The sequence below is a fragment of the Lycium barbarum genome, chromosome 11 (assembly GCF_019175385.1).
Source record: "Lycium barbarum isolate Lr01 chromosome 11, ASM1917538v2, whole genome shotgun sequence".
In the NCBI taxonomy this organism is placed as follows: domain Eukaryota; kingdom Viridiplantae; phylum Streptophyta; class Magnoliopsida; order Solanales; family Solanaceae; genus Lycium; species Lycium barbarum.
In genome coordinates this window covers 101981796-102053884 of record NC_083347.1, presented here as the reverse complement: position 1 = coordinate 102053884, position 72089 = coordinate 101981796, and the positions used below count along the sequence as shown (strand labels likewise).

Here is a 72089-nt window from a genome sequence, read left to right as displayed (position 1 = left end):
AAAATGTCCTTTGAATTTTGTGACTTTATAAACTTGTCATATCGGATGTTTGAATTATCAACTTATTACTAAATATAAAAAGAGGCACTCTGTTTCGGACAGACCAAAAAAAAAAGTAACATTTAAATTGGGACGGAAGAAGTAGTAAGAAAATGATACAGGTTTAGAGCGAAGTATACCAATTTCAAAAAGTTAGAAAAAGCAAGACACATGTGAAAGTACTCCCTATATTTATTTTACTTTTCTTTTTAGTCCAATTAAAAAAAAAAATCTCTTTCCTTTTCTGGAACCTTTTTTTAATTTCAACTTCTCGTATGGCATGTTTAAGACCACAAATTAAATGACATTTTGATACATTCAATATATTTTTAGTTTAAGACCACAAGATTCAAAAATCTTCTTTACTTTCTTAAATTCAGTGTCAAGTTAAAACTAGACAAAAATATTGAATCAGAAGGAATAAGTAAAATGCCCGCATGCCGACCTGTACACCATCATTATGAAAAAAAAAAAAAAACATACAGAACCATCCTGATACAGTTCTTGCACAACATAAACAAAAGATCAAATACACAATATAAAGTAGGTTGCCAAATATTATAAGAATTACTTATAACTTCCAAAAAAGATAACATGGATTTAAAGGAGCTTTAGAAGGTCAACATAACCATCAATACAAGGGATACAAGCTTTTTGTGCTACATCCATGAAGCCTTTACTCCATTAAAATTCTGGATCACAAAACGATACGTAAGAAACAACAGCAACATACCCAGTGTATTCTCACAAGTGGGGTCTGGGAAAGGTAGGGTGTACCAGACCTTACCGCTACCTTGTGCAGATAGAGAGGTTGTTTTCGAAAGACCCTCGACTCAAGTAACGCAACAAAACGACATGTAAGAAAGGTATTATTATATCAATTTTTCCGATAGATGGTGGAAATTTAGGTGCAGAAGCATGTTCTCCAAAATTTGCAGACTCACTCACACTAAGGGCTCCACTTTATGTATTTTTTCAGCAGAGCATGCTCTACCTACTTTGTGAAACTTCACACTTCAAAATCAAAGATGGCACCTTTCACGATGATAGACCTTATATATCAAAGATGTTACACGTAAAAGAAACTTACTTTTCCGAAAGCTTCATTGTAGGATAAAGCTCGCGTAATATTTTTTTTTAACTCAGAGTAGTGTGCAACTGACTCAGCCATTAAATATCTACCCTTAGCTGAAGGGTTTTCAAATGCTAGAATATGCGCGAGGGCAACACCTTTCACATTAACCCATCCAAAAGTACCATTTGGGTATGTTTAATTTCAGCACCTGCGGTAAAGTTAAATGTAACTTTATCGTGAATTTCAACACGTTGCAGTAACATGAACAGGACGTTAAATAAACCTATTTAACAAAACTATCAAGGTACTTATGACTTATCAAAATCAAAAATAAAAACCAACTAGATAGGAAACAAGGAAGAAGTACGATGGCAAAAAGGAAGGCAAACTAGTTACTCCTCGCAAATCCATATATATATATATATATATATATATATATATATATATATATGGATGCATTTTCTACATGGGACTTCTAACAGTATCATTTTATAAACCCTTTTCACTCAAATTCATTTTATATTTTAACATTTGAAGCAATTTCCCAATCATATTAACTTTTTAACTATCATTTTGGGAGTTACATCCACTTTGTATATTCCGTATGGAAAATACAGGACGGAAAAAATGCCTCTTTTACTTGAAGAGGTTGAAAATAGTAGATCAAATGATAAAAAATTTAGAAGACCACACAAGGCATTGGATGTTGGTGAAGATGAAGTCCCAGTGACTGGTGCTCAACAAAAAAATTGCACAATTTAACAATATAACCAGACGCAACAGGAAGGAGATAAAGGACTCAACCCTTATTCCCATTCACTCTTTGTTCTTATTGTTGAGCTTCTATCTGTCGTGTTAGATGACCTCCACAATAAGAGAATGTAGACTGATTTTCATATGGATAAGCATGGATCCCAAGTCAACCACTTGACTTTTGTGGATGATATAATTATACTTGCTAGTGGAACAGAAGACAAAAGATAATTAAAGTTTTGCCTTATTTAGACCATCTCCAACTAAACACCATTTCTTACCCCAAATGCTATTTTGGTGTAATATTTGATATTTTGGTGCTACAACCCAATACCATTTTGGTGTGTGAATAGTGTTACACCATAACTACACATCAATATTTTATTATTATTTTTTATTATATAACACTTTAATTTAACGTATTATAAATTTAAATTTTTTCATTTAGGTCCCTAATATACCTAATGATTTTTTATGTAATATCTTTATAATATTAATTTTACATCTTAATTTTGGAGTATAATTTTTATAAATTAATTTTTGTATATATTATTTTAAATTGTAGGTTAATTTTATTATAAGTTATAATTATATAATGTAAGTTAATTTTATTATAATTTATAATTATATAATGTAAGTTAATTTTATTATAATTTATAATTATATAATGTAAGTTAATTTTATTATAAGTTATAATTATATAAAAAAAAATATAACCATCACAAAAATGAAAATTACAAATATATAATATAATATGTTGTTAATAAATAACATAATGTTTAATAACATAATAATTTAGAATTGAAAATACATTAAAATTATAACACAATGTTCAATAACATCTATAACACAATGTTCAATAGATTAAAATTGAAAATACATTGGGCATGTTACACCCCGCACTTTAAGAGCATGAGCATGACATATACATCACCGTAACAACGAAGTATCGGAGATGTCCCATGATGTTTTGGGAAGATACAAGCCATGGGAAGTATGTAACAACGAAATAAAAAGACGAATTACGATCTCGTAAGTCGTAATCGGGAAAGAGTATTTTGAAACACGAGAACATGGCCGTTATTAGTATAATAAGTGATAAATATCATGTATGGAGAGTTTCGCAATATTTTGAGATCGAGCAAATTGAAGAAAATAAGTTCGACGAAAATTTGAGAAATGCTGGAAGGATTTTTAGTCAACTTTGGAGGGGTATATCTCCATGTGTATTTGGAGTTTTAAGGTGTTTTAAAATCCTAAAATGAAGTTCGTCGAGTCTAGATTATACTGCAACAAACCTCTTGTTGATAGGACATCGGAGTAGAGAATTATAGACGTTACAAACTGAACTGTCGCGCAGAAACAGGACGCTACAGTACTGCTACAGTACTGCAGCTACAGTACCGACCCAACTTATTATAAAAGGGGTCAAAACCCCATTTTTCATCATCCAAAATGTTCTGGAAATTCCAGAAAATTCAGCCAAATAAAGGGCTCTTAAATCTCACATAAAAGTGAGAATTTTGGGCAAATTTCAAAGTCTTGGAGTACCAATCGAAGTCCGGGCAACGCATAGTCATGAATATAATTTCATTTTGGAGTTGGAGGAGCATGGGAACAAGTAAATGTTGAAGATTTTGCTACTTTCATAAAAATAAGGTATGAATCTTCAAATCTCTCTCTTTATCAAGTTTGATTAAGGAATAATTGCAAGAATAGAGTTGTAGGTTGGTGTTTTGATGTTGTTGAATTATGGATTGAGGTTTGAAGAAAATTTTGGATAAAATATGTATATAATCATCTTGTAGGATGTTGAGGATGTTGTTATTGATGTGTTAGTATTAATTTCAATTTCCTTACGAAAGTAAAGGTTATTAAATAATCGTATCACAAGTGGGTTGGTTGAGAAATTTGGAAAATAGCGTGTGGGTTGTTTTATGGCATATGTTGGTGTTGGAAATGATATTACGACTATTGGTATTGTTGTTGATGTTGTTGGTTATTGAATTGGAATTTCGGGCGAGGCATATAAACAGGGGAAATGCTGCCCGAATTTCGACAGAATCTTAAAAGGATTTTAATTAAAGTTTCGAGTCGAGCGTATGATGATGATTCTAATGATATTATGAATGGTTATATATGTAGATTACGAGGTTACGAATAATTCTTAAGAGAGGTGCAAGACGGGAAGTAAGTTAGAAGTCGAGAACTATCTTCCAGGTATGTTAAGGCTCGTCCCTTTCTTTCAAGGCATGATTTCTATGATTATAATTCCATAAATATTTTCATAGTATCCCAATTTCCAAAATCTAGATGTTCATGATTCCGTGGCATAACCCTGTTCCTAATGGTTCACGAATATTTTCCAAAATGTTCGTATTTCCTAGAACCCGATGTTTATGATTCCATAAGCTCTTATGACAACAACGAGGGATATGTTTTACAATGCCAACGATGATGTTGAAATTGAGAATATTATTATGATGACTATGATGAGAATGAATCCATGCTTAAAGGTTCTAAGTTTATGATTCCAACGACGATATAAAAATGTTGAGTTATTTACTGATTTCTCAATTCATTCATGGAGGATGACTAATTTCTTTTAAGATCCCAAAATTACATGACTTGATGCCTTATGAGATTTACGATCCTATTCTATGTTTTCTCTTAATTCTATTTTTCATTGATAGTCTCACCTTAAAATATTTGTTCCTCCAAGGTGAGACAAAGCGACGATGATTATTCCATAATACAATCGGAGGCTACCGACCTTACGTCACTCCGATATAGTTGTGGCTTTTGATTGGACTCTTATGCATGCTTTATATATATATGTATGTATTTTCTCATAGCGCCGCGCTATAGTCGGCCGGGCAGACACGTAGATGTGCACACCACTGCAGTGGGCATGTTATGATATTGCCCCGGACGCGGGAGGCCTGGACGCAGGCTAATGATGATAACACCGAGCCTTAATGGCCGGGCATGTTACTATGTATATGTATTGAAATGTTTTTTTTAAAGGCTAAGCATGCATGACATCCGCCCAACGAGGCATCCAGATGTACAGGTTATCTCTCTTATTCCTTGTTATTTTTCATATCTATATTATGTTGTTACTCATGCCTTACATACTCAGTACATTATTCGTACTGACGCCCCTTCTTGTGGGCGCTGCGTTTCATGCCGCGCAGGTGCATACAGATGAGTAGAAGACATTGCTAGAAGATGTTCCAGCGGGATTGGCAAGCTCCATTTCTTTCCGGAGTGTTGCCGAGTCAGAGTATCCATGTCATGGTATGATGATTTATGTTAGAGACTTTGCAGACAGAGTCACGTATTTAGCCTGCCAGCCTTGTATGCAGCTATATAAGCCGATGTATTCATTATGCATCACTTTACGGATTTATATGATTACAAATTTTATTGATTCGAGAAAGATAAAAAGATTGTTTTTGTTAAGATCTTTCCCTATGCATTTCAGTTCATAACTTAAGGATTATGAGTACAATGAGATCCAGCGGGTTCGCTCGGCTCTAAGTAAGGGTCGGGTGCCCGTCACGCCCTATCGGGATTGGGGTGTGACAAGTTGGTATCAGAGCGAGGTTCGTCCTAGGGGTTGTCTGCAAAGTCGTGTCCAGTAGAATCTTGTTTATGGGTGTGAAGCGCGCCACACTTATAAACAAGAGGCTGCAGGGCATTTAGGAACTATTGACCTTTCTTTCTTATCTTAGATCGTGCCAAAGAGCTAAATCATAGTAAAGACATCCCGGATTCTAACCAAATGCCTTGATCATGGATAAGCGGTTGATTATGCCGCTATGAGAGAATTGCTTCGAATTGAAGTTGTTCATTTGAAAGGTATGTCTCCTGTTTTATTAATACGGATAGAGGTTGATGTAAGAACTTGAGCAAAATGTTATGGGTATTTGTGATTGTTCTGTGGGGTATCGAATGTGTTTTTCTGGGCTGTGTGCAGGAATGAGGTAGTAAGAATTATAGGGGAAACTCTGCCAAAATTTTTGCAAATTGAATTGTTTGCATGCCAATAGAGAAAGAGTAAAATGAAAGTGTGGTCATTAGTCGTTCATTGAAGGAACAATTATAGGACTTAGAATGGCTAGTGAGTGGTAACAAAGAGATATTGATAGGGGAAGAAAGTTAACGAGTACGGGAAAGTTCCATTCAGCAGTATATATAAATATGTACGAGATTAAGATGGGTTTGTACTCCTTGTGGAATGATCTACAAAACTTCTAAGTAGATATTGTTAAGTGGCAAGCAGGAAAGGAGCCCCTTTAAGAGCAATGGAAATCTAGGAGGACTTTCAAGATGAAAATACGAGAAATAAACATACAAACGAGCAAGCTATGCTATCGCAAAGGGGAATAAGAAATGAACGAAGAAAGAAAGAAAAGGACGTCTAAGAGTGCTTATAAGTTGATTAAAATGTGATGAAAGTATGATTAACGATATATTCCTCGATACATAACAGCTTGGGTGAAGGACAAACTTGATTGCAAGGTATGTAAGGTGTTCGTTTTTTCCCCTCCCCCTTCTTTGACGTAAACCCGGCTAGAACATGAACATGAGCGTTCCATAACCAATCCAGTCCATTCCCATGCCTTATATTTCGAATCTTAATGCCTTGTCGTTTGATCGATTCTTGAGATATTACTTTACTCACCATCGATTATTCCTTTGGATTCGATACGAGTTCCATAAGAAATTCAGAGGTTATGATCTTGTGTTACTCGAAAGGCCAAGAATCGGATCCATAATTTCTCATTCAAAATCAGCCTCAGAACATCGCTGTGGAAGAAAACAGAGTTCTGTGCAGAAAGCTTCAGGGAATTGCGCTTTCCGTCCGCATCGCGGAAGGAAAACGGAAGCCTTCAGAACTTTCCGCTTTTCGTCCGCATCGCGGAAGAAAAGCGGAACTCTGCACAGAAGGAAGTTGCGCTTTCCGTCCGCATCGCGGAAGGAAAGCGGAAGCTCCCAGAAAGTTGTGCTTTTCTTCCGCATCGCGGAAGAAAAGCGGAACCCTGCACAGTTAATTTTTTCGGCTAGAACAATAATGGTATGTACGTATGAATGAACGTAATGCGCTATTCTACGGCATAAAGGAAGGAAGTAGTTTGAATTGTGTCCAAAATATGTGGACATTTGACTTGATACAAGAATTCAATTAGCAAAAAAAAAAAAAAAAAGTCAAATCGTGCGATGATGGTAACCTTGGCATTATATGAACTAGAGGGGTTGAAGGGTCACTGGACTCGGCCAATTGACTACCAAAGACGGTCAATACTCAAATGTTACTGGTAAATGAGAACATTCTTAGACGAATTAGAATATTCCCGAGTACAGATGAAGAAATGTACTGGCCTGAAGGAATCGAAATTCGAGACGAACTAATAAAACAAGGATGCACTAAAGAAAAGTGGCAATGGACTAAATGCAAGTATATTATGAGATATACGGGGTAAAGGAGGCATGACAAGATAATGAAGGTTTAACAAATCGAAAGAAATAAGTTTTGTCAATGCAATACGTGGTGTCCCGGGCTATAATTCGAATCGCTCATACCAGAGAAATATTTTGTTACAAGTAAATATGCAGTGGATGTACCCCAAAAAGTTAATGGAGGAAATGAGAAGGCCTACAAGTGACCAAGGATAAGTATCAAGGACAGACGCGATTACTAAAGAAAAATCGCAGCGTTGGAAAAGATGAGAGTTCTAAAAGAGAAATACTTATAAGAACCTCAATGATCGTCAAAGGAAGGAAAAATAATATTCTTATGGATAGCACGACAGCAGTTTATCTGAGGTTTGAAAATATCTCCTGCGCCGTGAAATCGCAAGTCACCGTTATATTAAATCGCGAGAGTATATGCCATAGGACCATATAAATAATCGCCCTGATAAAATGGCTGGTAAAATGGTGTGGAGACGATAATAAACATTTGAAGAGTAATGGAATCTAGTTAAGTCTCGATTAATCGCTGGTATAGGAGAGCCAAGGTCTTAAAGAGTGAAGCATACTCGTATTGAAAGGAAGTTATGATTAAGTAAGATTTTATTTCAGTCTCCGGCTTATGAGTTATTTTGTAATAATGTTAAGCTTAGAGGAGATGAAATTGGAGGAAAGATTCAAACAAGGATTTGAAAATATTTTGAATAGTGGATTAGTATGTTACAGCATAATCTTGTGATAGGGGATAACAACGATGAAAAGAAAATATTAAATACAAGTGTATAAGGAATAGTGTTGAGGATTGTTATATGGGTCAAATGGAGTCCCATTTGAATATAGATTTCTTGGCTATGTATTTTGACGCATTGGATGAGTAATCTGAGGTAAAATAACTAATGAGAATAATAAAGCGTTGACAAGAAATGCTATTGCAAGCCATCTGGGTGCTACCATAGGTGGAACTATGATGACAAGCAAGGAATTAAGCAGCTCGACTAAGGAATTAAAAGGGAGGTGAGATGATACGCATGTAACATCGATTAATACCAAGAGTTTAATCGGAAGTAGCACTAGGAGAAGCAAGCAAGGAAAAGTGCCGTAGCTAAATAAGGAAGTCGTCCACTAGTAGAGAAATAGAGAACTGCAAAACAGGATGGACTAAGTCAACGGAAGGTGAAGTCATGGAAGTGAATGAAGATAAGATCGCAGGAAAAGGGTTCAAAGATATCAATAAAGGAAATGGACATTTAAGGAATTAAGAGATCCTCTTGATAGGTAAATCGAAATGACAGATAATTGCGTCAAACTATGGGAAAGACTTATTAAATGAGAGTCAGGCAAAGGTTAAAAGTAGAGGGAGAAACCCACAGGAAACGATCAAAGGATATTGCGTTTGATTAGATCAATCGGGTGACAATGATACCTCGTGGAACAAGCAACATGATGGCTCTTATTGGAAAAGGAGCAAATGAAGGTTACAGACAAAAGAAAGAATGAAAAGATCCGAATTCGCTACATGACTAGGAATCTTGGTTATTGTTCGACGAACTTCTGAATTCACCCCTAATTTATTAGCCGAATTAAGGGTCAGAAACTTTAAGAGTAAATTGAAGGAAATGAACCATGAAAAGAAAAGGTTTGAGATGTTTTCAATATAAGCACAAGAATTGTCGTTAGATAGCCAAGGGCCAGAAGTCCAATTGACGAAAAGAGAAATTAAGCGAGACATTTCGGTGTTAAACCAGTTGAAAGATGAAGTACCGCGAAGATTAATTCAACTGCTATAGAAAGTAAAAGGGGGCTAAATGTGATCAGCTTTGAGGTTATTTTTTTAAGGAAGTAAGAATAATAATAAGTCAACTCCAAGAAGATAAAGGCGTGGGATATCTGTGGAACCTAAGAAAAATACGGAGGATTGAAGAGAACAAGAAGTTCTAAATAAAAAGAAAGATGGCACCAAAAATTTGATAAAAGTATGTGGCAAGCATGGCATGAAAGGGCATACAAGAATGTAAACAACGAAGGCTGAAGAGATAATGAAAACGAAAAAAAGCATGGAGAATTAGTGGACAGACAAGTAATAAGAAAAAGGGATGACCTTGGGTACAGGCGTAAATTTTGGCCACAAGAAAAGAAGAATGGATAGCATAGTTTGGATAAGTTCAGTTTTAACGAGCATGTAAGACTGCAAGTAAGTAAAGTAATAACAGACAAATACGGGTAAAAACATTGACATCTATTTCGGAACGAACTATACCTCAACATTCGAGGACGAATGTTTTTAAAGGGGGGGGGGAGGATGTTACACCCCGCACTTTAAGAGCATGAGCATGACATGTACATCACCGTAACAACGAAGTATCGAAGATGTCCCATGATGTTTTGGGAAGATACAAGCTATGGGAAGTATGTAACAACGAAATAAAAAGACGAATTACGATCTCGTAAGTCGTAATCGGGAAAGAGTATTTTGAAACACGAGAACATGGACGTTATTAGTATAATAAGTGATAAATATCATGTATGGAGAGTTTCGGAATATTTTGAGATCCAGCAAATTGAAGAAAATAAGTTCAACGAAAATTTGAGAAATGCTGGAAGGATTTTTAGTCAACTTTGGAGGGGTATATCTCCATGTGTATTTGGAGTTTTAAGGTGTTTTAAAATCCTAAAATGAAGTTCGTCGAGTCTAGATTATACTGCAACAAACCTCTTGTTGATAGGACATCGGAGTAGAGAATTATAGACGTTACAAACTGAACTGTCGCGCAGAAACAGGACGCTACAGTACTGCTACAGTACTGCAGCTACAGTACCGACCCAACTTATTATAAAAGGGGTCAAAACCCCATTTTTCATCATCCAAAATGTTCTGGAAATTCCAGAAAATTCAGCCAAATAAAGGGCTCTTAAATCTCACATAAAAGTGAGAATTTTGGGCAAATTTCAAAGTCTTGGAGTACCAATCGAAGTCCGGGCAACGCATAGTCATGAATATAATTTCATTTTGGAGTTGGAGGAGCATGGGAACAAGTAAATGTTGAAGATTTTGCTACTTTCATAAAAATAAGGTATGAATCTTCAAATCTCTCTCTTTATCAAGTTTGATTAAGGAATAATTGCAAGAATAGAGTTGTAGGTTGGTGTTTTGATGTTATTGAATTATGGATTGAGGTTTGAAGAAAATTTTGGATAAAGTATGTATATAATCATCTTGTAGGATGTTGAGGATGTTGTTATTGATGTGTTAGTATTAATTTCAATTTCCTTACGAAAGTAAAGGTTATTAAATAATCATATCACAAGTGGGTTGGTTGAGAAATTTGAAAAATAGCGTGTGGGTTGTTTTATGGCATATGTTGGTGTTGGAAATGATATTACGACTATTGGTATTGTTGTTGATGTTGTTGGTTATTGAATTGGAATTTCGGGCGAGGCATATAAACAGGGGAAATGCTGCCCGAATTTCGACAGAACCTTAAAAGGATTTTAATTAAAGTTTCGAGTCGAGCGTATGATGATGATTCTAATGATATTATGAATGGTTATATATGTAGATTACGAGGTTACGAATAATTCTTAAGAGAGGTGCAAGACGGGAAGTAAGTTAGAAGTCGAGAATTATCTTCCAGGTATGTTAAGGCTCGTCCCTTTCTTTCAAGGCATGATTTCTATGATTATAATTCCATAAATATTTTCATAGTATCCCAATTTCCAAAATCTAGATGTTCATGATTCTGTGGCATAACCCTGTTCCTAATGGTTCACGAATATTTTCCAAAATGTTCGTATTTCCTAGAACCCGATGTTTATGATTCCGTAAGCTCTTATGACAACAACGAGGGATATGTTTTACAATGCCAACGATGATGTTGAAATTGAGAATATTATTATGATGAGAATGAATCCATCCTTAAAGGTTCTAAGTTTATGATTCCAACGACGATATAAAAATGTTGAGTTATTTACTGATTTCTCAATTCATTCATGGAGGATGACTAATTTCTTTTAAGATCCCAAAAATACATGACTTGATGCCTTATGAGATTTACGATCCTATTCTATGTTTTCTCTTAATTCTATTTTTCATTGATAGTCTCACCTTAAAATATTTGTTCCTCCAAGGTGAGACAAAGCGACGATGATTATTCCATAATACAATCGGAGGCTACCGACCTTACGTCACTCCGATATAGTTGTGGCTTTTGATTGGACTCTTATGCATGCTTTATATATATATGTATGTATTTTCTCACAGCGCCGCGCTATAGTCGGCCGGGCAGGCACGTAGATGTGCACACCACTGCAGTGGGCATGTTATGATATTGCCCCGGACGCGGGAGGCCTGGACGCAGGCTAATGATGATAACACCGAGCCTTAATGGCCGGGCATGTTACTATGTATATGTATTGAAATGTTTTTTTTAAAGGCTAAGCATGCATGACATCCGCCCAACGAGGCATCCAGATGTACAGGTTATCTCTCTTATTCCTTGTTATTTTTCATATCTATATTATGTTGTTACTCATGCCTTACATACTCAGTACATTATTCGTACTGACGCCCCTTCTTGTGGGCGCTGCGTTTCATGCCGCGCAGGTGCATACAGATGAGTAGAAGACATTGCTAGAAGATGTTCCAGCGGGATTGGCGAGCTCCATTTCTTTCCGGAGTGTTGCCGAGTCAGAGTATCCATGTCATGGTATGATGATTTATGTTAGAGACTTTGCAGACAGAGTCACGTATTTATCCTGCCAGCCTTGTATGCGGCTATATAAGCCGATGTATTCATTATGCATCACTTTACGGATTTATATGATTACAAATTTTATTGATTCGAGAAAGATAAAAAGATTGTTTTTGTTAAGAGCTTTCCCTATGCATTTCAGTTCATAACTTAAGGATTATGAGTACAATGAGATCCAGCGGTTCGCTCGGCTCTAAGTAAGGGTCGGGTGCCCGTCACGCCCTATCGGGATTGGGGTGTGACAGGGCATCCCGGTGCACTAAGCTCCCGCTATGCTCGGGGTCCGAGGAAGGTAAGACTGCGTACAATAGACCCTTGTGGTCCGGCCCTTCCCCGGACCCCGCGCATAGCGGGAGCTTAGTGCACCGAGCTTAACATAATAATTTGCTTACAATTTATATTATTTAAAAAATTATGGTATAAAATAATTTTATATTAAATGGTTATATAATAAAGGAATATGAATTATATGGGATGAATATGTCGTAAAAAAAATGATTTGTTTATGAAATAAAAAAATAAAATTTAAATAAAAGAAAATAATATAATATAGAAGAGAGAGAAGAATATAAAAGGGATTTTCTTTTTTGGTGTAAAAAATAGTGTAATGGGTTGGAGTTAATATTCACCATTTTGATGTTTACACCATTTTGGTGTGAAAAATAGTGTAATGGGTTGGAGATGCCCTTAGCACTTGGAGCTTCTTTGAATGCTATAACCAGAACAACAAACATCGCAGGGATGCAAGTACAAAGACTTTCCTATTTGTTAGGATTGGAAAAGTCTTCTATTCATAACCGGAACAGAATTACAATAGGAGGAGCAACTCTCACACTCAACTATTACAAAAAAACCAATCCTAAACTTAATACATATATCTCACTCAAGTGTTTTCCTTACTTTTTTTCTCTCTTGCTCTTGGTGATGCTACAAATGATAGAAGGCCTCCCTATTTATAGGGATGAAATGAACTTATTTATGTCATTTGTGACTCAAGCAAACACTTGACAATTTGCCAAATACAAGGAAGATGTTTTCTTCCTTAAAACAAGGAATATGTTTTCTTCCTCAAAACAAGGGAAATGTTTTCTTCCTTGTTTTCTTCCTTAAAATGTAGGAGATGTTTCCTTCCTCAAATTATGGGATGGACCCAACAAATCTCCCCCTCCAGTCCCATACACCTGAAGGAGGGTACACTGGCTTTTAGTTTGAGTGTATGTCGACAAGTTCTTTGCACAATTCGAACTTGTCTCTCGGTACCACCTTGGTCAGCATGTCTGCAAGATTGTCGTTTGTGTTAATCTTGGAGAGCTTCAGTTCATGTTGCTCGACTGCTTCTCTGAGCCAGTGATATCGAACGTCAATATGTTTTGTGCGTGAGTGGTACCTCGAGTTTTTTCTGAGATCCATAGCGCTTTGACTATCACAATGAATTGTGTATTCTTCTTGTCGGAAACCCAGTTCTTGAAGGAAACATTTCAGCCACATAAGCTCCTTCCCAGCTTCAACTGCGGTAATGTATTCGGCTTCTGTGGTTGATAGTGCTACACACTTTTGTAACTTGGATTGCCATGACACAGCTCCCCCTGCAAATGTGAATATATAACTCGAAGTTGATTTCCTGCTATCATAATCTCCTGCCATGTCAGCATCAGTGTAACCTTCCAAAATCGGCTTAGCTCCCTCATAGCACAAACATAGTCTGGATGTACCCTTCAGGTACCATAGTATCCACTTGACAGCTTCCCAATGTTTTCTTCCTGGATTTGATAAGTATCTGCTCACAACACCGACAACATGAGCAATGTCTGGCCTTGTGCACACCATTGCATACATCAAACTTCCAACTGCTGAAAAGTAGGGCACTGCTTTCATCTTCTTCTTTTCTTCTTCGGAAGAAGGACAACTTTCCTTGCTCAACTTGAAGTGATTTGCTAGTGGAGTACCAACAGGCTTGGTATTTTTCATGTTGAACCTTTTGATCACGCGTTCAACGTATTCCTCTTGTGACAAGAACAACTTCTTTGCCTTTCGATCACGAATGATTTTCATGCCCAAGATATGTTGTGCAGGGCCTAAGTCTTTCATATCAAAGAACTTAGACAAATCTTTCTTCAAGTTGTTGATCATAGTTGCATCCTGGCCTACTATCAGCATATCATCCACATAGAGCAGAAGGATGATAAATTTTCCATCGGGGAACTTCTTCAAGTACACACAATGATCTGCAGTTGTTCTTTTGTATTGATGTTTCAGCATGAATGAGTCGAACTTTTTGTACCATTGCCTTGGGGCTTGTTTGAGACCGTAGAGACTCTTCCTTAACTTGCAAACGAGATGCTCTTTCTTTGGGATTCGGAAACCACCGGGCTGCTCCATGTATATTTATTCCTCCAAATCACCATGCAGAAAAGTTGTTTTCATGTCCATCTGCTCAAGTTCAAGATCCATACTTGCCACCAATCCGAGAACCACTCGGATAGACATCATCTTCACAACCGGCGAAAAAATCTCATCAAAGTCGATTCCTTCCTTCTGTTGGAAACCTTTGACTACGAGCCTTGCCTTGTACTTCACGATATTTCTTCTAGCATCTTTCTTGAGCTTGAAGACCCATTTGTTCTTCAAGGCCTTCTTTCCCGGAGGAAGTTTCACCAACTCATATGTTTGATTCTTTTGTAAAGAATTCATTTCTTCCTCCATGGCCTGTCGCCAATTGGATTTTTCACGATGAGATTGAGCTTCTTGAAAGCTCTCTGGCTCCCCCTCGCTGGTAAGAAGGATCCATTCTGTTGGCGAGTATGACCTTTGAGGGATTAACCCTCGTGCAGAACTTCGAACTTGATTATTTCCAGCTGCGTCTTGGGGTGAAGGCTCCCCCTGCTCAAGAATTTCTTCGTTTTGATCATCATCAACATCTGCCGGATCAATGTTTTCTTGTTCATTATGGACATTATCATGAAGTTCCTCGTTGTTGAGAGGAATGTGTGGTGATTCAGGGACATCATCTGGAGCATGATAACTTCGTTGCTTGTTGACTGTTGAAGCACACTCATGAAACTGGTTTTCATGGAACACGACATCTCTACTTCGAATCACTTTCTTCATTTCGGGATCCCACAGCCTGTATCCGAACTCTTGATCTCTATAGCCGATAAAGATACACGGAGTTGATCTGAGATCAAGCTTCTACCTCAACTCCTTGGATACATGCACAAATGCCTTGCACCCGAACACTTTCAAGTGAGAATATGAAATATCTTTCCCAAACCATATCTTTTCTGGAACTTCAAAGTTCAATGGGACTGAAGGTGACCTGTTTATAAGATAACAAGCTGTCAGAACAGCTTTGGCAGTTTAGCCATACTGAGCATGCATCGGACTTTCTCAACAATAGTGCGGTTCATTCTTTCAGCTACACCGTTATGTTGTGGTGTTCGTGGCACCGTTTTCTCATGTCTGATCCCATGTTCAGCACAATATGCCAAAAACTCCCGGGAAGTGTACTCGCCTCCATTGTCGGATCGGAGGCATTTCAGCTTCTTTCCAGTCTCCCTTTCTACCATAGCATGGAATGTCTTGAAACGATCGAATACTTGATCCTTTGATTTGAGACAATAAGCCCAAACCTTCCGTGATGCGTCGTCGATGAATGTCACGAAGTATTTGCTACCACTAAGAGATTCTTCTTCAATGGGTCCACGCACGTCAGAGTGGACAAGGCTCAGCAACTCGGAACGATTCTTTCTGGTGGAACTGAAAGAAACTCTATGTTGTTTCCCGAATAAACAGTGATCACAGGGATCCAAAGTTACGTCTTTATCTATTGAGATGGCTTTTTTCTTTGCAAGAGCCGTCAATCCCTTCAGACTCATGTGGCCCAATCGTCTATGCCACAAGTTTGGCGATGTCTCTTCTTCAACTGCATTGAGACTCGGTCGATACAACTTTACATTGGTTTTGTAAAGAGTACCACAAATATGTCCTCTAGCAATAACCATAGAGCCTTTGGACAGTTTCCACGTACCATCCTTGAACAGATTTCCATACCCCTGTCGATCCAAAGCTACTCCTGAGATCAGATTCAATCTCAGATCCGGAACATGACGAACCTCTTTCAACACAAGTGAGCTTCCATTGCTGGTTTTTATGTGCACATCACCAATGCCAACAATGCTCGAGAAACTGGTGTTTCCTATCTTCACAACGCCGTGGTCTCCAGATTTATAAGTACTAAACAAATCCATCTTCCTTGCTCGAACTCTGGTTAGTTTGAGGCTGCTCCCGTTTAAGCTTTCGACACTCCACCTTCTTGTGGCCATAGTTGCCACAATAGTTACAATATCCCTCGAACCAAGTGTTGGTATCGACGGACTTTCCACGCTCTCGTGATCTCCCTCGAACTTGAGATCTTCCTCTACTTTGACCTCGACCTCTACCTTTGCCTCGGCCTCTTCCTCTATAGGGCATATGATTGATCTACCCCGGCTTCTTTTCTTCGCGATTCCTCGTTTATTAAGGCGTCCGTGACCATCTGCATGGTCACCTTACCATTGGGGGCGGAATTACTGAGAGTGACGACAAGAGTCTCTCAGCTATCAGGTAGAGAACTTAGGAGCAAGATTGCTTGCTCCTCATCTTTGAGAACCCATTCGGCTGCACTTAGCTGGTTCACGAGATCTTGGAACTGACTTGTGTGTTCTGTGACAGAGGTACCGCTACGTAGCTTGTGATTTACCAATCGCCTCATCAACAATCTTTTATTTCGAGCCGTTTTTGCTTGGTACATGCTCCCAAGCTTTTCCCAAAGTTTGTAAGCACTCGTTTCCTGCGCGACATGATGGAATACACTATGGTCAATCCACTGTCGAATTTGTGTGACCGTTTTCCTATTCATTCTTGCCCATTCTTCGTCTGTCTTCTTGTCAGGTTTGGCACCTTTATTTTCGAGTGGCTCGGATAAATCCTTCAAATTTAACAAGTCCTCCATACGAGGTTTCCACATGTTATAATTTGAGGATGTTAGCGGAATAATGGTATCCGATGATGATTTCTCCATGATAAAGTGCACCTAATATGCTTGTTCTAGACTGTGGAAGCAGAATCAGGAAAAACGGGACTCACGGTTGAATCCGGAATGGTCGAAAACTTAGGGAACCAGTCTGACCAATCTGAAAACCGAACAAAAACAGAGTGAACCGGGCTGCACTAATTCAAACCGAACCGAGCCGGTTTAATCACTGGCTGGTTGAAAGAGTTAACAAAAGGAAGATGTGGCAATTGGACTTTGACCAGATCTGATTCTGGTCAAACGGGTTGGTCTGGACAAAACGGGTTGGTCGGATCGGGTTTCTCCGGTCGTCTTCTCCAGCGAGCTGGTGGCCGGAAGGTGGCGGAGCAGCGGCGGCGATGGTGGACAAGGAAACTTTGACTGGTCTTTTGGAGGCCTTCCGGTGGTCGAAAAATTCCGAAAAATATATATTCGGAATCCTCGGAACGAGATATTTCTAATGGTATACTCAGAGCACAATTTTGGGACAAAAAATTTTTGATTGAAAATTTTACGAAACTTTAAAAGATTGGCCTGGAAGATTAACCAAGCTCTTGATACCACTTGTTAGGATTGGAAAAGTCTTCTATTCATAACCAGAACAGAATTACAATAGGAGGAGCAACTCTCACACTCAACTATTACAAAAAAACCAATCCTAAACTTAATACCTATATCTCACTCAAGTGTTTTTCTTACTGTTTTTCTCTCTTGCTCTTGGTGATGCTACAAATGATAGAAGGCCTCCCTATTTATAGGGATGAAATGAACCTATTGATGTCATTTGTGACTCAAGCAAACACTTGACAATTTGTCAAATACAAGGAAAATGTTTTCTTCCTTAAAACAAGGAATATGTTTTCTTCCTTAAAACAAGGGAAATGTTTTCTTCCTTAAAATGAGAGAGATGTTTCCTTCCTCAAATTATGGGATGGACCCAACACTATTAAATACTTGGTTATCTGTGGGAAGATAAAAGATCTCATATTACTCTTGTTTGATCAATAAAGTAAAAAGTGGGGAAGGATGTCATATTATATTTTTCTCAATTGGGTCAAAATCACTCTCATCAAACATGTACTACAAGCAATTCCCCTTAATCTATGTCAACGATGCACTCACCATAGCAAATATTCTAGCTAACTTCTTTTAGAGCCCTCAGGTGGGAATGATAGGCATCATCAGTTATCATGGAAGACACTAATCTATCTATATCAAGAAGGTGAAGCTCAATTTAAAAGACTACAAGATGTATGTAATGCAAAGAGCAAGTACCTCTTTATGGAAATACTTCATGCTAGCAAAAAAACTGCAAAAGGTACCATCCCTTAGCCACTCAGCGGTGCAAATGCTAGTCATATGGCTGCAAAGGCCCTTTATGAAATCAAATTTGAAGTGGAATAAAATATAGTGTGACTGCTCTCAAGTCACCTACCAGATGGTATGAAGCAAAGGAATGTCATGTCAAAGGATTTTCTTATTGAGAGAACCTGGAAATATGTGCAAAAGATAAGGATATTCAAATTCTATGAAAAATACAATAACTCATCACCACATTAACTTATCTCCTAGAGAACCAGATAGAGTAACTATGGACTACTGCAAACAACAACGCGATCTTCTCACTAGTCTCAACTTGGGAATTCCTGAGATAGAAGAAGGAACAATCGAGTATGAACGCTAAAATATGGCATAAACTAGTACCTTCCAAGATGGAATTCATCACACAGAGATTTTCTACTATATGTATGTGAAAGTCAAACAAAGTATGGTTACTGACTTACTGCATAACAATGACGGGAATTCGACTTAATTAAAATACTTGGCATGGTAATGGCATTCTATTTTTCAATACTGAAAAGTGAAGTTACCGAATCGAAGTTTACAATACCGTACTATAAACTCCCCTAACACCACCACTTATCTTTAAGCTTAATAGTGATGCAAGTGGTCAAGAAGGGAGTTGTGGAACTCGGTCATTATCAGAGACTAATCTGTCTAAGCTTATTCTCTGTTTATTGGGCCTGGTACTAGAAATTTGGGTTGAAATTCAGGCTTTATTAGTTGGGCTCCAACAATGTGTGTTGAAGGGTCTAACAAGAAAATAGTTCAAGCTAACTCTAGACTGTCAATTTCTTGTGTGAATGAGAAAGCTACCATTCCATGGATAATGCAACAAGTTGTGGATGAGATTATGGGAAATGTGTTACGAATCTAGCCACGGTGGAGATACTGTCAAATTACATCTGGGACCCTGGGTAGATGTCTATATATAAAAGAGGGAAATAATCCATTAGAGCCTATGCTAAGACTTGAGTTATTTTCTTTTCATTAGCTATTATTGAAAGAGATTAATTCCGTCATTATTCTCATTGATTGAGTTGGTAAATATACCATAGTTACAATGTCCTATTAGGATACAAACTATACTAACCTAAAATAGAAGATTTACAAAATATTCTTTTACTACATATTTACACTATTTATCACACCCCCGCAGTCGAAACGGGAGGTTTACGAACGCTGAGACTGTCCCGAAAATCTTCAAATAAGACCTGTGGCAGTCCTTTAGTAAAAATATTGGCGAGCTGATATCGGGAGGGAACATGAAGGACACGGACGTGGCCGCGCGCCACCTTTTCACGAACGAAATGTATATCCATCTCAATGTGCTTGGTGCGCTGATGTTGGACTGAATTTCCTGACAGGTAAATGGCACTAACATTATCACAATAAACTAAAGTAGCCTTAGGGATCGGACAATGTAGTTCCAAGAGGAGGTTACGTATCCAGCATGATTCAGAGACAACATTAGCAACCCCCCTATATTCTACTTCCGCACTAGAGCGGGAAAGAGTAGGTTGACGCTTAGATGACCAGGATATCAAATTATCTCCCAAAAACACGCAATAACCCGACGTCGAGCGTCTGGTGTCTGGACATCCCCCCCAATCAGCATCAGTGTATGAAACCAAATCAGTAACTGAAGATGAGTAGAGATGCAAACCATGATCAAGAGTACCCTGAATATACCGAATAATCCGCTTAAGAGCAAGCATATGCGTATCTCGTGGAGCATGCATATGAAGACAAATCTGCTGTACGGCATAAGAAATATCCGGTCTGGTGAAGGTAAGATATTGAAGAGCACCTGCAAGGCTCCGGAAATGAGTGGGATCGTCACACAGATCGCCAGAAGAGGCACTGACCTTCGGTTTAGTGTCAACCGGAGTGGAAGAAAGCTTACACGAGGACATTCCTGCACGTTCAATAATGTCCGTAGCATAACTTCGTTGTGATAGAAACATACCACCCTTGTGACGGGTCACCGCAATGCCAAGAAAATAGTTCAAAGGACCTGAGTCCTTCATAGCAAATTCTGAGCCAAGAAGGCCCATAATAGAACAGCGGAGAGCATCTGAAGAAGCAGTAAGAATAATATGGGTCTTAAAATCCATGAATTTTGAGTAAACATCAGATTTTCTAGCCAAAGGGAAAGTCCACAAATAGTTGGTAAAATCATCCAAAAACAGAACATAATAACGATAGCCCATAGAACTCAAAATTGGAGAAGTCCACAAATCACTATGAATAATGTCAAATGGAAACAAAGTTTCGGAAATAGAACTAGCAAATGGCAACTTAACATGTTTACCAAGAACGCAAGAATGACAAATACTAGATGAACTAGAACTATTACATTCAATGCTTTTATTACGCCTAAGAAAATCCAAAATAGAAGCTCCCGGGTGGCCCAAACGATCATGCCAACGGGTAGAAGACAAGGCAGCAAAAGTCGACGGTGAATTGGTGGAAAATTTGAAGGTGGACAATGGATAGAGAGCACCCCTACTATTACATCTCATGAGAGCCATCCCCGTCCGGAAATCCTTCACAGAAAACCCATAAGGATCAAATTCAACACTCACATAGTTATCAGTAGTAAATTTACGAACCGATATCAAATTCTTTATGAGTTTTGGCGCATGAAGGACATTGTTTAACAATAAAGGAGGGTTCGGGGGAGGCAATTTAGCATGACCACAACCTCGAATTGGAATTGAATTACCATTACCAACAACAATGCCAGTATTACGATTGCTCAAATTAAAATAAGACGAGAGAGTACCTTTTGTGGATGTCATATGGGACGTGGCGCCGGTATCCATATACCAATTCGAATCGGGTTGGTTCAACGTCATCGTGTGCATGGCCGATTCAATATCCGTCGGAGTCCATTGCGTCGGGGGGCCCGCGGCTGCATATGCCTGCTGTTGTGGTCGCGAGCCCAAAATGCCAGGCTGGGCCAGCGACCTCGGGCCAGACGAAGAAGATGGCGGCTGCCACTGCTGCTGTGGCCGAGCCCACTGCGTGGTAGGATACGGGTAAGGGGGAGCCCACTAAGGCATCCAACCCCACTCCCACGGTGAGGAGGGCTGTTGCCACTACTGCTGGTCACCTGAGAGGCGTCCTCCACGGCGTCGGCTGCCACTGCCGCCGCCCGAACCACGGCCACCGCCGTTATTATTCCCGCCGCTAGAGTCGCGGTTTTTGTTGTTATTTTTGCCCCAATGATGGTGAGAACGACCAGAATTTTCCAGATGAGAAGGGTCATCAAAATCACGTTTGGAATTAGCCACCATAGCCGCGGGCGAGTCATCGTGCATTTCAGCCAACGCCTTTTCCTCAAGGCACAAACTTGACCGAGCTTCGGAGAATGGTGGAAGAGGCTTACTTTGGCGGATGTAGGTCTTCTTCGATGATTGTATGCAATAAGTCCGTGGAGATGGTTGCATATACCCATTGAAGTACCGTGGCATCCAAAGTGGACCACAACTCCTTTTCGTCGTCGGTGGTAGGAGCCTTCTCCTTTCCGGTTGGCAGAATGTGGGAAAGGACACGGTGAGACCGGGCATGAAGTTTGAATAATTCGGCCCAAGCCGAATAATGATCCGTTTCCATCTCAAGAATGATTGGGATGTGATTCTTGATGTTGGAGACAGCCAAAGCAGGATGGAACTTGGTGTCTGCCATTGATGGAAGGCAAGAAAAATGGACGGAAATCGAAGAAGAAGACGTCGGAAAAGTGGGTAGAGGACGTCGGAGAATTAGGGCAGCGGAAGAGAAGGAAAAGAAACCCTAGTATCTGATACCATGAAAGAGATTAATTTCGTCATTATTCTCATTGATTGAGTTGGTAAATATACCATAGTTACAATGTCCTATTAGGATACAAACTATACTAACCTAAAATAGAAGATTTACAAAATATTCTTTTACTACATATTTACACTATTTATCAATTATGTAATAGCAGTCTGAAACCTCCCTTTTCTATTTTTTCTTTTGGTTACTGAAATTGATATTGTGAGTTCTTTTACTGATCAATACAAAAGCTTAGTTTGTTACAAATTGTAAATGATAAAGCATTGGTAGTGTCATAAAATAGTTACCCTGAGTGTTTTTTTTTAAAATAAAATAAAATAAATTCATTCTCATCCACTCCACGTGTGGATGCCTTTACCTAAGTAACTCAAAAAACACTATATAAAACAGAAGAATTAACTCCCTGCACCTACTTAAATTGAAGTCCGATCAAGTAAGATTTCTAATAAGCTTTTAAAAATTGGATCGCACTCATAGACAACCTATATATGCCCTCTCGTTAGACATCAAAAGTATAGCTATATACATGCTCCTATTCACAGAAAAGAAATTCTTTACACTTTTAATCCTAGTAGAACTGTAATGAGTTATTTCATTACACACTCTTTTTTACATTCCTATGAGGTTATGACATTAAAACTAAGTTGATTGGAGGTTGATAGACCAATCTCTCAATATTCATTGGAGGATAAGGTCGTATACCATGCCCACCCCCACCCCCACTCCCAAATTGTTGTCCGTTCGATCAAACAATGTTATCTACACAAATACTTTTATGATCAAGGTTATTGATTATTTTTCATAAAGAATGTGCTAAATTCTTAAGATATTAATAATACAGACACGAGGTAATACTTATTTAATTGTTTAATTGTGTTCGGGGGCCCGGGGGTGCGGGGTGAACCACCTTTGTTGAAAAATTATACAATATAAATTGAGCAATAATGAAATTTTGGGGTATATATAAATTGTTGAATTTCTTTAACATAGATTTTTTTTTTAATCTCCGTATTTAATCAAATTTTTGGCTCCGCCGCTAATTGCGTTTGTGACAATTGGGTATAGATATTCCAAGTAGATGCCAAATACTTCAATTGAAGATATCCTAAGGTCTGTTATGGATATTCTTTTTGTTGTCAAGACTATACGTAAGCACCAAATATCACTTTTTTTTATGCTATGTATGTAAAAAGTTGCACTTTTTGGTCGAGGATAACAAGGAAATCAGTGGATGGTTCATTTTCATTGTTGATTAACCAGAAGGTTGCTTTCTACTACCCCTTTAGTGTATTTTTCTAGATAGACCATCCTATGTTTCCCAAAACACTACTAAAAAAACAGGTATTTTCGACCTGAAAATTTCGATCTCACTTTTGATTGAAAAAAAAAATCGACCTCATCTGGGCAAAATTTCCAAATTTAATTTTTTTTTTCCTTTAAGGATTCGACCACACGGGGTCGTTTTTTAACGGAAAAATATAAGCTCGACCGCATGAGGTTGAGATTATTTTTTCTACAAATAATAAATGAAAAAAAAAATCATTTTACACAAAAGTAAGTTCTATAAATCTAAAACAATTAATTAAAAAATAAAAATAAAATAAAATTTCGACCGCATGAGGTCGAAACAATTAAGTCAAATTTGGTCAAATCTGACTTAATTTTTTAGATCACATGCGGTCGAAAACGTTCAATAAAAAATACACCCACCACCGGATAAGAATATTTCATCTCCCCCCAAAACTTTCTCTTCTCTTTCTAAAAAAACTTTACCCTCTCTAAATCATCTCCCCCAAAATTCCCACCACCCCATCACCGTATCTCCGGCCACCCACTACCACCGGTGTTCTCCAAGTAGGCGACGCCGTCTAGTTAAACCACCAGAGCAGCCACCAGCCGCCGCCGACTGAACAGTGAGCTAGGTTTTTTTTTTTTTTTTTTGGGTTTTCAATCATATATTATCATTATTAGTTGCATTACTTTGTATAGTTGTAGCTTAATTAGTAGATTTGTTAACTTTATTGATTGTTCAATATTTGCTTTAGGGTTTAGAATGTTAACTTTGTTTTAGGGTTTTGAATTGAAATTGAATGTTATTGTTGTAGTATTCAAATTGAAATTCCAATTAATTTGGTTTAAAGATAGCATTTGTGTTTAAAAATTGCATTTGTAGCTATTTTGTTAAAATTTTACTAAGTGTAAATTGAAATTGAAATTGAATGTTGTTGGGGTTGCATTTGTAGCTAGTCGTTGTTGTTTTTACCAATATTTGAGAATTGTTAGAGCTAGGGAGACTTATGCTTTATACCTGTGATATGCTTCCAGCTCTCTTTCAATCGAACTCGCATTTGACATGTTTGTGCTACTCTAACTTATGTAAAATCATTTTCTTACTGTTTGACAAAGTAGTCAAGGGATTTTGTGAAACTCGTTCACTTGTAAGTTGCAAAGCTTAAAGTTCGATATTAAGATCTCTTATGACCAATACACATACATTTAGATACCGTTAAACAAATCTAGAAAGTTCATAAGGAAAGTACACTTCTAAGCCTCGGCTCTATGCTTTATTCCTTCTGTACAAGTTAGTAGTCCTTTCCTTTCCTATCAATGAATATGTATAGGACAAATAAACTTACATCGATGGTTTAACAAGTTCAGACTTTGTGCTCTTCTAATCGTTTTTGGTAATTATGTTGCCCTTTTGAGAATTATGGTAATTATGGTTGGTGAGTCTTTTACTAATAACATATAAACTAAGTATGGTTTAATAAGTTCAAACTTTGTGCTATTTATGTAGATGGAAGCTCGTAGTTGGATGTACAATAGAGTTTATGATGATCCATTAGGGATATGGATGAATTTACAGCCGGTATCTATGCTTTTGTTGAACACGCAAAGAGGTTAGGTGTCTTTGTGTTAAATGTAAATGTATGAATTACGAGACCCCAAAGATTGTTAGGCTGCATCTGTATGAAAAAGGCTTTAAAAGTAATTATACATTGTGGACTAGTCATGGAGAAACGCATAGCAGTTTTGGTTGATCTTAGAACTTTGAAGTCGGTGAAAGTAGTACGGGGTAGAATGTAATGTCCAAAATTCTAGAATGCACGACATGGTTCAGGATGCATATGGCATGCATTTAGATTTTGAATTCGGTGGCCAGGCCAAATGTTTTTTTATGAAAAGTTAAATCAAGCTAGCCGACCCTTACATGATGGGAGTCCCCATCCTAAATTTTCTATCGCCGTTAGATTATTAAGTATTAAAGCAGATTACAATGTTTTCGAAGGGGCAATGGATTCTGTAATTGACCTTATGCATGAATTAGTTGACCCGACTCTAGAGATACCCGATAATTACTATAAGGCCAAGACATTGGTGTCCAGGTTGGGACTCTCGTCGATCAGAATTGATTGTTGTGAAAATGGCTACATGTGATACTATAAGGACGACGTCGATCTAGAATCTTGTAAGTTTTGTGGTAGTGATCAGTTTGAGCAGACTCGCAGTGGGAAGAGAGTCGTTGTTAAGGCGATGCATTATTTACCTCTTATACCAAGGTTAAAGAGGTTATATGCATCTAATAGCTCTGCCCCTCATATGAGATGGCACAGTGAAAATAGAAGGTCACGGGGTGTTATGTGTCATCCGTCTGATGGTGAGGCTTGGCAACATTTTGATAGAACCTATCCAGACTTTGCAGTTAAACTACGTAATGTTAGGTTGAGTTTATTGGGTTTATGTTCAGACAGATTCACTCCGCATTCTATTTCTGTTGCTCCGTATTCTTGCTGGCCCATATTCATTACCCCGTATAATCTTCCCCCTGAGATGTGTATGACTAGTCCATATGTATTCCTTAATTGCATTATTCCTGGCCCCCGTAATTCAAAAGTTTTTGATTGATGTGTACTTGCAACCACTTGTTGATGAACTAAAATAGTTGTGGGTTGTAGGGTTGAGACATATGACATTTCGCGCAAATAGAATTTTAATTTGAGGGCCACTTTAATGTGGACTATTAATGATTTTCCTGTGGACGGGATGTTGTCTAGGTGGATGACAGCTGGAAAGTTGGCATGTCATCACTGCATGGAGAATACTAAATCCTTCACTTTAAAAAATGGAGAGAAAAAAAATCATGATTTGATTGTCACCGTCAGTTCTTGCCGATGGATCATCCCTTTAGGAGAATGAAAAATGCATTCAAGAAGAATATAATTGCACAAGATTGTCCACCTCCAATACTGTCTGGTGAGGATATCTGGGAGAGAGTTCAGAACTTCCCAAAAGTTGCTGAAGAAGAACCGTACAGTTTCGAAGGGTATGGGGTTTACCATAACTGGACAAAATAGAGAATATTTTGAGAGTTGCCATATTGGAAGGATAATCTTCTTCGACATAATCTTAATGTCATACACATTGAAAAAAATTACTTTGATAATTTGTTTAACACAGTGATGGATGTGAAGGACAAGACCAAAGATAATGTTAAGGCTAGAATGGACTTGCCTGAGTATTGTCGATGAAAAGAGCTAGAGTTGCAGCCAAGACAAAACAGGTTCTTCAAGCCTAAGGCTAGCTATTCTTTCATAACCGAGCAGAAGCGTAAGATTTGTGACTAGTTCCGGAACTTGAAGACGCCAGATGGGCATGCATCAAATTTTGGAACACGTGTTGATATGGACCAAGGGAGGATACATGGGATGAAAAGTCATGACAGTCACGTTTTCATGGAAACTTTACTCTGCTTGCCTGAACGAATCTGGAAACCTATGACAGAAATTAGTTTGTTCTTCAAAGACATGTGTACCAGTACGTTGAGGGAAGATAACCTTTCTCGGATGGATTATAATATTCATGTTATCACAAATAAGTTGGAGAAGATTCTTCCTCCGGGGTTCTTTGATGTGATGGAACATCTTGCAGTTCACCTTGTATACAAAACCCGACTCGGAGGCTCAGTTCAATATAGGTGGATGTATCCTTTCGAGAGGCAATGACTAACTTTTTATTCCTATCTAATCAATTTTTTTTTTTTTTTTTAAAATCATACTGTTGACACCCAATTTTTACCCTCCAAAAATTCAAATTAACTAGTCAAGCTTCTTGTATCGCAAACAGAGTAAAAGAATTAAGAAAAAATCAAAAAATACTTTCCAAAACAGCTTCTAGTGATATTTTGCCATTTTTCATTGGCAACATACCCTAATATATACTCCCCCTGTTTCAATTTATATGAATCTATTACTATTTGGGGACTCTACGAGATGGTTCTTTGACCATGTTTTCCTTACAATTTTTATAAATTATTTGAATTATAAATTATCATGACTTATAGTATTTTTTATGTATTTTTTTTTAAAAAAAATTGTTTTTATTACATAGGGGGTAGGGGAAAGGGGAAATGGGGAGGGGATTACAATGTGGGGATTCAACCCTCACCAACAAGGTGAAAGTTTAGGTAGCCAACTAACTGAGCTACTAGATGTCAAAATTTACGATCAAAGTTACGAAGTTTGACCCTCGTACTCTGAAAAGGTTCACATAAATTGAAACGGGGGGAGTATAATATATATTTTTTACGTATAACTTTAAGTATAAATTATGTCAATCTTATCATTTTGAGAATCAATTTGCACAAAAACAAGTGTTTTAATTATGTATGTTTTTTTTTTTAAATCATCACGACTTAATTGCTATATTAATTCTCTTATAAAATCAATTATTTTACTTTTATTAAGTCAAGAAGCTTAATTAGTTAATTGGATAATTAATTCATCTCAATTTTATTTTAAAAGATTGATTTCATTTGATTAAAAGGAATCGGTTTCAATTTGAGCCAAAGTGTCTAAGTTTGCACAAGAATAGGTTACAATTTAAGTACAACTCTAGCCACTTTTTTCAATCCTAAATCAGCCCTTACATTTTAATTCCTTTGGGGCTAAAAGACTTCAGCCCAAATATCTCACAAATACCCAGCCCATTTTTGTTTTAACTCCCTAATAACTAGAGGCGGTAGATGGGCCATTTGGGCTGAAGTTGGGCTGATCAAAATGGGTTGAATTTATAGATGAGCCAATGCCCAATCCTATCCAATACTCGCTTGGGCTAAGATGGGCGGGTCAAGATGGGCTAAATGATGCCCATTACTTTTAGAAATTTCAAACTAACATTCTAGGGTGTTATTTTGTTTTGTTTGAATTTGATTTCTACATATATTTATTATATAGATTATAATAGTAGTATTTGATATCTAGTTTTCTGTAAACATGAATAGGATTTGATAACTGTTTTCTCTTCCTGCTATGAGTTGTGAAAGATATTTAGAAAACTAAAGGGAAAAAGAAAGAGGTAGGCACGTACCGTCAATATAGATGTATACATTTATTTAATTTTTCTTTTTTTTTTTCCTTTTTAGCTTGTAATTTGTATTTTTATATTTATGTGAGAAATAAAAAAATAAAAATAAAAAAGAACTTTGATTAGACATGGAATTCAATACAGTTTTAGTTTTCTGTTTTTCTTATTCAAGTTCATATATAATAATATTAGTTTGTTACTTTATATTGAACCTACATATTTCTCACTCTTTTTGTCAAACTAATACATTTAGAATGTTTTCACTCAAATAATAAAGACCTTCACTTTTAATATTTTCTGATAAGTTATTCATACATATATTCTATTCGAAATTTTAAAAAGAAAATAAAATAATTTTTTATTTTTATTTTTAAAATAATGAAGAATATAAAAAAATTAAGAATTTAAAATAATTTTAAATCAATTTTTTCTTAAAAAAATAATAAATAAAAAAGTTAATGAAGTTTTGTTTCTGTTACACTTTGAAACAGGGGATAGTTGATGGGTTAGTTTTAGCTCATTTAATGGATCAGTTTGGACTGATGATTTGTGATGGATCAACTTGGACAGACCTAAATCAGCCCATCTTCAAAATCACTCTAAGCCCAAACCCATCAATAATTGGATGAATTGGGCGGATCAAATGGGTTTGGGCTAATTTTGCCACCCCTGCTAATAACCCAATCAGCCTTCATTTCCCAAAAACAACCAGCCCCAAACGAACCCTAGCTTTTGTTCAAACGAAGCCAGCACGCATTTTCGCCATTTTGGGAAGAGATTCTTTTCACTTTTTACTCCTTCAGGACTTGCTCATCCATAAATGGCAATCCATTTAATGCCCTTGTTGTCTTCCGCCAGCAAATCGAATTAAAAGGGTAACTTTGTTGATTTTCGACCTTTTTTTTTGTTTTCCAGTACGAATTACAGCTGTTAAAGATTAAAATTCAAAATTCAAACAAATTTTTGATATGGGAAAAGTCCCACATCGGTTCAAAGCATAAATTGGTACTCTTAGTTCTTCTATAAATACAGAACCCCTCTCTTCATTTTACAACAACACAAGTTCAGAGACCAAAAAAATTGGGTTTTTACACCCACAAAGGGGTTTCTACACCCCAAGGACTTGAACACTCAGAAACATGACAAAAGTCCTGAGTTTTGAGGAAGTTCTCGCTAAAACATAATTTTTGGAAGTCGATTTCCGCTCGTCAGAATCGATTGGGGTGAAAGGTGGCATCGTCAACTCTTGGCGCCCCCACCGCTGCTCGACAAACTTCTTTCCGTCTCTTTATTGTTCTTCCTATGTGTTCATGTATTTGTTTAAATTAGCCTGTTCAGTGGCATGATTATGTGATTTACTAGTGGATTAATTAGATGCCTTTAATTAGGAACAATTAGTGATCTTATGTATTATATTTTGATAATTCCAGGTTGCTATCTATCTAATTGTTAATTCGAGCACATTTGTTATAAGCTTGGCAACATGCTAGTCATATGATAAATGAATAGGACTTGTAACTAATTTACAGCTCTATTATGTGGCAGATTGCTTCATTATCCATGCTTAGACTAGTCCATAAATATGTGTTGAAGTAGCTAATGGTCATATCTATGACCAGCTCCTTTTGAAGAGGGATAACTTAAAGATCTGGAACAGAAACGAGCAGTGGTATAAATCTTTGTGAACCAACTAATTAAAAAGCTGATTTGGATCTGGCAATGGTATAAAAACTGGATGTTTTGCTTAAATGCCATATGATCTTTTACTGAAACATGAAGTTGATGGACTTGTTTACTTGGTTATGATCTATGTGATTTCATCTTTTCCATTTAGTCTTTTATGTAGTCAATCCTGGAGGTCCTCTATATTGGGATGAGTCATAAATAAATGTGGAAAGGGACCACATGTGTGCTATGATCATAAAATCAACATTCAATTATAGGGATAGGTACTGAGTATCAAAATACAAGCCCTTAAGATGTATTGTATGTCTAGCATGGTCTGTTAGTTAGAAGATGACTAAAAATCAGAAAACTTTGAATTAGTAGAAGGTAAGCCTGGTCATCTAGGCTAACCATATGCATTCTCTAATTGAAATACTGGTCTAGCTCTCCCTGTTTGGAAAATTCTAGGGTGATTGAAATGTAATAGCAATGGCTATTGTTTGGATTTAGTTTGAAGTATAAGTTGTCCCCTTATTTTTTTTAGCTTTTTGTTCACTATGATGTGCTATTAAGATTCCAGTGGTGTGTCTTCCCTAATGAGCTTCACAAGCTACTGATTCCTCTTTATGTTGTCTATATGCAAATGATTCATTTAAATTATAGCTAGCTTATCAAAACTGTCCAAATTCAGTTGTTTTAGTGAGACTAGGTGTCATCTAGACCTTAATAATTGCTGGAGATGTTCTCTAAATATTGTTGAGTTCCAGTAATTTTCCAAATCTGTAGCAAATCTCTTTTCACTGTGCTATTTAGGACAAAACAGGATGCAAATTAGTGTGATCTTTTAAGATGGCTAACTTTGTTTGAAGTGATGATTTCTTCTGAGAACTGCTGGACTAATAGTTTAAGACAATTGACCTTTCCTTTAATTTAAAATGCTGGTCCTAGAACTGGTTAGGAATTTCATGAATATTATTGTTGTGATTTCCTTTTTCTTTAGCCAGGTGATATTACTACTTATTCTGGTTGGAATGACTATATGATTCTTAAAGAAAGATTGAGGGAACATCTTTTATTGACACTTAACATCTCCTATTACAAGTAGATTTTATGAAACTGAATCTGGATCTTAAATGATAAACTAAGGCAAGCTTAGGGATTGGTTTAACCTCCTCCAATGGCCTACCATGCTGAGGTTCTAGAAACCTTTGGATCTTGTGTGGCATTGGAAGATGGATGGTGGTAACCCCCTTTTTATATCTTGTCTTTTAAACTGATGGTTTAGTTTGACGATTCATGATTAGTTTTAAGTTTACTTTTTATTTTCTTTCTTTAAAATGCTGAGTTTGTTTGATGTTGCACTTAGCTCCCTTTTTATATCTTGTCTTTTAAACTGATGGTTTAGTTTGACGATTCATGATTAGTTTTAAGTTTACTTTTTATTTTCTTTCTTTAAAATGCTGAGTTTGTTTGATGTTGCACTTAGCTCTACTCATCTCTTCAGTTATTAGCCTCATGTATGATTCAAATTTGTGCAATAAAGTTGTGCTTGACTCTGTTGCTTTCTGAGGAGTTTGTTGTTGCTGTGTATGAAACCCCCATTTGCTGTCCATTCTCCATCCTAAAAAGGGAAACTGGTAAAGCTCATGTTTCCATTTATCTATCTCTAAACATGTCTAGAAGCAGGTTGTTCACTTTATTATGTATAATTTTCCAGAGTAATAGCAAAGATAAAAATGTTTTGATTAAGACTAGGTTTGATCCCTCACATGTGTTAAGAATCTCAAAACCCCTCAAGACACCAGTTGTAAACTCTATTGCCCTTTTGGAATCTGTCCTTTGTAGTTTAAATCAGTGATCCTTGAGTGTAATTTCAACTTTGTTCTCTTAAGTTCTATATTTTCATTGCAAGTAAGTTCAAGTCATCATCCTGGTAAAGCTTCAATGTTCAAGTTTGGAAAGAACATGTTCTTATTAGCAGAATCACTTTTGGGCTTCAAAAATTTTGGTTAGCTAGTCTTCTTTGACTAATCTATTTCATCCTATATCTGTGAAGTGCTTCAGATTGTCAATGTTGTTTCAAGTTTGTTGTTCTACCCTTTGAGCTTAATATTGTGTGTTACAACCTGTTCCTATTTGATGAGTTCCAGTTATTTTGTCTCCCTTTATTTGACTACACATGTTGTTGTACAGGGAAGATGAAGGTAGTTTATAGGGTAGTTTGAAAGAATAGATCATTGTTAATATATGCTTGTGTTCATATTTAGAAAAATAACAGGTTCACTATCAGAACCCCCTATTTGCATTAGTTTAGCTAAGCCTAGAGTAAGGAGTCACTGTTTGGGCATACAAACCTTAGAAAGTTGTTCATATAAAACTAAAATGGCTAAGTACATTTGCTTTGGCTCATGAATTGTAGTATGTGCTTACTTGGTTGTTCTTCATTAATAGTCCTGAATGAAATGTTTGAAGATCCATCAATAAGCTCTTATTTTAAAGCTAAATGAATATTATAAAATCTGTCTTGGGATTCTTTTTTTGGTTTAGGCTCATCCACTTTTGAAACCTTAGCCTCAGTCTTTGTTTATTACATTAATCCTTCAGCATGTCAAAATACAGTATGCTCTCTTGTTAATAGTCTGCTAAGCCTGTATTTTCTTGATACTTATTCTTCATTCTCTCTTTTCTTTGCATAACTTGGGGGACATCTCCCAAAAACCCATTATCCATGAGATGCTGCCAAAGTTGAGCTTCTGCTGTACTTCTGCTGCACATTTGGCTGAAAACACTGTGCCAACTATTGTGCTTAAATTTTGCGCCTTTGATGAGGACAAACACTACATCATGAGCTCTGCTATAATTTGGGGCAAAGTTGTCCACTGCCTTTGAGGTAAACTCCTGTTATTTATCATTGCTGCACTTGCCGTGCTGCCTAGATTGTAGTATCTTGCCATTTGCTGCACTTGCAAAATCCTCAAGTGCTGTGCTTTGGCACTTGAACTGCTATACACAATTAATGCTTCACATTCTGATACCCTTGCTACTGTATGAAACTGTTGTGCTGAGCTACTTAATTTGGTTCTTGTCGCCTGTTGTGCTTCTTTCACTTTGAGTTTGAGAACATGTTGTTCCTTGAGTTTGGTTTGCTACAGTTGATCCATCTTAAACAACTATTGTTGTTGGGCATGTGTTATACTACTTTTGGGAAGCTGCTATGTTTGAATGGAAAAAGAAAAATAAACTGCTGCTATACTTTTGGGCAAAATAAGCTGCTGCTATACTTCTTTTTGGCAAATTGTTGCCCTTTATTCATAAAGAACAGATGCCATATTTGATGAAAGTAAAGCAGGTGCTGCTGCTATGTTCTTAAAAAGGAACAGATTACTACATTGGGAAAGTCCACTGATTAGAATTTGATACTACACTAGGGCCAATGAAAAAAATGACGTTGGAGGCCATGCCTAGTCCAGAAAGGTTATCCCTCAGTTTGGGCAAAGATGATCTCACATTGATATCACGAGATAGGAACCGACATGCGCCTGGAAAAGCAATTAGAATGGCCACTAGTTTGCAGCCGCGGCATGATCCAGGCTCCTTTGCCATGTTTGGAACCATGAGTCTGAGCCTCCATAATCAAAGCTCTCAAAGTTTGATACGAGTCCGAGGGATATTATATTTTATGTTCCTAATGTCACCCTATGGGGTGTCGTGTCATTTTGACTAACTACTATCCTTTTCACTGTGCGAGGTACCAATAAAACAAGCACGGAGAGCAAGTCTTAAGGACAAAGTAAAAGGATCGGACGTTTAAAGCTTCGAACGAAGGACTAGAAGAGTGCGGGATTCGGGCCCAAGGCCGACAGAGCTAAGTTTTCTTCCCTCTCTTTACTTTGTATAAAACATGCCTATTTTATACATTTACATTCATCTTGTATGAACGTACTTTTTTGTTGTAAATGTTTTGGGTATAACTATTGAAACCCTTACAGGTTAGAACCTAGGATTTGGGTAGACAATATTTCAAAATTGCATCCAAACGATAAAAGAGTTGTATTCCACTTGATTAAAGTGAATAAAAATGGAATTATATTTTCTTGCACAAAGTTGATTGTCTTTGAACATGTCGTTAAAAGTATATTTTATAATTGGAGAAAGCATAAGAAAAGAAAGTCCAGAAACGTTTGGGCTAGACCGAACTTAACGAATTCGAATAAATGGAATTTCCTTCCGGGCCCAAGTTTGGGATATGCCCAGTATACTATCCTTATAAGTAAAAGGACAATATTATTGACAATATTATTTTATCACGGATGTTTTTAATCCGAACTTAAACTACCCTTATTTAAAGGGAAATTCTTTAATTCTTTTAAAGCCAAAATGATATGCCACGATGGTATTTTTTATACGGGAAACTAAACAAAACATAAGCAGTTCATACATAATCACACATTGAAGCTCGAAGGTCAATCGTATTCTATGGATCCTTAATATTGGGGAGCTTAACACTTTCCCCAAGGGAGCACCAGAACCCTTATACAGAACTCTGGATTACGAAGAATTTTTCACTATATTTGAATACACCCTTCACCACTGGTTTACCACGACTCTTTTTCAAAACAAGTCCGAAAGAGCACCAACAAGTTCATAGTAGCTTTTATGCATCCACGTAAAATGTGAACCGTAACACAACACATTATAAGTGCAGGTGTATTGGCAAGTTTAAAAGGGATATCAAGCAGAAATCGAAAGTGGAAGGCTCAATGTGCGAAGTTTAGCCAAGGAAACATCTCATTTCTGTTGTTACTACTTTGAGAACTATGTGGCTTGTTTGAGAAATAGGCCTAATTGACACTATGATGGAGGTGTGAATAATTCTTTGCCGGAGCTGATATCGATCTTTAATCAACCAGGTGATAGGTCAAAAATACATGTGAGACCATTGAATCAAATGGAGGATAAATCGGCATCCACACATATCTTGTTAAATTTCCCAGAAGTTCAACCTTATTATGAGTAAGTTGAAATGAAATGGCAGAAACTATTCATTTAAAATGTAAAAGCGACTAACTTAAATACCACTTTGTTGCACAGTCTCTTTGTGGAGATATATGGCCAAGAAAAAGTACGACCAATTTGCAACGTGGTTTAACAATTACGTAAGTTTTATAATTTTCTAACACAAAGCTACCATAATTACAAACTTTAAAGTTTTGAAATCTACTATTTCTAACTTTCTATTTCTTAACTGTTAATAGGTTCACAATACACCTTGTGGTTTTTATGAACAATTTTTGAAGGACTTATCTTGGGGACCCATTGGTACCAATTGTATGGACAAATATCTTGTTAATGGTTTCAAATTTAATACCCGAGAATGTGCTAACCATATGAAAATTAATAACAGTGGTGTGTGGGTTAAAGGTGCTTATGGTGTTGATTTTTTTGGTGTAATCGAAGAGATTTTAGAATTAGAGTATTCTAGTTGGCCAAGGAAAAAAAATTGTTTTGTTTCGGTGCAACTAGTTTGATCCAACCCCAAAAAGAGGTACGACTGTACTGAAAGATTCCAATATCATTGAAGTAAAGCACTCGCTGAGGTATGCAGCTTATGATCCTTTCGTCATTGCATACAACGTTAAGCAAGTGTACTATGTCCCGTATCCATTGCGACCAGATAAGTCAGATTGGTGGGTGGTTATTAAAACCAAGCCTATTGGTCGTGTGGAAGTTGAGAATGACCTGTCTGCCTTTCAGAATGACGGCATAACACACGCTAACCGAATAGTCAACCTTGAGTTAGAAACTGAACTGGAGCATGCAAAACATATATTAGAAGAAATCGGTATAGAAGAAGTTAATGAAGTTTTAGAAGAAAATGTTGAAAGTGAAACACCCGACGAGGAAGAATGGTTCGACGAGGAAGAAAGTGATGAAAATTAGCATGTTTTTCATTTTAGAAGTATTAAATATGTGTCGTTTTATTTATTTGGTTGTAAGACTTATTAGTATCTGAATACTTAAGCTTTCTTTTGTATTACAAGTTATGATTGTTGTGTACTGCTTGATATTTTTATGCAATTATGAGTTATGATTGTTGTGTAAATGTTAAGAGTTGATACATATGATCCAAAAAATTTATGAAACAGTGTTGGAAAAGAAAATTGAAACAGTTTCTCTTCTTCCTTCTCTTGTTTTTTTCATTAGTTGGTGTTCTTTTTTTTTTTTTATTTTTTTTTTTTATGCATATTGTCATTTTATATGATCTTAATCTTATCCCAGATTTAGTTACTTGCTTTCATAGTCCTTTTTTAATCTTTTAATTGTTTTTAGCTTTATCTATAATATACTTTCTCAAACTTTACTTCTGAGAAATGCTTTGACAAAATCTCATCCCAAGTTCTGGATGTTCAGTTTGGAGTCTCCCATGCAAGTCTGAAATTGGTGAGTCTGAATTAGATTGGTCATAAATGTCAAAACTTGACTCGTTATTGCTTTTTTAAGTTGATTAAAATCAAATCACCTCTGGCTCTGATAATCTGTTAACTGAATAACAGAGAACTTACAATGCCAAGTTGCTTATTCTTTATGTATTAATAATTGCAGTTATCTCTATCATTGGTCTCAAAATTGAAACTTTTTTGGGAGAGTGTAGGTGAATTGTTCTTTTAATTAACTTCTCCCTAAGTCCTTGTAATGTTGTTGGCTCTGTCTAGAGTACCCGAAAACAGAGAATTGAGTACTCCATTCTGTCGCGGTAGCTCTCTGTTCCTGTGGTTGTGTAGTACTTCTTTGCGGGTAATAGATGGACTGAAATTTGATATTTACAAAAATTGTGAAGGTTACACTGCAGAACTACCTCTTGCTATAGCATCTTCCTCCTTTTCAGGTCCCCTATATGAAACCAATAAAATAGCCAATTAACAGTAAATAAAATGCCTAAAGAGAAATATAGTGGCTTACAATAGATTCTTTCAAACACTAATTCGAGGAATCTTACAAGCTTACATGTTCTTTTTTTTTTTTTTTTTTTTTTTTTTTTTTTTTTTTCAGTTCAGCTTCTTTAGCTTGGAGTCCTTTCTCTTTATTCTTCTGATCCTGAATTGTTATATATGCAGGAAAACTTTACAAAAGTTAAAGTGACTATTCTGTTTCACCTTTGAATTATCAAGAGGGATATCAACTGTTGCACCACAATCATATTCAACAGGTTCATGAGGAAGAGGTGAAAGCCTCGAATTTATAGCAGGAGGAACACTTGCAGGATTCTGAAGATTTCTTAGTGAGTAAAATAGTGCATAAGCAAGATGATACATAATCATTCATTGGTATTGGAACTGAAGCATGCAAATCGGTATTCTCACTAATTTTGATACAATCATGAAGAATATTCATCTCATATTCTGTAATAGGCTTGTAAATTGAATATGTAATCGAATAGTAAATTGGAATGAACTGGGGAATTTTTATTGACTATCGAATTGGTACTACAATGTGAATCAAGGGTTACAATGAGAATCACTGAAAGAACTAAGCTAAGCTACAATGGTGAAATAACCGTAATGAGAAGGAGATAAGGAAGGGAGATTAGGAGAATTTAGATAGAGAAAGTGAAGAAGAATACCAGATCATAACTGCCTAATTCCAGTTGGAATTTCCCTTTTTAAACTGCTAACTAATTGGGTTAATCTGGATCGCGTATTTTTTATTTAATCCATCTAATCTGAGCCGTTGATCTGCAGCTCACGTGCTTTGCACGTGCCCTCACTTAATCAGTTCAATTTCCCCCCTTTTATTCCAATTGCAAACCCGAATCCCTAATTTTTCCTATTTCTCATTTCATTACAATGCCGACCCCTTCAAATCGAACTTGTCCTCAAGGTTGAAGTTGTGCTACAAACTCCGGGAATTGACCTACAATATACCCCCAATCCTCCCACGTCGCCTCTGCTTTACTCATATTCGACCAATGAACCAAAACTCGAGCAACAGTTGCGTTGTTTCTTTTCTCCACGCGACATTACAGAATAGCCAAGGGCTGGATGAGTACTCGACCATCACTGTCACAACTCAGAAGCTGAGACTGAGGAACAATGCTAGGTCTAACTCGTTTTTTGAGCTGAGAAACATGAAAAGCTGAATGGATTTGCGACCCTGTTGGCAAGGCTAAACGGTAAGCAACACTTCCAATCTTATGAGTAATTTGATAGGGCCCGTAGTACTTTGCACTGAGTTTAAGATTCCTGCGTATAGCCACTGATGCTTGAGGATAAGGTTGAAGCTTTAAATAAACAAAGTCACCCACTTGTAGGACCCTGTCTGACCTATTCCTGTCAGCATAGAATTTCATACGAGATTGTGCCACTTGTAGATTGTCCTTAAGCTGTTGTAGCATGCTCTGTCTCTGAGCCAAACAAACCCCAACTGCAGTGTTGGTGGGGTGGGGGTAATGAACCCAATGAAATCTGTGTGGGAGCAATTCCATATGGGGCCTCATATGGTGTAGTTGTAAGGGTTGTATGATCGTTGGTATTATACCACCATTCTTTAAGTGGAAGCCATTTTACCCATCCTTTAGGATTAGCCCAAACCATAGATCGAAGGTAGGACTCTAGGCACCTGTTAAGTCATTCTGTTTGCCCATCTGATTGGGGGTGGTAGGAGGATGACATGTTGAGTTGAGCTTGGTTCCCATGGTTTTAAAGAGTTGCTGCCAGAATTGACTTGTGAAAATGGAATCCCCATCGGATACTATAGACTTAAGAAGGCCATGAAGCCGGTAGATTTCCTGGAGGAACACATCAGCTACCTCTTTAGCTGTATAGGGGTGTTTAAGAGGCAAAAAGTGACCATATTTGGTCAGCCTGTCTATTACCACCAAAATAGAGTTTTTATGACCAAAAGAGGGTAAGCCTTCTATAAAACCCATGGCAATGTCTTGCCAAGGAGCATCAGGAATAGAAAGGGGTTGAAGGAATCCCAGGTAGTGCACCTGCTCATTCTTCACTCTTTGACATGTGTCACTCAGATACCCATTTACAAATTTCAGCCTTCATATTAGGCCAAAAGAACACCATATCCAACCTCTTGTAAGTACCCTGTTGTCCTGAATGTCCTCTCAAAGGGGATTGATGGAAAGTTGCGAAAATTCTTGCCCTTAGATCAGTTGCTTTACCCACCCATATCTTGTTCTTGAACCTGATGATGCCTTGGTGCAATGAGTAAAATGGTTTCCCATCAGGGCCAGTCACCAGTTCAGTGAGTAATTGAATAGTTATAGGGTCATGCTCATATGACAATGCAACTTCTTGCATCCAAGTAGGTTCAGCCATAGAAATAGCATTGAGGGAAGATCCCTCCTCTTGTCTTCTAGAAAGGGCATCAGCAACCCTGTTCTCTGCCCCTTTCTTGTATTGAACCTCATAGTCCAAACCCAACAATTTAGTAAGCCCCTTCTGTTGTAATGCAGTATTGACCCTCTGCTCTACTAAGAACTTCAAACTGTGGTGATTTGTCCGTATAATGAAATGATTCACCTATAAATAGTGCCTCCATCTATCCACAGCTGATAAAACAGCCATATACTCCTTCTCATAGGTAGATAATCCCAAGTGCTTGGCTGCTAGAGCCTTACTGAAGAAGGCTAGTGGCCTGCCTTCTTGCATTAACGCAACCCCCATGCCAGTAGCACATGCATCAGTCTCCACTATGAACATTTTGGTAAAATCTGGAAGTGCCAACACTGGGGATGTGGTCATGGCAACCTTCAGTGCTTCAAAAGCACTTGCCTCTCCCATGCTAGTAGCACATGTATCAGTCTCCACTATGAACATTTTGGTAAAATCTGGAAGTGCCAACACTGGGGATGTGGTCATGGCAACCTTCAGTGCTTCAAAAGCAGTAGAAGCCTCTGTACTCCATTGAAATGCATTTTTCTTCAATAAATTTGTTAAAGGTCTGCTTATAACACCATAGAATCTCACAAACCTCCTGTAGTACCCAGTGGGCCCTAAAAATCCTCTCAAAGCTTTGAGAGATTTGAGCTCGGGCCATTTAGCCATAGCATTAATTTTAGAAGGATCAGTGGACACTCCTGCTTGAGAAATAATGTGTCCCAAATATTCCACTTGCTTTTGACCAAAGGAACATTTAGACAGTTTGGCATAAAGTTGTCCCCCCTTTAAAATTGCCAGAACTTGTCTTAAATGATTTAAGCGATCCTGAACTGATTTACTATAAATGAGGATATCATCAAAAAACACCAACACAAACTGCCTTAAGTGGGCCCTAAACACATGATTCATAAGATTTGGAAGGTAGCAGGTGCATTAGTAAGGCCAAAAGGCATTACCTTGAACCCATAATGGCCCACATGGGTTCTAAAAACAGTTTTGTGTATGTCTTCCCCAAACATTCTGATTTGATGGTATCCTGCCCTCAAGTCAATTTTAGAAAATATAGTTGCTCCATTAAGTTCATCTAGTAAATCATCCACCAAGGGTATGAAAAATTTATCCTTAACTGTCATCCTATTTAACTCCCTATAATAAATACAAAACCTCCAACTACCATCCTTTTTCTTCAAAAGTAGTACTGGGGAAGAGAAGGGTGGGTGACTAGGTTGTATAATCCCATTGTTTAGCATTTCTTGCACTTGTTTCTCAATTTCATTTTTTTGGAAGAAGTTATACCTGGAGGGTCTGATACTAACAGGGGCAGCATTTGGTTTCAAGGGTATGTAGTGATCATGCTGTCTTTGTGGGGCAGAGTCTTGGGTTCCACAAACACTTTAGGGAATTTCTCCAAGACAAGGTTGATGTCTTCAGGTACTGCTTCTTCCTCTTGCAATTCAGTAGCTGAAATAGTGAACAAATAGGCCCAAATGGTGTGCTCTTTCCTGAGAAGTTGCCTGACTCCTCCAACTGTCATGCTTTTTAGTTCTGCCCTACTATATATACCCTTGAGTTCCACCCTCGTCCCTTTATGAGTAACCTCCACCTTATGTTTTTCAAAATCTAGCAAAATTGGGTTGTGAGCCTTCATCCAATCACCCCCCAAAATCATGTCATTACCCCCCAACCCTATGAGCCTGACAGAATCTTCCAACACTATTCCTTGGATTTTCCATATGAAAGCAGGACAAAAATGAAAACTCAGGATTTGAGTACCATTTGTAATGGTTACTCTTATAGGCCTGGCATCCTTAATTACACACCCCATCTTCCTAGCAACTTCAATGTCTAAAAAACTATGTGTACTCCCTGAATCTAATATGATAGCTAATGAATTCTTCTTGATTCTCCCTTGAGTGTTATGGTATTTGGTACTTCAGTTCCTGATAATTCATTTAGGCTCACAACTTCAGTTATCTCCCCTTCTGGAAAATCTAAAAATTCCCCATTGTCTTTAGTAACCATGTTCCTTGGTATCTCCTGTATTTCTTGTTGATTCTGCATATCCTCTTGCTCCCCCTCTGTTTGCTCAAGGGAAGCAGCCATAGCATTGATCTGCTTTGTTTTACATATGTGACCTTAATGATACTTATCACCACACTTATAACACAAGCCCTGTGCCCTTCTAGTTTCGGACAGCTTATTGTTGGAGTTACTTAGGTTTGCCTCTCCTGTAGTTCTGTAGGTTGACATACCCCTTGAATTCCCTTGCTGATAGGAGTTACTAGGTCATGCCCCTCTATTCCATTGATTCCTTCCATTTTTACTACTTGATTCCAACAAGTTCTCTTGATGCCTAGCTTTTCCACAACCTTGCTGAATGAATAAGGCTCCAACAATTTAATAGTATGCCTAATCTCATCTTTCAACCCGTCAATGAAAAATTCTAGGAAAAATTCCTCTGGTATAGCTGGGTTCCTAATCAACACCCAGGTCTTTAACTCCTCAAATTTCTCTAGATATTCATTAATAGTGCCCTTTTGTTCAATCTTCTTAAATTCTCTTATTAGATTGAGTCTACGGTTTTCTGCATCTTCAAACCTTTTACAGATTTCTTCAGTAAAATCCTTCCACGTAACATTCCCTTTGCTTATGTGATAGGAAAAATACCAAGATTCAGCCTTACCATTGAGGTGAAGGACTGCAGCTTCCAACTTCTCTTGTGGATTAGTAACATTGTGATACTTGAAGTACCTGTCACACTTCCTTAGCCAGGAACAAGGGTCAATTCCCTCAAAGTAAGGAAACTCAACCCTAGAACTGAAATTTCCCCCGTAGTGCTTGTTAGTGAATCCTTCATGCTGTTCAGCACCTCTGTTCCTGCTACTGCCAGAATTCACATTTTGCATCTGTTCTCTCGGTGCACTTCCCAGTATCCCATTTTGAGGGGGAAGGATTTTTCCCACCAACTTCTCTAGGGTTCGACCCAACTCATCTAGTTTTGTATCTGTATTTTCTGCCTTCTTTCTAGCCTCTTCAATGTGAATTTGTAACTGTGACTAGTTTTTTCACACTATCTTCCATGGATTTGGATCTGGTTTCTGTAATAGTCATCTGGCCAGGAAGATGCTCTGATACCACTTGTAATAGGCCTGTAAATTGAATATGTAATCGAATAGTAAATTGGAATGAACTGGGGAAGTTTTATTGACTATCGAATTGGTACTACAATGGGAATCAAGGGTTACAATGAGAATCACTGAAAGAACTAAGCTAAGCTACAATGGAGAACAACCGAGCCTGAATTTCACCTGCAATGGTGAAATAACTGTAATGAGAAAAAGGAGATAAGGAAGAGAGATTAGGAGAATTTAGAGAGAGAAAGTGAAGAAAAATACCAGATCATAACTGCCTAATTCCAGCTGGAATTTTCCTTTTTAAACTGCTAACTAACTGGGTTAATCTGGACCGTGTATTTTTTATTTAATCCATCTAATCTGGGCCATTGATCTGCAGCTCACGTGCTCTGCACGTGCCCTCACTTAATCAGTTCAATTTCCCCCTTTTATTCCAATTGCAAACCCTAATCCCTAATTTCTTTTATTTATCATTTCATTACATATTTTTAGTTATTTTCTTGAGTAATCTAAACGTTAAGAATATTCTACAAAATGCTCTTAGAGCCTGTTTTGGATGGGCTTATGCTTATAAGCTGTTTGCAGCTTATAAGCTAAAAAAAATAAGTTGGGGTAGTCTAACTTTTTTTTTTTTTTTTTGGCTTATAAGCTGTTTTCAGCTTATAAACTGCTTTAGATAAGCTAAGTCAAATGGACTCAATTATTTTTTTGAGCTTATTTTAAGCACAAAATAACTTTAAGCCGGCCAGCCAAACACTCGCAAAAGCTAAAAACAGCTTATAAGCAACTTATAAGCCAATCCAAACGGGCTCTTAGTGATTTTAATTGTCTCCACTTTCCCATATTCATCCAGTTGAGCATCAATCTATTCAATAACACAGCTTATTGAGACTCCATGAATGTACAGTTGAAAGGCTGGTACTTTTCCTTCCATTAAAAAGAAATCTATATAAAAGCATTGGTCATGAAATTTTATGCTCTCTGAGATTTTTCAAGAGGAGACAGATTTGGGAACTGAGAGTACTTTAGCATATTCCTCTGTTTTCTTGTTTTGGTGTTTTATTCTTTCGAATTATAGGAGTGCTTTTTAACTCTGATGGTTGTTTCAGGATTCATTAAGTACAGTAGTTACAGTTCAAAAAATGTCGTGAGCCTATCAGATTAATAAGCCTGAAGTTTTTCAGCTCCTTTTCTCCATTCTTCTAAAAGAAATCCCTGTTGTAAAATTTTTTGAACAGTGTTCATGATGTCTCCTTTGATATCAAGTATACTTATGGTTCAAGTTTTTACTAAGCTTACTTGAATTTTCTTTTTCTTTTCTGATGTAGTCATCTTGATAGTTAAACAAATGAGTAAACCAAATCTAAAGTTGTTACTTGTCCGAATTTGCCAATTGACATACAAGCTTCTTATTTACAATAATAGGAGCACTATACCATAATCTCTGTAGCTTTACTACAAATACTGAAGATATTGAAGTCCAACCAAACTGAGCATGGGTGGATAGAACATTTGTTTTAGTAGAGATTGCAATGAGAGAGTAGTTGAGTAACTCATATCCTCGGATTTCTAGGCAATACCTCTGAGTTGGCTTAAGAACCAGATTATTTAATCTGTTCTGGGAGCAAAAGAGGTGTTTTTACAATCAAGGATTTGAAAAACTAAGGTCCTCTTGTTTTTTCTGGGCAGTGGTCCATGATACAGTGCTGACACATCAAAATATGCAAAGAAAAAGCAGTAATATTTATAGCATATGCTTTATGTGCGAGGCAGAAACTTTAGATTTTATCAAAAGCAAAGTGGTAGTAACTGATCTTTGTTTTGATGTTTTCGATATAAGTATTCACTGACATGAAAATTGCCTTGTGTCTTTCCGTTTGAACCCTATGATAGGCATTGAACTGTTACATCAGAATTCATGGCATGGAAGTTATTCAAGAGCACCATGGCAATAACTTTCCAAACCTGACTCTCAGCATTAGATATGACTCTGACATTTGAAGTTGTTTTATAGTGCAGTTCATCATTGTGGATCCTTTCTTTCTTGCAGATACCTCAAGAAGAGAAAAATCTACGTATGTCTCGTTCAACATTTTTTCTGACCCTTTTTTTATTGTGTAGATGGCGGGTGATAATAGGGATAAGGCTATTGCTAAAGCCCCGAAAAAATCAAAAAAGAAGAGTCAGTTTATACCACCAGAGGGCGTAATGCCAGGAACCCTTAGGATTCCTGCCAAATATTGATCTACTCCCCCATACCTCTCACCACGTGGCCCTTCATTGCCACAGTATGGGGAAGTCAATGGGTTGGCATTTAGTCAGCCGACTCATGTAACCATGCACCCATTTTTTTGGTCTCAAGGCCAAACAGAACCACAGGGTCGATCTCAATACCCTGGCACACCTTGCACCATCTCACATGGCCTCCCTGATTATTATCATGTATCTCGCAGTACTTCGACAGCTACTCCCAGTTCGACTATATTACAGCTATCGACCTCATATAACCCAAATGATGTGACGTCGGGACATCAAGAAAGTAACTTTGATTCTGACGATGAACCTCCCCAACAAGGAGACCTTGAGACAGTTAATGAGTATGGTCCTCTATATTGAACTTCGATAAGTTGTTTACTTTATTTTAAAACATCTAAGGTAATATTTAAATTAATTCTTTGGTTTTGATGCAGCTTCTATCCGGGCAAAGCAACTAAAAGAGTTTCACAGTCAGTCAAATCACTCTAAAGAGGCGCCATTTCGTCTTGGGGCAAGGTGTCAGTGGATTTGAAGAAGCAGATGTTTGTAGAGTTCAGGGTATTTATTATTTGTAGTAAAATAATATAACTATATGTTGATTGGTTATGGAATGTTCCATATATATTAATGAAAACATTTTAATTTCGTTGCAGACAAAGTGTTCTTGGAAGCCAGAACATGAGATTAGTAGCGCAGAATTTCGAGAAAAAGGTGGGGACTATACTTAAGCATGCGCTACGTAGAGCCCGTGAAAAAGTTCTGAAGCCTAAGTGGATCTGTGATGATAATTGGAAGAAGCTACTGCACTTCTGGGCGACTGATCCGATGTTTTTGAAGCAAAGTGAAAATGGGAAGAAGGCCAAGGCCTCAGATAAGGTTGGATTTCGACACACTAGTGGGGCCACCAGCCATGAGGACGTTAGGATGAAGCTGATATGTAACTCTCTTTAGCTTTGGCTGTCTATTATGCAATTTAATCTTTCCATTGCTTTCGTTGGTTGCAATTTAATCCTCACCGCTGAGTATTCTACTTGCAGAAGAAAGGAATAGGATGTTAAAGGGAGTGGGATTGAACAAATTTCTTAATTTCTACCATTATACCCTTAGGTTAACCATCATTTAGAAGGGAATAAATAATTTCTTACTCACACCGAAACTGAATGTTCTCATTTGCTATGTCGGATTGAAGAACTGGAAATGTGGGTGTCTAGTAATTTTTGGAGGAACACGTTGGTATCATATGTTACCTCATGTATTTACTACTTGGTTTTTAAAGAACAGGGAAGATTGTGTCTAATATCATAGAGCCTTTTTTGCATCTGTATATAGTTATAACAGTAACCAACTAAGATAGTAATAATAAAGTAGTTGTTCCTATTATTCTGATTATCGTGATAACAATTTACTGTTATTATGACTCTGCATGTTCCTCTTAAAGCTTTTCTGTGTTTTTTTAAAGAGAAAATGGAGGTTACTTTGGAAAATGGGATAAGATGGGTGGACCACTGGCCAGTGGCCACAAAGCCAATCTTAGATGGTTGGTTTGCTAAATTGTAGCTATTGAAGAGCGAGTTGCAAGATGAGGGCGTAAATAGGAAAGAAGATTTGCTTGCTTTCAGTTATATCTTGCTATTATTAGTGTATTTTTTTTAACAGAAATGGATAGGATTCTTGTGAAGTAAAACTAACACTGATGCAAAGGAAAGTCACAAAAATCACACATGTTTAGAATTAGTATTTGCTGAATTGTGTCACGCTCGGTGAAAATTGACCAACAATTTCGACTGCATGAAGTCAAAAAAGCCAAATTTTCGACCACAAGGGCAGGTCGTTAATTGATAGGGTGAAATTTTTTTCGACCTCACGAAAAAAAAAATTCTACCTAAATTAAGAAAATACAGTTTTCGACCTTGTTTGGTAAAAATATCTATTTTTATTTAACTATTATTTAACGTTTTTGACCACATGTGGTCGAAATAGGAAAGTGTACAATTTCGACCACATGAGGTCGACAAAAACATTTCTACCTAAATTAAGAAAATACAGTTTTCGACCTTGTGTGGTCTAAAAATCTATTTTTATTTAAATATTATTTAACGTTTTCGACCACATGTGGTCGAAATAGGAAAGAATATACAATTTCGACCACATGAGGTCGAAAAACATTTCTACCTAAATTAAGAAAATACAATTTTCGACCTTGTGTGGTCGAAAAATCTATTTTTATTTAAATATATTATTAATATTTAAAGTTTTCGACCATACGTGGTCGAAATAGGAAAGAATATACATTAAAAAACATTTATTTCACATAACTAGGAAGATTAAATTTCACATACTTGTATCACTTTGGAAACTTAAATATCCAAAAGTTTTACCTTTTAAATAATACTTGTTGAACTAATTAGACTACACTACAACAGAAAAATAGGATCTTGATCCTTATATGGGTTTTAATATAAGGGTTAAACAGACTAATAATTTTTTATTTTCATTTCATTTTTACTTGTGGCTCGTTTTTATATGAAATTAGTTGTTAATCTTGATTTGTTTGCAGACGCTCGAGAGGTCAGGAAGTACCTCAAGATGAAGTCTTCAAGATTACTCACACGAGGAAGACGAAGAACGTTGATGGTACAGAGTAATGGATTGAGCCAAGGGTTCAGCAAACCAATGTAAGTCACTAACTAACAATAATAACTACTTTTTTTTTTTTACTAAATTTAGCTACTAACATTGTATCCTTCAACTTCAAACCGAGTTTCAACAACACTTTGGTGAATATTGTGTCAGTCAGCCAGCCGGGACGTCGATGACCAAAGAGATAATTGATCAGCAGTGGATGGAGAAGGTTGCTCCCCGACAAGGTATGGGACATTTTATGGGATGCCTAATCGAGCCTGTCGTCAATTCCCGTCGTTCCTTCAAGGCGAAGGTGCTACTTTTGAGAGGGAGTGGATCCTAAAGAGTACCAATGTCACGACCCAACCCCATGGGCCATGACTAGTGCCCGAACTGGACACTCATATACGAACCTGCTAGATATAGTCAGACTGAAACTAAGGACAATATGGAAACTTGTAAAAACAAACGAAAGATTCATAACGCCACATATCATAAACCTGTCTCCTGAGGAGGCACGGCTAACCACAGCATAACACAATACGCAAGCCGACAAAGCTGCCACTATATACTGGAATATCCAAAACAAACCATATCGACACAGTCAGATACAACCCACATATGTCTACAGACCTCTAAGAGTGTACAAGTGAAATATGACGGGACAGGGCCCCGCCGTACCCCTGGATATGCATAAGTCGACATCAAAAGATCTGTACCAAAATAATCTAGGCTCCGGAACAATGGAGCTCTCCAAAACAGCTGAGCAGAATTCCTAAGCTGGAGGATCACCAAACCGAGTGTCTGTACCTGCGGGCATGAACCGCAGCCCCCCGAAGAAAGGGGGTCAGTACGAGATATGTACTGAGTATATAAAACATGAAATACAATAAAGAAAATCATAACTGAATAAAGATTACAGGAGGCAACTATGATAATCAAAGATACCAATGCACCTATGCCTTACGAGATGAGAATCATGCATGTCTACATCATATACCATACCCGGCCCATTATGGGACTCGGTGAATAAAGTCATCATATACCATACCCGGCCCATCATGGGACTCGGTACCATTATCATATCATCATATATATACATACGTACCCGGCCCTCTAGTGAGGGGCTCGGTGAACAATGCAGTGAAACTGTGCACGAAAACATACCCGGCCCGGGATTCGGTGAAAGATACATTAACGACATGCACGAGCAGAATAATGAGCAACCATATGCAAACTAAATCATCATCCGAGACTCAATGGAATAATTAGAATGAACTAACACTTGAGAATCAAAGACAACAATCATGTCAAGTACCCCTCGAATATCACTATGGATTATATCAAATAGAACTTCAGGAATCATAGACACGTATCAGGACATAATGAGATAGCTTCTGGAAATCAAGAACATTAGCCATCCTAGTGTCTCTAAGAATAGGAGTTTCTTTGGAGTTTATACATTCATCGTCTGTTTGTCTCACCTAGGTCATGCCAAAAAGAAAGAAAGGATAGTTTTACATACCTTTGATGCTTAATCCGTGATTCGATATGTATACGCTACCCAAAGCACCTCAACCTACATTAAAACGTTAAGAACTATGGTTAAGCTACGGAAAGGCTTAAAACGTATTTTCAAGTTAGTAGCTCGTTTCTAGAAAATTGGGCGGCATTTCCCCTAATATTTAACAACCACCACCTAATCAACAAAACCAACAACAACGACAACAACCTAGCAAACTCTCTTAATCCTTCTTCAACTCAAATCATCAGTGTCTAAGATTATACACCAAACAAACTAACATACGCTTCGTATACGATACCTTGTACACTTTTTTTTCTTCCAAATTTATGAGCCATATCAACAACAACATGACAACAACATTAACTACCAGCCATGTACAAGAAAACTACTTCAATATCATTTTAATAACGAGCTCAAAACAGTCCACCGAAACTACAACATCGAAAATACAATTTTTGACTTTACTTCGCAAATCACAAATACATGGAGAAGAGTATGATATCACCATGAAAAACAAGAACAACAACACATATACATACTTATAACTATATTTCCATCTCTTTAACACAACCAGATCATCCTCAAACACAATACAACAATAACGACAACACTAATCAAACTTAATCCACCATTATTAAATTAGAACAACCCTAACACGGTCAAACAAAACCTTAACATTAACATATAAAATTCCTTACATCCAATTCTACTTAATAAGAGTTAATCTCTCAATTACAATATCATCTACTCCAATTACACCATAAGAAGAGGAAATCTTACCTTAATTTAATTAGGACAGATCCTACAATCACTTGCACCAATTGCACCACTTCTTCTTCCTCAATTTAAATCCTAATGTTTCTGCCTCCCTTGAATGTTTAGAACACCTTTGGGAATTTAATTTAATTTTTTTCCTTCAAAGCCCAGCTGGCCGTGAGCTGCCATGGCTGGTGCTATGAGTTTTTCTTTCAATGAAATGATATTTTGGTGAAGATGAAATGTGATTAAATGAGTCATCAACCCATTTATATATGCAACCAGCCACAATGACATGTGTCCCGCTATGGCATGGACCAATCAGATTCGGCCATGTTGTAGTGGGGTCCATTTAGTACACTAATTAACTTAATTAATCATTAATCCCCACTTAATAATCTAATCATGATTAATTAATCCCTAATCTCCACTAATATTCCCACACTAACTGAAATTTACAAGCAAATCGTGCACTTATTAAAATCGGGATTAAAAAGTCCTTGTCTCATATCTCAAAAATAATCTTGTCCTAGAACGTATGTCGATTAGCTTACGAATAATCCAACGTACAAAAATACGGGATATAACAACCAAGAAATGAAGCAGAAAGTTACTCAACTAACAACCACACTTAGTTCCATGGAGGCAAGGATGTTGGGTATGCAGGCCCAAGTAGACAGCTTACTCAATTCGAGGGCGTTTTCGATTCCCTCGTGTCCTAGGGATGCTCGTAGGTCACAACCCACCCACCCACCCCCCACCCCGACCTTCCCATGGTAGACGATGTAGGTCACAGGCCAACGTAGTCTATGGTCTTGTGGATGAGGATAGCGAGGAGGATTCGGATCATGTCTCTAACACCCAACGTTAACTTTTTTTGATTCGTATACTTTTGGATTCTAATTTTGCTATGTTTTCTTGGATATGTATATGATATTTAAGTGTTTGAATGTAGTTTTGATTAGAATTAGAATTACTTTGAAGGTGAATTTGATTGTACAAAGTAGTTTATGGTTGTTTAACTTTATGATGTTTAAGTGTTTGAATATAGTTTTAAGGATATTTTGAAGTACTTTGAATTTGAATTTGAATGTGTTGTTATGTCGCATTGTTGATGAATTGGATGTGTTGTAGAATAATGTTGATTTGGTTGTTTGGCAGGTGGGTTGCTGTAAAAGCAGCTAAATGCTGATACGTTTTTCCCAAATTTTCAACCACACGAGGTCGAAATTCAGCCCAGATGTTACTAAATTTCGACCTCATGAGGTCGAAAATTTACCTAGAAATTAAAATTTCGACCACATGAAGTCGAAATTTAGCAACAATGTTGCCAGGTTTCAACCACATGTAGTTGAAATTCTGGGCAACATATTGAATTTCGACCCCTTGTGGTCGAAATTTAAAATGCTAGCCAGGATTTCAACCTCATGTGGTCGAGATCTGGCAACAATATTGCTACATTTCGACCACACGAGGTCGAAATAAAAAATAAAAAAAAATTAATGTATTCTCTTTCCTATTTCGACCACTTATGGTCGAAAACGTTAAATAATATGTAAATAAAAATAGATTTTTCGACAACATGCGGTCGAAAATTTTAATTAATATTTAAATAAAAATTATGTTTTCAACCTCGGGCGGTCGAATTTTTTTAATAATATTTGATTAAAAAATGCAGTTTTCGACTATTTTCTTAATTTAGGTAGAAAAAAAAATTCAACCTCATGTGGTTGGAAAATTTCGACCAACATGAGGTCAAAAAAAATTTCACCCTATCAATTAACAACCTGCTTTGAGGTAAAAAATTTGGGTTTTTCGACCTCATACGGTCGAAATTGTTGGTCGATTTTCACTGTTTTTTTAGTAGTGAAAGCAGATTTGATTATAAACAAATTTTCTGCACTGTATTAAAATTTGGACAATTAAAATAGGTTGAGTTAATAAATAAGCAGGTCATTGATCTGTCCAAAAGTTAAGATGGGCTGAATTGGGCGGGTCAAATGACCCACCCTAATAAACAAAATTATTATTGTTATAATATAACATATCAAACAAAAAGAACGTCTTTTTCGAAACAATATTTTGACAAAGTTTCTCATGGCTCAATATATTTAGGCTACATATCAGCTCAATATTTAGATGAACTGAATTGGCGGGACATTAACCTTCTCAAATTAGAAAAGGGGGCCCGGGTAATATTTTTTTGCCACACTAAATATAACCCACGGACCATCTATGCATGAAGAACTGGTGCTCAAATTGGACGAAAGTCATATTTGTACTCAGTTGCGGATGTAGCATGGTAGGTGGGGGTTCAATTGAATCCTTAACTTTCGACGTGAAGTATAAATTTATATATAAAAGTTTATTAAAATTGTAACAAATAATAGACATAAACTCATAACTTTTAAAATATTACGGATTCAAACTAAAAATGTTAATAGGTTAAATCCTTAAAATTTAAATTTTGAATCCGCCTTCGTTTACTTTCTCTAAAGTTTCGCTTTCACTGCATGTAGATTAATTGCATTAATGAAAAAGGTAGATGCAACCAAATGGATGTTACATTGCCAATTACTCCTACTGATTAAATATTAAATTGCATCTGTGAATTTGTTGCCAGCACAACATTCATTTTTCTGCTAGGTGTCGAGAGCTTATTCGAGGGATCTTGATGGGCGAGTTAGGTTGTACTTGATTATGTTAAAACAAGCATTTTATCCAATCATACGTTATTATTAAAATTCAAAATCTGGTAATGATTATACCATAATCTTCCACGTGTCATTAAGAGTCTGTTCGGCCTAGCGGCTAAAAATTATTTATTTTGATAAGCTTTTGGTGAAAAGCAGTTTTTGTTTGGATAATTCATTTAAAAAGTGCTTCTGACTGTTTTTAATAAGCAGATTGTGTTTAACTAATCTTCTTTAAAAAGTGTTTTGAGTGTCAAATCACGAAAAAGGACAAACATCAATGAACGTTTACTATCAAAATTATTTTACCGAGAGAAATTATTTTAAATATCTATTATCAAAGACTTCAATTAAGTTTTTATTTTTATTTAACTAAAATTTAAAAGTGCATATTAAAATTTTCAATTAATATAATACATAGATAATAAAAGAAATATTAAATATTGATATCAACACGATGATTTAAATATACTAAAAAAGTACAACTAAAATAGAATTCAAAATTATTCCACAAATTGAAATTCAACACAAAGAATTATTAATTAGAAATTAACGGATTAATGAGGATATACTTGGTAAATATGTATTTATGGTAGGGATACTTTTGTCTTGAAAAATATAAGCTTCTGCTTCTGTTTCTGCTTTTTTCAAGAATTCTTCCCAACCGCAAAAAAATTGCTTCTGCTTCTACTTATAAGCAGTTAAGCTAATTGGCCAAACACCTTAAATATTCAACAACAAAAAAAAGTGATTTTTTAAATAAATAAAAATGCGCTTTTGGCCTCGAAATCGCTAGGCCAAACAGACTATAAATCTAATAGGCGGCAAGCTCTATCAAGCATTGAAGCACTCCTCATGACCTGTTTGGGTTAATCATTTTTATTAATTCTCCTGAATTCAAAATATTTACAGAAAAGGCTCAAATATGCCATCGAACTATCGGAAATGGTTCATTTATGGCACTCGTCAATAGTTTGACTCATTCATGCCATCGAACTATTGAAAATGATTCATTTATGCCACTCATCAATAGTTTGGCTCATTTATGTCATCGCCGCTACCAAAATGACTCATCCATGTCAATTTTTTATTAACGCCAGTTTTATAATACCATATGACACGTGGCCTCCAACTAGATTATGGTTGTGGGTGCCTCGGGTGTATTGCTCATTTTTTATTAATTTGGGATTTAAAATTGGGCTGATTTAATACTAGAGGTCTACGTCATTTAATTAAAACAACCTAATTTTAACTTTAAATTAATTTTAAAAAATCGAGTCATACACCCGAGCTACCCACAATCATAATTTAGTTGGAGGCTATGTATCATATTTGGTATTATAAAACTGGCGTTAATGAAAAATTGGCATGGATGAGTCACTTTGGTAGCGGCGATGGCATAAATGAGCCAAACTATTGATGAGTGGCATAAATGAGTCATTTCCAATAGTTCGATGACATAAATGAGCCAAACTATTGACGAGTGGCATAAATGAGTCATTTCTGATAGTTCGATTGCATGTTTGAGCCTTTTCCGAAATATGTTAGATAGGCTAATGACCTCACTTTTTTCTAGCAGTGATAAAAATAAATGGTGGCCCTAAAAACCAAATACAATTTTAGAAGCATTAGGGCTGGGCATATTTCGGTTCAAACCGAAAAAACCAACCGAACCGAAATTAGTTTCAGTTTCGGTTTTTCGGTTTATTCGGTTCGGTTTAAATTTATAAGATTTCAATAATTCGGTTCGGTTTTTGGTTTATGCAAAATTTAATTCAGTTAAACCGAAAAATCGAATTTTAACAAGCCACTTTTTTCTTGAAATATATATATATATATATATATATATATATATATATATATATATATGTGTGTGTGTGTGTGTGTGTGTGTGTGTGTGTGTGTGTGTGTGTGTGTGTGTGTGTGTGTGTGTGTGTGTGGTAGAATTTAACTATAGCTTCGCAGTTTGTTCTAACTAGTATTTCTGGTTTATTTAGGATAGAAAGTATAGTAAAAGAGACACTAGAAAAAAATTTCCAGACAAAAGAACAAGATAAACATATAGTTAAAAATCCTAGTCCGGAATTATCTCCAAGTCAAGGGATGTCACCAGTCCATAGTTCAGTTTTCGAAGGAAATGATATTAATTTTCAAGACAGTGCATTTCAAGACTCTCAAGATCCAAATGATGTAGACTCAGGCATGAGTTTTGATTCGATTGCTCTACACAATCTAGACACTTAGATCAGTTAATAGTGAAAATAATAGAACCTAAGAAGACAATAGAAGACATCGGTTGAAAACAATGAGCCTAGCAAAAAGACAAAAATAAAAAAGTGATACAGGAAACAAAGATAGAAAGACCTTCAGAAAAGAAATGAAAGGAAAAAGAAGAAAATGACATTTGAAGAAGACTTAAGTGGCATCATTTCTCAGAAAGAAAAAAGAAGACAATGACAAGGAAGACTTTTGGTATCATCTTTCAGAAAGAAAAAAGAAGACAATAGAAAAGAAAGACTTTTGGTGGAAAGCTGACAAGGACACCTCAGAAAAAGAAGACCAGACTTTATTAAAGTAGCTTTAATAAAGTAGTAGCTTTATAAAGTAATGGAAGAATTTATAAAATTTGGGCTAATATAAAATATTCCTCCATTATTTGTCATGTCTACTTCCGTTAGTCCTATTATTGATTTTTTCATGTCTGACCATCTATCGTCATAAATTAGAGCCCGTTTGGATTGGCTTATAAGTTGCTTATAAGTTGTTTTCAGCTTTTTTGAGTGTTTGGCTGGCCAGATTAAAGTCATTTTGTGCTTAAAATAAGCTCAAAAAAATAATTGGGCCCATTTGACTTAGCTTATCTAAAACAACTTATAAGCTGAAAACAGCTTATAAGCCAAAAAGAATAAGTTGGACTACCCCAACTTATTGAGCTTATTTTAAGCACAAAATGACTTTAAGCTGGCAAGTCAAACACTCAAAAAAACTGAAAACAGCTTATAAACAACTTATAAGCCAATCCAAACGGGCTCATTGTCTTCTTTTTTCTTTTTGAGAAATGATACCACTAAAGTCTTCTTCAAATGTCATTCTTTTTTTTTTCCTTTCATTTTCTTTTCTGAAAGTCTTTCTATCTTTGTTTCCTGTATCACCTTTTTATTTTCGTCTTTTTGCTAGGCTCATTGTTTTCAAACGATGTCTTCCATTGTCTTCTTAGGTTCTATTATTTTCTCTATTAACTGATCTAAGTGTCTAGATTGTGTAGAGAAATTGAATTAAAACTCATGCCTGAGTCTACATCATTTGGATCTTGAGACTCTTGAAATGCACTGTCTTGGAAATTAATATCATTTCCTTCGAAATCTGAACTATGGACTGGTGACATCCCTTGACTTGGAGATAATTCCAGACTAGGATTTTTAACTATATGTTTATCTTGTTCTTTTGTTTGGAATTTTTTTTCTAGTGTCTCTTTTACTATACTTTCTATTTTTTCATTCTTTTTCTTTTTTGCAAGTATGCTTTTCTTTGTCGAAATTGCTCCTTGCATAAGTGTCTTTGGTAGTCTCCGTCTTGTTTGGAGAGATGAACATCCCTCATCTTCACTTTTTGGCAAAGTGACAGCCATCAATGGATTTGATGAGTCTTTACCGGCTACCGTTTGAACCGGACTAGCTGTATCCTTACCCGATACAGTGGGTCTGACTGCATTTATTGGGGAATGCACACCCGTCTCATCCATTTTTGTCTGAGATGGAAAACTCTGAGATTGCACCAATTCGAACTTAACCACTTGTAGTCGTTGTTCTAATGTCTTCACTTGATCCAAGAGTTTCATTTTTTCTTGATCCAATGTCTCTTTCTGCTGGTTTAATCTCTTGACCACTTCAGTCATAGTAGAACAGTGATCACAAAAAATCACCTTGTCTATGTCTTTTTGTATATTGTACTGAGGGGTTCTATTTGGATTTTGTCTGAGAGCTGGAGAAATATAGTAGTTTGGACCCAACACTCCTCTAGCATAGTCTAATGCCTCAGTGAAACCATTAAAACATTAAAACCTTTAAAAAGAAGTTTTCTTATATTTTTAATAGAATCTAAAACTTCTATCCAGGTCTGGAAAATACCATTAGTTCTACCATGGATTACAACATAAAATTTAAATTTCTTATCTAGATTTTTGTCTGTAAAATACTGACAAAGTGCATTTAGAGTGACTACAAAATGACTAGAGTCTTTTTTGTTATGTGATATCCATATATTGTCTACTAAACATGTTTGTTGTTTGTCTATTACATATTCTGGTAATACCTTAAAAGTTAAATTAGATGGCGAAAAAAATACTAAATTATTGGTTCCAAAATGTATTCTTTCTAAGATGTTTTTGTCTAATGCAGATGTAGGTCTAAAATGAAGGTTACCTAATACTGTCTATCTGTATGTGTCTTGGGTTGAGGCTATGCCTTTCCCTTTGTCTGCTGTCTGAGAACTAGAAGGTCTCATGCTGTTCAAATAAAAAATCAGTTAGCAGTAATCTTTAGTCTATTTAATTGGTCCGCTAAATTATTATCTTTTCCTTTTATATGTTCAAATTTTAAATTATATATAGAAATGATATCTAAGAAATTTAGCCATCATCTTCTACTACTATTTTTATCATTTATCTTTGGGTAGAATTTAACTATAGCTTCGCAGTCTGTTCTAACTAGTATTTCTGGTTTATTTAGGATATATAGTCTAAAACTATTTAATCCATATATTACAGCTAAAATCTCTGCATCTATACTACTCATATTTTCTTTTTCTTTATACTTACCACTTTGATAGACACATATCATTTCTTCATTTTTATTATTATATTTATTGGATTTTTCTTTTAGTACTGCTCCCCTTCCTTCAAACCTACCATCTGTTTTTATAATTAAATAGTCTGTTTCTAGGGGCATGTTTAAATCGGGAATGTTTTTATTTTTTCTTTAATTTTTTGTACTAATTTAATGTTTTCAGTATTAAAGTGTTTTTGACAATTAGATCCAGTCTTTGAATACAATGATCCTGCTATTTTTTCCTAAATCTTTTATAAAATTTCTAGCATAATTGACTATTCCTAAAAAAAATTGTAATTTCCTTAACATTGTCTAACTTATCTGGCATTTCTAAAGCTTTTTTGGCTATATGAGGTTGTAACTTTATTTTACCCTCTCCTAGTACTACTCCTAAAAAGTTTATATAATTTTTACATAATTTCATTTTTTTCTTACTAATTATTATTCCATTTTCTACAAATAGTCTAAATATCATTTTTAGGTGTCCTAAGTGTTCTTTAATATCTCTACTAAAGACTAGTATATCATCTATATATACTAATACAAACCTTTTGTATTCTCCAAATATACTATCCATTTTTCTTTGAAAAATTGGTGGAGCTGTCTTTAATCCAAATGACATTACTAACCATTCAAAATGTCCTTCAGGACAGGTGAATGCAGTCCATTTTATACTTTCTTCATGCACTCGTACGTGCCAATTTCCTGATTTACAATCAAATTTACAAAATATTTTCTTTCCTTGTATTCTATTTATTAATTCTGTTTTGTCTGGTAACTTAAATCCATCTGTCCTAGTATTATCATTAAGTCTTTTATATTTTATTACCATTCTTGCTTTTCCTCTTACTATTTCGCTATGATTTCTTACCATAAATGCTGCATATCTATGTTTAGAAGTAGATCTCCGTATTACTCATAACTCCAATAGTTCTTTTATTTGTATTTTAAAATCTTCTACATCTTGATTTGTTGCTTCAATCGAAGCTATTTTAATTATATAGTCTGGATTTATTATATCTAAGTTACATACAATCCTATTATTTTTTCAATGTTTTAATGGTTTTTCTCCTATAATCTCTATTTCATCTAGTATTTTTATTATATTATCTAGGTCCTTTTGATTCTTTATTACTCCTATTCTTTCTATTCCTGTTTTGAAATTATATAACTCTATTTCTATATCTATTAAAGTATAATCGTTTTCTAACGAATCCTCTTCTCCTAGAATTTCTTCTTCTTCTAGAGTTACATTTTTTATTTCTGGCTTATCTTTACAACATGTATTATTTTCTTGACACTCTTTACAACAACTATCTTTTTTCTTTTGCAGGTTGCTTTGGTCTGTGGTAGGGATCTTCTTATGACGGATTCTAGTTTCAGTCTTAAGAACTTGTACCGGTGTATGAGTAATATTTTTAAAGAAAATTACTCCATCTCTTGTAATCATACAACTACCATTATTATGTAACATAAAGTCTAATCCTATGACAAAATCTACATTTATATTAAGGTTTCTTACCCATATCTTATCCATTTTATAGCTTGGTTTGTAAAATTCTGAACATGTATTTATAAAGCTAATGTAGGCCTTATGAACATAATGTCTATATATGTTATGTGTTCCATCCATTTGCATGGCTGCAACTGGTTTTTCGAGAATTTTTATTAAATTAGGTGGAACTATTCTCGTGTTTATTATGCACTTTGTGCATCTTGAATCTACCAACGCTAATGTTTCTATCTCATAATCATCTATTTTAATTCTTGCAAGTATTTTTATTGTTCCTAATTTTTTATCTTCATTACATACTAATGTTTCATGGTCTTCTATACTCATTAATTCTGTTTGAGAATCTTCTGGTATTGTTCTTAATGGTCTCATTATTGGTTGTATATTTGATAATCTTATTTCTTCCTCTTCACTATCTGCTTCTTTTTGTTTTCCTTTTTCTAGGTTACATAATCTAGTTTCTAATTCAATTATTCTTGTTTCTAATGTTATCATTCTTAGATTAATAGTAGGGTCTTCAATTTTCTTATGAGATTCTTCTTTATTTATTTTTCTTTTAAATTCTTTTTCTATACACATTGTACATCCTTCTATATAACAATTTTTACATTTAGCTCGATAATAAGTCAAAAAGAATTAATGGAATATAGTGCATCTAGTTCTAGTCCATTTCAAAGAACAACCGTTGGAGAACAATACACTGTGGATACTAGTACAGGAAATGTACCTAGAAGAAGAGTTTTTAGAACAACGGGAGAACCCTTAGACAATGCCAAACCATCAGGGAAAAGAATGCCTATAGAAAAACCTATTATTCTACAAGAAGGAGGTAATAAAGGTAAAATATTAAATATAGCAGCACATGATCTGCAAAGATGGAATTCAGTAATAGATCTCTGGAAAGGAATAGTAGTAGCAGACTATATAAAAACATATAATGATACAGACGCAGAAATAATGTATAAATATTTAGAAACTTTTTTAGGAGAATCAGCCAAAGCCTTATGGGAAGCTTATAAAGAAAATTTTCCAATGGAATTTCAACACTTAGTATCCATGGGAGCAAATCCAACAATTTTACTAATAAAATACATACTTTAATTACAGGGGAAGATCCAAATAGTGGATTATTAGTAGTACAAAGAAATGCGGTAATAAAATTAGAACAACTAAGCATAAATAGTTGGTTTCATATTAAGAAATTCTTAAACGATTATTTTTACTACTGTACTATTAGTGGAAATGCGTTTGATCAAGAATTAGTTAAAAAATTATTTAATAAACTACCAGAAGCCTTAGGAAGAGAAATAGAATATAGATGGAATAAGAGAGACGGAGTTGTGCAGAATCCTAATCTAAAATGGACTATAGGACATAGAATACAACATATAATGGATATACTACAAGAAAAATGTACCCACATATAGATACAAAAACAACTAAAACAAAATGAAATGAACTTTTGTAAAAGCGTGGTTTACACTACACAAAGCTATGATAAAGACAGTTATAAAAAGAAAAAACATAAAAAATACAGAACACATTATAATAGAAATTACCCTCAATATAATAGAGAGAAATATTATCTTAGAAAATCAGTAGTTAGGAAACCTTATTTAGACAGAAATAGACATGTAAGAAAATATCGAACAGAAAGGAATTATAAAAATAAATTAGAATGTTTTACTTGTGGAAGTGTAGAACACTTAGCAAATACATGTCCAAAAAGAATAAATAATAAGACAAGAAATTCTCAGCTAATTGAAGATTTTTAAGAAACATTAATAAATGTAGACGAATATATGTCAGATACAGAAAGTATATATTCTATAGTAAGTGTAGACACTGAAGAAAAAATCAAAACAGACTCGTCAGACTCAGAAGCAGAAGAATTAATCAATGAAATAGGATTAGAAAATCTAGACTTAGAAGCAATAGATAATTTAGCAAATATAGTGGAAGACTGTAACCATGAATTCGAAATAAATAAGGGATTGGATAGTAATGCATGTTTCTTTTGTAAATGGTATCCTAGTAGAAACAAAAGAGCTAAATGTAAAAACTGTTATATAGAAGGATGTACAATGTGTATAGAAAAAGAATTTAAAACAAAAATAAATAAAGAAGAAAATCATAAGAAAATTGAAGACCCTATTATTAATCTAAGAATGGTAACATTAAAAACAAGAATAAATGAATTAGAAACTAGATTATGTAACCTAGAAAAAGGAAAACAAAAAGAAGCATATAGTGAAGAGGAAGAAATAAGATTATCAAATATACAACCAATAATGAGACCATTAAAAACAATACCAGAAGATTCTCAAGCAGAATTAATGAGTATAGAAGACCATGAAACATTAGTATGTAATGAAGATAAAAAATTAGGAACAATAAAAATACTTTCAAGAATTAAAATAGATGATTATGAGATAGAAACATTAGCGTTGGTAGATTCAGGGTGCACAAAGTGCATCTCGAAAAACCAGTTGCAGCCATGCAAATGGATGTAACACATAACATATATAGACATTATGTTCATAAGGCCTACATTAGCTTTATAAAATACATGTTCAGAATTTTACAAACCAAGCTATAAAATGGATAAGATATGGGTAAGAGACCTTAATATAAATGTAGATTTTGTCATAAGATTAGACTTTATGTTACATAATAATGGTAGTTGTATGATTACAAGAGATGGAGTAATTTTCTTAAAAAATATTACTCATACACCGGTACAAGTTCTTAAGACTGAAACTAGAATCCGTCATAAGAAGATCCCTACCACAGACCAAAGCAACCTGCAAAAGAAAAAAGATAGTTGTTGTAAAGAGTGTCAAGAAAATAATACATGTTGTAAAGATAAGCCAGAAATAAAAAATGTAACTCTAGAAGAAGAAGAAATTCTAGGAGAAGAGGATTCGTTAGAAAACGATTATACTTTAATAGATATAGAAATAGAGTTATATAATTTCAAAACAGGAATAGAAAGAATAGGAGTAATAAAGAATCAAAAGGACCTAGATAATATAATAAAAATACTAGATGAAATAGAGATTATAGGAGAAAAACCATTAAAACATTGAAAAAATAATAGAATTGTATGTAACTTAGATATAATAAATCCAGACTATATAATTAAAACAGCTTCGATTGAAGCAACAAATCAAGATGTAGAAGATTTTAAAATACAAATAAAAGAACTATTGGAGTTAGGAGTAATACGGAGATCTACTTCTAAACATAGATCTGCAGCATTTATGGTAAGAAATCATAGCGAAATAGTAAGAGGAAAAGCAAGAATGGTAATAAAATATAAAAGACTTAATGATAATACTAGGGCAGATGGATTTAAGTTACCAGACAAAACAGAATTAATAAATAGAATACAAGGAAAGAAAATATTTTGTAAATTTGATTGTAAATCAAGATATTGGCACGTACGAGTGCATGAAGAAAGTATAAAATGGACTGCATTCACCTGTCCTAAAGGACATTTTGAATGGTTAGTAATGTCATTTGGATTAAAGACAGCTCCACCAATTTTTCAAAGAAAAATGGATAGTATATTTGGAGAATACAAAAGGTTTGTATTAGTATATGTAGATGATATACTAGTCTTTAGTAGAGATATTAAAGAACACTTAGGACACCTACAAACGGTATTTAGACTATTTGTAGAAAATGGAATAATAATTAGTAAGAAAAAAATGGAATTATGTAAAAATTATATAAACTTTTTAGGTGTAGTACTATGAGAGGGTAAAATAAAGTTACAACCTCATATAGCCAAAAAAGCTTTGGAAATGCCAGATAAGTTAGACAATGTTAAAGAATTACAATTTTTTTTAGGAATAGTCAATTATGCTAGAAATTTTATAAAAGATTTAGGAAAAATAGCAGGACCATTATATTCAAAGGCTGGATCTAATGGTCAAAAACACTTTAATACTGAAGACATTAAATTAGTACAAAAAATTAAAGAAAAAATAAAAAACATTCTCGATTTAAACATGCCTCAAGAAACAGACTATTTAATTATAGAAACAGACGGTAGTTTTGAAGGATGGGGAGCAGTACTAAAAGATAAACCCAATAAATATAGTAATAAAAATAAAGAAAAGATATGTGCCTATCAAAGTGGTAAGTATAAAGAAAAAGGAAATATGAGTAGTATAGATGCAGTGATTTTAGCTGTAATATATGGATTAAATAGTTTTAGACTATATATCCTAAATAAACCAGAAATACTAGTTAGAACAGACTGCGAAGCTATAGTTAAATTCTATCAAAAGACAAATGATAAAAATAGTAGTAGAAGAAGATGGCTAAATTTCTTAGATACCATTTCAATTTATAATTTTAAATTTTAACATATAAAAGGAAAAGATAATAATTTAGCAGACCAATTAAGTAGACTAAAGATTACTGCTAACTGATTTTTTATTTGAACAGCATGAGACCTTCCAGTTCTCAGACAGCAGACAAGGGGAAAGGCATAGCCTCAACCCAAGACACATACAGACAGACAGTATTAGGTAACCTTCATTTTAGACCTACATCTTCATTAGACAAAAACGCCTTAGAAAGAATACATTTTGGAATCAATAATTTAGTATTTTTTCCGCCATCTAATTTAACTTTTAAGGTATTGCCAGAATATATAATAGACAAACAACAGACATGTTTAGTAGACAATTTATGGAAATCACATAACAAAAAAGACTCTAGTCATTTTGTAGCCACTCTAAATGCACTTTGTCAGTATTTTACAGACAAAAATCTAGATAAAAAATTTAAATTTTATGTTGTAATCCATGGTAGAACTAATGGTATTTTCCAAACCTGGATAGAAGTTTTAGATTCCATTGAAAATATAAGAAAACCTCTTTTTAAAGGCTTTAATGATTTCACTGAGGCATTAGACTATGCTAGAGGAGTATTGGGTCCAAACTACTATATTTCTCCAGCTCTCAGACAAAATTCAAATACAACCCCGCAGTACAATATACAAAAAGAAACAGACAAGGTGATTTTTTGTGATCACTGTTCTACTATGACTGAAGTAGTCAAGAGATTAAATCAGCAGAAAGAGACATTGGTTCAAGAAAAAATGAAAATCTTGGATCAAGTGAAGACATTAGAACAAAGACTACAAGCAGTTAAGTTCGAATTGGTGCAATCTCAGAGTTCTCCATCTCAGACAAAAATGGATGAGACGGGTGTGCTTTCCCCAATGAATGCAGTCAGACCCACTGTATCGGGTAAGGATACAGTTAGTCCGGTTCAAACGGTAGCCGGTAAAGACTCATCAAATCCGTTGATGGCTGTCACTTTGCCAAAAAGTGAAGATGAGGGATGTTCATCTCTCCAAACAAGACGGAGACTACCAAAGACACTTAAGCAAGGAGCAACTTCTACAAAGAAAAGCATACTTGCAAAAAAGAAAAAGAATGAAAAAATAGAAAGTATAGTCAAAGAGACACTAGAAAAAATTTCCAGACGAAAAAACAAGATAAACATATAGTTAAAAATCCTAGTCCGGAATTATCTCCAAGTCAAGAGATGTCACCAGTCCATAGTTCAGATTTCGGTGGAGATGATATTAATTTCCAAGACAGTGCATTTCAAGACTCTCAAAATCCAAATGATGTAGACTCAGGCATGAGTTTTGATTCGATTGCTCTACATAATCTAGACACCTAGATCAGTTAATAGAGAAAATAATAGAACCTAAGTAAAAGAAGACAATTGAAGACATCTGTTGAAAACAATGAGCCTAGCAAAAAGACAAAAAATAAAAAGGTGATACAGGGAACAAAGATAGAAATACTTTCAGAAAGGAAAATGAAAGGAATAAAACGCCAAAGAAAATGTCATTTGAAGAAGACTTTAGTGACATCATTTTCAGAAAGAAAAAAGAAGACAATGACATTAGAAAAGGAAGACGTTTGGTATCATCTTTCAGAAAGAAGAAGACAATGATATGAGGAAAGAAAGACTTTTGGTGAAAATCTGACAAGGACATTTCAGAAAAAGAAAATCAGACTTTATTAAAGTAGCTTTAATAAAGTAGTAGTTTTATCAAGTAATGGGACAGCTCAGTAAACGGACAAAATTATAAAGTATCTTTTGAAAAGTTTCACGTGATGATGGGGCCCCAAGAGCACCCGGCTGAACTCAAAAGATTCTTCACAAATTTGAAGTTCGCAGTTGAAGTCCGTCAGACTCCTATAAATAGCAGCGTTTGTGGAGAAACAAATCATCGACAAAAAAAAGAACGTCTGACACTTCTCTAAAAAAAACTCTCCATATTCCTCTTCCCTTTCACAATGCCCCAACTCCTTTTTCCAGTAAAACCTTTTGTAATATAACTTCCTTGTAAAATAGTATTAAGCGTTCAAGTAATTTTTTATTAGTGTGAAGTAGTTTTCGGGTTCCCCGAAAGGGAAACCTCTCTCCATCTTCAAGTCATGTAAGTTTTTATCTATGTTTTCTGTACTAATCTCCCTACTATGTAAATTATTCTATGTTTAATTAAAATATTATGTTGATAATGTTTGAGTAATTACTTACTTATTATTATGAATCTATTACTCTTAGTATATGGTTATTCTCTTAATTTCTTAATATACTCGATGGATTAACCTGTAAATTCCTAGGTGTTTGAAAGGCCGTTTTAATGTCCAAATGATAAGGGACGATGTTGGCCGTGGTAACTAGGGTGTGGTTAAAGAAGAAGAATATTAAGAACCAAGATTAAGAGAAAGAGATGAACAATGTAATAAGATTCATAACTGAACAGAGTTAAAAAAAAGAAAACAAAAACGTAAAAATTGGGAGAATAGGCAGAAAATAAGAAATACACCTACATGATAAGAGGAATCAAGGGTTGAGGGAGTACCGAGTAGGATTGTTTAAAATATTAGCAAAAAATCACACAATATTGCTAGTCATATTTATATTTCTATTGAAACAAAAATTATAACCCCCCTATAATAAACTAAAGAGGCCCAAATCCCAACATTGCTCTAATTTTAGCTTATGTTTGTTAAAAATTGCTTGAAATTGTCCAAACGCCTACTTGTGACTATGGGAAAGTTTTCATATCTAAACTGAATAAACCGAACCGAAATTGCAAAAATCGAACTGAACCGAAGTTATTTCGGTTCGGTTTCGGTTCCCATTTTTTACAAACCGAAAACCGAAAAACAGAAACGAACTGACCGAACGCCCAGCCCTAAGAAGCACGATGACTCTGAGCCGCAAAAAACAAAAGATCCTCATATTATTCCAATTCACTGAAGATGAGCAAAATCAAGGAATTTGAGATGGAGATCATATAACATTCACTAGCAATATATACATGTGCGGTGCACGGACCAAACATATTTATTCACTTTAATTAGTCAATCTTTAAGGTTTGTATTTTCAAAATAACTTTTAAAAATATTCTACGTGTTAATATATATAGCAACATATACAAAATATATTTTATGTGCCATCACTTTAGTTATAATTAAAAAATAGAGTTTAAAAATTAAAAACATATGATAGAATTAAGTCTTTGAGATGGAAAACGTCGGTCTTTTTTCTTATTCTCATGACAATGAAAATTGTTCATCGATGTGAAAAAAAATAGTAAGAATATGAGGAAAAATTAATATTTTGATTCTAAATTTTTTCTTTTAAATTCTTTAATATCTTATATGTATACCGACAGGTTGATATCCATCTCAATTAACTAACTTTATACCGACAGGTTGATATCCATCTCAATTAACTAATTATTCAAATCCAAACACAAGAACCATTATTGTATATATTGAATTTTTTAAAAGCAAAACTAATAAAATATTTTTATTAAATTAATTAAAAAATATATTATAATTTTTTATATTAACAATTATAGATAAAAAGAATTGTTACAAAGAAATCAAAATTAGAAAGATATATGTTATATCGTAAATTGCCAAATTTTAATTCCAAAATGAAAATATAAAGTAATACATTTTATAAATGTAAAGAAACAATAATCAGAGAATGCAAAGGAGAGTAAAATAAGTAAAGTATTGATAAAGAAGGAAAATGGGGATAAAAGTCACTCCTTCCCTTCACTTTAACTTGTCCACGGTAACATATCAAGAGAGAGAAATTTTTCTTCTTCTTATTTTACCCTTCACATTAATTGCTCATTTTCAAATCATTTTCTAAGGCTATTGAGACTATATACAAATAAATATGGGTATTATGATAAAATATATCCTTCATTTATTAATTGTTAAAGAACGTGAAAAGTCAAAAGTGCACGGAGGGAATAAATATGTGAAGGAGAATTAAAATTGAAGTGCATACGTGTATACATGAGAAGAGAATAAATACTCAGTACTATTATATATGTCCAAGTGGGATAAAAAAGTAGTTGGTTAAAGTGTACAATTTATATAAATTTTGGTACAAATTTGCATTGCTATTGTTCGTCTTCTCTTCACGTTTAAAGTATCTTACCCGTATCTCTCTCCAATAAATACAATCTAATCAAAATTGACTATTTTCAAGAACATTTATTACTAAGGATAAGATGGGAAAGATTTAATTAATTTTATCTTGGTTTTGTAAATAAACAAGTAATTTGGACATATATTTTTAGTAAGGTGGCCAAGTAATATGGGACGGAGAGGGTAAGATGGGAAAAATTTAATTAATTTTATCTTGGTTTTGTAAATGAACAAGTAATTTGGACCTATATTTTTAGTAATGTGGCCAAGTAATATGGGACGGAAGGAGTACTTCATTTATTAATTCTTAAAGAACATGAAAAGTCAAAAGTGAACAAGTAAAAGTGCACGGAGAATTCCTATGACATGGCAAGAAGGAAAACAGCAAACGTACACCAGTTGCGTGGGATACACTATGTCAGCCAAAGTCTACAGGAGGGCTGAATATTATTAATTCGGTAATGTGGAACAAAGCTGCCTTAGGCAAGCTGCTATGGGCTGTTGCAAAAAAAAAAAGATAAATTGTGGGTGTTGTGGATCCATAGCATATATATTAAGAGGAATGACCTCCACACCATGGATACGCCTAAGCAAGCAAGCTGGTTGGTCCGGAAAAGATTTGATGCGCGACAGAATGCAACTACTGGGCTAACAACCTTGGACAGCTACGTAAACGGAGACAAGTACATCATCAAAAAAGCATACAACGCAGCTGTTCCCAATTGGCCCAAAGTCCCTTGGAAATCCCTGAATTTGCTCCCAGGTATGCTCCCTAGACACCAATTTATAATGTGGATGGCAATTCAACGGAGACTAACAACGGTGGATAAATTAAATGCCTGGGGAATATCAGTTGCGCAAGAGTGTGTCCTATGCGAAGAAGACAAGGTAGAATCACATGACCACCTAGTTTTTCAATGCCCATACTCTTCCTTCATCTGGCAGAAGTTAGTAGGCTGGGTACATTAACCTCAAGCAATCCAGCAGTGGGATAGTGAAGTATCAGGGTTAGCGCAAAAGGTCAAAGGTCGAAATCCGATATGGAACAACACAGGAGTGATATTTGCTGCGACTGTTTATCACATTTGGAGTGAGAGGAATGCTCGGAGATTTCAATCACAGCGGAGAAGCAAGGAAGAAAGAGTTAAAGAAATAGTTCTCATGGTGCACATAATTGGACAGAAAAAGAGTCACTGGCTGCCTATCCTTGCCCAACTAGATCACTATCCTTGCTAGTCTAGATAGCAGATTTTGGATTATGTTAATTTAGAGTCTAAATTGTAGAGTCTGCCTCAAGAGTCCTATGAGCAGGGGTGTAAATACTTCCAATTGGTTGAATATAAATCTTTTTACTTTCGACCAAAAAAAAAAGTGCACGGAGAAAATAAGTATGTATCGGAGAATTAAAATTGAAGTGCATACGTGTATATATGATAAGAGAATAAATATTCATTACTATAACATATGTCCACGTGGGATAAAAAAGTAGTTTAGTAATGTGGCTGAGTAATATGGCACGGAGGGAGTACTTCATTTATTAATTCATAAAGAACTTGAAAAGTCAAAAGTGAATAAATAAAAATGCACGGAGGAAATAAACGTGTCGGAGAATTAAAATTGAAGTACATAGTGCATATATGAGAAGAGAATAAATATTCAGTACTATGACGTATGTCCACGTGAGATAAAAAGTAGTTGATTAAAGTGTACAATTTATATAACTTTTGATACAAGCATTCATTGCTGTGTTAATCCCTCTCGGACGCTTATATATAATAGAAATGTGTAGAATCTCTGTCATAATTGTTTAATGTTTATATGGGTCCAACATATGTGAATTTAATTTGTCTTAATAATGAATCATAACCTGACTCTTTCAATTTATAATTATTTTTTATTTTTTAAATTTTTTTTAACTAACAACATAAAGTTAAGAAAGTATTTTATTTTATTTATCGTTGATTATATCAAACAAATCAAATCCCACCAGAACATATTTTATATTATATACATATTTTGTTAGTTTCTTTATGTACTACTCCTATCAATCTTCGCTATATATGCAACTCAATTTGATCCAAATCTTTAAACGAATTCCCTTAGGCTCTGCCCAAATAACACTAATAAATATGCTATATTTTCATTTGCTTAATTTGATAATTCTAACTATTTTTTGTCGATTGAGATTATTAGGGTGCTTCCTCGAAGTCACAAATTAACTTAGGCTCTGTGAAAATAACGCTAACAATAGTTTGGTTTCATTTTTCTTTTTTAATTTATTTAGGAGAATTAATTTTGAAGTTGTTACTGGAAATTTTGTTTTTGTGCTTTAGAATTAAGTTACTATTCCCTTTGTCATAGTTTATGTGATACACTTTATTTTTTAATTTATCCTAAAAGAATGATACCTTTTTATATTTAGAAATAATTTAATTTAAAATTTTTCCTTTTATCCTTAATGTAATGATTTATAATTACACAAATATCTATAGTTTATTTTAAACCACAGGTTTCATTTTTTTTTTTCAATAAGGTCTTTTTACCACACTATTTTAGCCACAATGGCTTAAATGAGGTAAATTCATATGACTATTTAGGTCAAATATAATAATTTATACTTACTTAATGCAATTTTTATTTTTTTCTTCTTAAAGTTTATCTTAATTTAAAATTGTACAATAGAGATTATGGTAGTTTTTATATAAATGTGATTAAATTTGGATTAAATTGATATGACAATTTTTTAGTATTTTTTTTTAATTTTTTAAATTTTGTGTCTGATCAAACTATATCACAATTAATAGGACGATATATTCTAACTATATAGAAGCACCAGTCCGTGTGCTTTTTCGTCGTCAAAATATTTAAAATAAAATTGTGGGCCCTTCTATATTAGTAGTAATATATCCGTTCCAATTTAATTAAAAACAATTGTGGGCCCCATATATATTAAACAACAAATAATATTAAAAAAATAGTGCAAATTAATAATGTCAAAAAAAAAGTGCACCCCATATTAAAAAATCAAACAATATTCATGTAATTTCCAAAGTATCTCATTAAGTTAATAATGATGGATTCATTGCCACGTGCGTATTCGTAGCAAACACTAATATAATAAAGTTTTAAATACGGAGCACAAACTACAATGTTATATTAATCGTGTTTTGAACATAGTATCCCATATTGACAAAATCAAGCAATATATATATATATATATAAAAAAAAAGTGAATCCCATATTAAAAAAAACAAACAATGTCAAAAAAAAAAAGTGCAAAAAAAAACTTGTGGGCCCCATAATTTTAATACATATATATATATATATGCATAAAAATAGTGCAAATTAATAATGTAAAAAAAAAGTGCACCCCGTATTAAAAAATCAAACAATATTCATGTAATTTCCAAAGTATCTCATTAAGTCAATAATGATGGATTCATTGCCCCGTACGTATTCGTAGTAAACACTAATATAATAAAGTTTTAAATATGAAGCACAAATTACAATATTATATTAATCATGTTTTGAACATAGTATCCCATATTAACAAAATCAAGCAATATGCAAAAAAAAAAAAAAAAAAAAAAGTGAATCCCATATTAAAAAAATAAACAATGTCGAAAAAAACAAAGTGCAGACTTTGTATTCGTAGCAAACACTAATATAATAAACTTTTAGATACGGAGCACAAATTACAATGTTATATCATTCATGTTTTGAACATAGTATGTATGTATATATATATATATATATATATATATATATATATATATATATATATATATATAGTGCAAACTAATAATGTATCAAGCAATATCAAAAAAAAAAAAAAAAGTGAACCCCATATTAAAAAAAATATAATGTTAAAAAAAAGTGTTGGCTTTGTATTCGTAGCAAACACTAATATAATAAAGTTTTAAATACGGAGCACAAACTACAATGTTATATTAATCGTGTTTTGAACATAGTATATGTATATATATTATATGCATAAAAATAGTACAAACTAATAATGTCCAAAAAAAAAAAGTGTGGGCCCCATAATTCTAATATATATATATATATCCGTTCCAATTTAATTAAAAAAAAATTATGAGCCCCATATATATTAAACAACAACTAATATTAAAAAAATAATGCAAATTAATAATGTCAAAAAAAAAAAAGTGCACCCCATCTTAAAAAATCAAACAATATTCATGTAATTTCCAAAGTATCTCATTAAGTCAATAATGATGGATTCATTGCCACGTGCGTATTCGTAACGAACACTAATATAATAAAGTTTTAAATACGGAGCACAAACTACAATGTTATATTAATCGTGTTTTGAACATAGTATCCCATATTGACAACATCAAGCAATATATAAAAAAAAAAGTGAATTCCATATTAAAAAAAAAACAATATAAAAAAAAAAAGTGCAAAAAAAAATTGTGAGCCCCATAATTCATATATATATATATATATATATATATATATATATATATATATATATATATATATATATATATATGCATAAAAATAGTAC

General features: G+C 35.1%; 3 long non-coding RNA genes across 6 annotated transcripts; 2 read left to right on the top strand and 1 right to left on the bottom strand.

Moving 5' to 3' along the window:
* Positions 1-29436: 29436 nt before the first annotated feature.
* On the top strand, positions 29437-37822 carry LOC132619027 (uncharacterized). Of its 2 annotated transcripts, XR_009574469.1 has the most exons (5): positions 29437-35350; positions 35429-35493; positions 35593-36778; positions 37051-37175; positions 37453-37822. It is a non-coding gene; the product is annotated as an uncharacterized LOC132619027 (long non-coding RNA). The 2 variants fall into 2 exon arrangements; XR_009574468.1 differs by lacking the exon at positions 37051-37175 and having other exon boundaries at positions 29438-35350; positions 37453-37821.
* Positions 37823-43657: 5835 nt separating this feature from the next.
* LOC132619028 (uncharacterized) lies at positions 43658-46399 on the top strand. Of its 3 annotated transcripts, none has more exons than XR_009574472.1 (4): positions 43658-43781; positions 44985-45460; positions 45554-45677; positions 45773-46399. It is a non-coding gene; the product is annotated as an uncharacterized LOC132619028 (long non-coding RNA). The 3 variants fall into 3 exon arrangements; XR_009574471.1 differs by having other exon boundaries at positions 43685-43781; positions 44757-45460; XR_009574470.1 differs by having other exon boundaries at positions 43697-45460.
* Positions 46400-47734: 1335 nt separating this feature from the next.
* Positions 47735-50247, bottom strand: LOC132619029 (uncharacterized). The gene is made up of 3 exons (XR_009574473.1): positions 50047-50247; positions 49267-49320; positions 47735-48551 (listed from the first exon to the last, which is right to left on the bottom strand). It is a non-coding gene; the product is annotated as an uncharacterized LOC132619029 (long non-coding RNA).
* Between the last annotated feature and the right edge of the window lie 21842 nt (positions 50248-72089).